Source organism: Micrasema longulum, unplaced genomic scaffold (genome assembly GCF_059751315.1).
Source record: "Micrasema longulum isolate JH-2025_06_02 unplaced genomic scaffold, ASM5975131v1 h1tg001277l, whole genome shotgun sequence".
NCBI classification, from domain to species: domain Eukaryota; kingdom Metazoa; phylum Arthropoda; class Insecta; order Trichoptera; family Brachycentridae; genus Micrasema; species Micrasema longulum.
Window position 1 is genome coordinate 16,922 of NW_028278464.1, and position 71,417 is coordinate 88,338.

At 33.6% G+C, this 71,417-nt stretch overlaps 1 protein-coding gene across 1 annotated transcript; it reads left to right on the plus strand.

Annotated features, from left to right (window-relative positions):
• Positions 1-29,076: 29,076 nt before the first annotated feature.
• Positions 29,077-60,362, plus strand: puc (dual specificity phosphatase puckered). Its single transcript, XM_088234743.1, has 4 exons — positions 29,077-29,461; positions 37,632-37,772; positions 39,423-39,656; positions 58,278-60,362. The coding sequence occupies exons 1-4, from the start codon at positions 29,401-29,403 to the stop codon at positions 58,502-58,504; spliced, it is 663 nt and encodes a 220-aa protein (XP_088090869.1). The 5' UTR covers positions 29,077-29,400; the 3' UTR covers positions 58,505-60,362.
• The last annotated feature ends 11,055 nt before the right edge of the window (positions 60,363-71,417 follow it).

A 71,417-nucleotide genomic window follows, 5' to 3' on the forward strand; every position in this document is an offset into this window, starting at 1 on the left:
TTTTTCGCTGTCCATTCGCTCAACGTGTCCAAACCAAGGCAGAGCTCCATTCGTGATTTTGTCGATAATGCCTATCTCAGCCAAAAACAAAATCAGTTCAGTTTTGGGGTGCGGAAATTGGGAATACGAGACGTAGTAGCTATTGTCGATTTTTTAATTTTTTAAATATCAATGTAGTTTCATAAAATTATAGAGGTTTTTTTTCAATTACAATCTACTTTTATACCTTCAGCTAATGTTAAAACTGTAACTCTCCAAAAACGAGACTAGCTCTTGTGCTTCGAGAGTGACTTAAGCTGTTATAGTTATTTAGAAATAAAAGTTATATAATTTTGAAAATTCATGAGAAAAAAAAATATATGAAATAAAAAGAAAAACTAAAAACATATCCATAATTCTTATTTTTATTTATATCAAAATACACTACTACTACTACCATCACGCTATTTCCCCGTGGGGATAGGGAGAGAGAATGGACCGCCACACACGTCTATCCTGGCATACATTCCTAGCTTTTTTCACATTCATACATCTTGTCATACATGCCCTTTGGTTCTGTCTGCTTTTGACATGACCAGACTCAAGATTTCGGTTTATCTGATCATGCCACGTCTTCCTTGATCGTCCTTGTCCCACTTTATCGTTCATTTTCGCCATGTATTGTTTTACCATTCTTTCGTCGTCCATTCGTTCCACATGACCAAACTATATTCCCTATGAGTTACAATAACTTATTTTGGGCCTTTAGATTATAATATGCAAATATGATAATTAATGTTTAAAAAAGCCATAAAAAATGGATAGTGGAGCTAGGTAGAAGTAAAATGGATTGTCTCATTTGCCCAAACCAATATTGAATCAACCGCTCCACAAGTGTATAGCTTATGTTAGGTTTTTGTTTTTTTCATTGTGCGTTTTGTAATATAAATAATAAAGATGTAACTAGTAACTAGTTTTTAAAACTGTGAATATTTTGTCAATTATCTCTGTTTAGTAAGAAAGTCTTCTTTGTTTATTCTCTAATGTAAAAACATTTTAAAAACGTATATTGTTAAGTGTCCTCGGCACGGGTAACCCCAGTGAAATCACATTATTTTTATTTTTAATTGTAGTTTGTAAGAGAAAAATAAGAATAAATAAAAAAAAATTATTAATCATAATTTTAGTTAGGCATAATCATCTGCGAGAGAGTGGAAAAACTAAATTCAAATATCTGTTCATCAAATTTTTCTGCTACGATAATTCTCTTAATTTTAAATATTTCGCGGTTTCCGAAGCGGAATTTTTCATTACTTAATGATAAATTGATTGGTGTAAAATTAACGCAAATAAATTATTTACATTCCTATTGGAAGCGTTCGAGTAAAGGCATTCTAATGTTGGTGAAATATTTGCAGTACATATAATATATTAAATGGTAGGAAATATATTAAAGGGTAGGATTCCGTATTAAATATTTCAGCTGAATATTCTTGGAATCCAATATTCAAGAAATTTCCACAGAGGCGTCTTTCATTTTACCTTTGTCATATTTTTGGCGTCTTGCATATTACCTTTGTCATATTTTTATTTTATTTTATTTTTTAAATACATACGCCTAAGTTGCACAAAAAGTTCAATAATTTTCTGCGTCTTGGTTAAATTGTCAACATCGGTAAACCTGAAAAAATTAAGTTTCCTTTATTTATTAATTATTGTACCATTTTCCCCCTATAGTACTGTGTATAAGTATGTAGTTTAATTGAGGGTATTAGAAGCACACATAGAAATCTCCACCAAAAACGGAAAATTAGTTATTGATGCTAAAATAAAATATACATAAAATCCCCTCCGTCTTAATAATAGCGTTTTTAAAAACCGTCTCTAAATCTTGCAAAAACAGATTTTAATTATACTACTTGACACCGCAAACTAAGCATTCTTCATTAAGTTAGTGAACCGTAATATTTCAGTAACTCCTTCAATGGAGATTTCTAAGTTTGCTTTTAAAACCCTCAATGGTATGCTTGTAATAGAGCATTGGGCACTGCATTAGTTAAATACTTATATAAAAAATGAATCATTGATTTATTCCTCATGTTTCCATGACATGGTGCCGTATACGTGTTGTATGAATCAATTGAAAATCAATGACTCAATCTTGACTGTATGGGCTCACAATAATTAAAGGATTATGATGACACATTGTAAATACATAATAAAATTTTTATTTCATTTATTTTCGTGTGGAAAAATAACACAAATTTAATAAATTAATAAGTATAAAAACCAGGACCTAGATTCAGTTAAAGTTTTTCAGAAAAATAAGAGTAAAACATGTTACGCACTACGAAAAAAATATACGATTTTTTTACAAAAAAATAAAAGAAGAGCACCTTAAGAATGTTGAGAATAAGAAAAAATGGGAGGAGAGGAAAAAGTATTTTTATAATAATGAGGAAGTTCAATGCCACGAGAAATCAGATATAAAAATGTTTTTTTACATTTGGTAAAAATAAGAGCATTTAATTAAAAGGCGAAGTTTATCAAATACATACGAAAAAAATAATAAAAATGATTTTAATAAAAATTAGCTACTTTGAACTACGTCAAAAATTCTTAAGGACGAACCAATGATAGTGTTCTGATAGATTTCCCGTTTCCGAGATGCCAACTCACCAATCAAAAGAACTCTTTGACTAGAACTTTTGACGTAACTGTCGGTTTAATTTCAAAATTACGAAACTCGAAAAAAGCATAGCGCTGATAATACGGTACATTAAAATAAATAAAACATGTGGTTTGATAGTGTATTACAAGTAAAAATCTATTTAAAAAGCATTGTACACCTTCATTTGGAATTCAATTATGATAAATAACATAAAAATAGAAAAATGTGCGTTGTTCACAGATTTTTTTTTTAAAGTGTTTCAAAAGTTTTATTTTAAGTCATAAAACTTAGTATTAAAAATATTTATAAGGGAACAGAATAAATTAAATTTGGAGCGGATACGATTGATAAATGAGTTTTGAGCATAATTGTTTTGTGGACAATGAATTATATTTAAAAAAATTGAACCAGTAGTGTTGATTTAACGGGACAATTTTTTGACTCTAAGAGATAGGCTTCTTCTTCTTTTTCAGCCTTCTGTCCTCCACTGCTGGATATAGGCCTTTTCCATACCTTTCCATTTTTTCGGTCGGTTGCTGCTTGCAGCCGATTTCTACCCCCCACAGCAGCTATGTTGTCGGACAATCTTTTTTGAGGTCTTCCGACGCCTCGCTTATTCTCCCAAGGTCTCCATCTCAAAAATTTCGGCGTCCATCTTGTGGGATCTTGTCTCGCAACATGTCCTGCCCATTGCCACTTCAGTCCTGCCACGCGATCCATAATATCCATTATTCTGGATCTTTTCCTAATTTCTTCATTTCTTATTTGATCTTTTAGGCTTATACCAAGCATGAATTTTTCCACGGATCGCTGTGTGCATTTGAGCTTTTCTTCATTTCTCCATGTGAGGGTCGTGGTTTCGAATGCATATTTTGACACTGGCAGTATACATGATTCATATATTTTCCTTTTCAGACAAATTGGAATCTCTTTATTTTCAAGTATGTGTCTTAAGATTAACAAATTAAAACAGGGATGGAGAATACCTTAAATATGGGAATATGGAAGTCTAGGCATTTACAGGGCTTATAACCTGTCATTGGCTGGTTTAAGTGGCCACTTTATTTTTTATTTTTTATTTAACTTTTTGTACATAATGTTATTTGAACATTGGCGGGCTTATTGCCAAATGGCAATTTCTTCCAACCAACCAATAAAATAAAAGTTTTATTTTTATAATTCAAGTTACAAAACATATTCAATAGAAAAAAAAAGAGATTAAAAAGTTAAAAATAAATAAAAATAGAAATAAACGTATTTGTTTATAAATTACCTTAAATCAAAACTATTACTCAATGGAAAAAAGGAAAAAAGCGGAAAGAGGAAAAAGGAAAGGAGGAGAGATTAAGGAAGAGAAAGGAGATGTTTTTTCAGACGTGATTTAAACAGAGATAATGTAGTAACATCTTTGATGGTGGATGGGAGATGATTCCACAGTCGAGCCGCATGGACACTATATGAGTGAGAGAAGAAAGAGGAATTGTGTATGGGTATTAAGAGAGTGCCTTGAGAATGAGAACGAAGAGGTAAACTATGAACTGAAAAGCGTTGAAATTTTTCACACAGGTATATAGGAGCGTTAGGACTATGAAGTACATTACTTTACACACTGTGTAACATTCACCATTTTGCATATGTTTGAACATCCATATTTCTTCAGTTCTTCCATTTGTTGATTGTTAATCTATGACTCCTGAGGGGGTGAAATCCAGTCTTTTGTCTACGAACATTTGGACAAACTCAAATATTGTAAACTTAAGTTTTTCAAAAGCTGCATAACTCATTCCTATTCTTTTTGGCAGTTCCGCAGTTTGATTTTCTTTGCCCAGTTTTATCTTATATCTTAGATATAAATATTCATCTACTTTGTCGAGGTTTTTATTGCTAACAGTGGTGATCTTGTTTTCTGGACTTATACATTTTTGTTTTTGTAGTGTTTATATTTAAACCGATTTTACTAGAAGATATGGACACTATCGATTAAATCAATCATTAGAATTAAATTGTACTATTTCCCCCTTACCCGAATGTAATAGGGCACTAGACACTGCATTAATAAACTAATCGTATTACGTGTGAATAATTGATTTATTCCTCGTGTTTCCATGTGCCGTATACGCGTTGTATGAATCAATTGAGAAATCAATGACTCAATCACGACTGCATGGGCTCACACAATTAAAGGATTACAACGTCACATTATAAGTACATAATATAATGTATATTTAAGTTATTATTATTAATTGTATATTATGTATCATAGTATTTTCTTGGTGACGTCATTACGCTTCCCTTTTTTCGTTCGGTGGATTTATCTTTTACGGAATTTCTTGTATAGATTGTAAAGCTAACGAACTACTCCCACATATTTCAAAATAAGATTTATCATTTAAGGTGGGCAGCCTAACGCTTCAGCTGCCCGTCTGCATAAAATATTGCAGTATTGAGCCACCTTTTTAAATAATAATTCGTGTTAACCTTCTCAGGAATTGAACACGGGATCTCAAGCAAAGTGGACGAACAGTTTTATTACTAGGCTGACTTATATGTCGCTGAATATTAATGCGTCTTTTATTTTCTCGCTCTTTATTGATTTTTTTGTTTTATTATTAAATCACACAAAAAAAAAATGTACGATCGGGAGTTATAACAAACTCATTTTGGGACGAAAAAATGTTTACATGAAGGTATGGTAATAATATAGTAATAAGTAATAATCTTACTTATTACTATATTATTACCATACCTTAATACCTTAAATACCTTAGTTTGTATGTAGTAGATAAAGTTATTGTTATTTTTGTTAATAAACAATGATTATTATTATTATTATTACTTCTCTGGAAAACTTGTCGAAATCCGACGCTCCCCAAATAGATTCGGAGATTGTGCTTTTGCCGTTGCCAGCCCCTCTGCCTGGAACCCATTGCCACCAAACTTACGAATCATCGACAGTCCCAGTCAGTTCAGATCCCAACTAAAATCTCGCTTCTTTAGTTTATCATACCCTCAATTTTAAATCAGAAAATATAATATGTCACTTTATCTTAGTTAGAATGTAAATTTAAGTATAAGCGCCCATGAAGTCATTTTTTACAAAAATAGCGATATATAAATCATACAAATACTAGTATTAGTATGTACGTAAAACTAAAATAACATAGCAAGTTAAGTATATAATACAAAGAAATTAAAACAAAACATTATAATAAACATTTACATAATGTAGTAAGAAATATCTGAGGTAAAACAAAAACTTAAAACTGAATTTCACCTTTCACATACCTTCTCAAGTAGTAATTTTGGAAATTCATATTAAATTTTTTGATATTCAAACTAAAGGACTCTGGTAGCCTGTTGTACTCACTACACGCAAGGCTTAGCAGATATGTAAGACCATACCTTGTCGTGCGTGATCCAGGTACGTGAATATTTTGACTCTGTCTCGTATTAAACTGGTGGACGTCACGATTAAAGGAATAGCCAAAATTAGTGAGAGAGTTTTCATTTCACACGATTTGAAGCACCGTTTTGGCGATCTCATAATACGGCATGACCAAATATTAATATATTTTTTGTTAAGTATCTTAATCGACAAGCCATATATGTACATTGGCTTAGTGAATCTTGTAACGACATGAAATTTAAGCAACAGAGAGGGAAAACATTTTAGAGAAGGAAAAAGAAAAGAAAAAATAACCGACACCTTTGTTATGTGTGTAAGATTCATCCAGCTAAACCATTGCACCTACTAGGCAACGCCCGAAAATATTTTTTAAATTTTTATACCACTTCTCATACCTGTTAGTTTAATCAGTAGCTCAATCATAAATAACTATCGATGTGCTTAAAAACATGCTAAGAATTTGAGCGATCACAATGAACGATAATGAACATGTTTAAGTTATCGCAGTCATAATTTAACGCGTGTGTAATCTCGAAGTCAACTCTCGTGTCGGTTTTTTTTGTTTTCCTAGTACTAAAATACAGTTCATTGGCAAAAAATCGGCGTTTACTATAAAAAATAATACAATATATTGCATTTGCAAAATAGTAAGTAGTACCTAATACAAAAACTGAAAATTTAATTATAATTACTATGGCGACTGCTTTTTTTGACATTTATCTTGCCAACCGCCGGCTAAATGAAATAATTAGCATGATAAATAATAAATAAAAAAATGAAAATAGCAGCTTTGGAATATTTTCCATATACTGGTGAAATTAAATATATGATTGCGCAGCAGGATTATACGTCGCGAAACGTAAATATTTTGACATTTAATATTAGGTGTTCACGGATGTTCCATTGTGATCGCGAATACGATAAACAACCATGGTGAGAAATTGTTATCACGTCGCTTATAAGCACGTCGATAGTTATTTGTGATTGAGCTAGTAATGTTTTAGTATGTTCATTGAGAATGTCTTTTACTTCACAAAAGTCAACAAATTGAAGAGTTGAAGGAATGTTGATGTTTGCACATGGGCAAAATAGTGAATGTTACACAGTGGGTACGGTGGCCAACGTAACCAGCTAATAACAGATCATAATCCGTATAAATGCCTGGACTTTTATATTAAAAAATGTTTTCCCTCTCTTTTGCAACAAATTCTTATGTATATTTATTTATTTATTTAATGCACAAAATAATCAAATTTAAACAGACACAATTATATGTTTTTTTATGTCCCGACTTGTTAGAAAATTCCGTGTTAAGTCGGGACTCTTCGATATATAAATCAAAAAGATTTATTTTCATATTAAAACAATGTACAGGTAATCAAAACAATATGCAAAATAATCAAAACAATATGCAACATAATCAAAACAATATACAAAATAATAATAGAAAAATATAAATAATAAAAATTTATATATGTCGAAAAATGGAACGTAGAAAAGATATGTAATAATACTATGACAGTGATGATATACACATACACGATATACGTATATGGATAAAAATGAAAACAACAGCGATGTTATGTATTTATTCCCGAAGCAATCTCATACAGTGGTCTCTACCCCTCGATACAATCCAATTATGGATCTTCATCTTAAATATAGACGTTGTTTTGTAGAATTTAATATGTTCATCCAAGACGTTGAACACTCTTGGAGCTACATATGGAAAGTGTCTCCGAGCAAACATCGTACGCGTTCTCGGTATTAAGAAGTTTAGGTTTCGCGAAAACCTCGTACAACTAACTAACCTATGTAAAGTTTAAAAAAATCACAAGCGTCGTTGTCCTACGATCATGACGAAATGATAAAAAAAACAATGATTAATTGCTGGCGTCAATCGTCTAATTGTTGAAAAATATTTCCCCAATGAGTCGTCATCAACAATCATGGGAAATCGATTCATTTAAATATTATTACGTTTACTTTTGATTTCTTCTCAGTTATGTGTGTACTGTGTATACATGTGGTGACTCAGTTATTTAAAGTAAAATCACAGCTACAAACTCTCGTCATAGGCACACAATGAGGAATTTCAGTGTTACGGGAAATTGGATATAAAATATGTTTTCTTACACGCGGTAAAAATTAGAGCATTTAATTGTTCGGCGAAGTTTCTCGAAAATGTATGAAGAAATTAATAAAAACGTTACTACGTAATAAGTTATTATGCTTAAACCAATGATAAGAGTGCTGTGATACATTATCGGTTTACGGAAAGCTAACCCTCCAATCAGCGGAACTCACCGAAGAGAACTTGTGACGTCAGAGGCTAGTTATTTAAAAATTAAAAAACTTAAAAAAAAAATATATTTTATAAAATTTGTTAAGGTTGAAAGTATATTGATAAATAAAAAAAATCCCCGAAGTTTCTCATAATAAGCAAAATACATGTAATTTTGATTTGGTAACGTATTATAATTAATTTGTAAAATGAACAATGTTATGAATATGCCCAAATGTTTGTAGACAGGCTGGATTTCTTCCCTAGGGAGTCATTGACAAAACTTGTTACTAGAAAGACTTTCATATTCCCTTTACAAAAATGTTTTCCCCCTCTGTTGCAATTTGTGTAGATCTGAATAAATCCAGAATGCAGAAATAATTCAAAAGAATATAAACTCTATATTAACAGAATAAAAATAAATAAATCATGTTACATAAATACTATAAACACAGCAGTTTCATATCGAGGCTTTACTGACAGAATGCAATACGACATAAAACAAGAGATAATCGCATTTAAAGCTTTTTTATTCTTTAAAAGCATAATTACTTCCACAATCAAAAAAAAAAAAACGATTTGAAAGAGTAATTTTTATTCTCGGCATAGCATAAAATTTTAAATCAACGTCTTGCACCTATATTTTTTAATAAATATAGACTGTTCACTTAATGCATTATGTCAGTATAGCCTCGATATAAAGAACATGCTTAGATGCAACATTGTGTGCATATAAAACTTCAGTATAAAGTGATACCAAAGAAAATAATAACATATTTTAGTCAATAAGTTTATAAATACTGTAATTTAAAAAAGTAAAAAGGAAACTATTTTTTTATTATGAGGAACGAGGATGTGAAAACTGCAATAAGCGGTCCCATGTGTTTACATGAGTCACAATATTTCGTATCATCCATACAGGAAGTTCAAAACATCAAAAAATTTGTCGATTTCGGAAATAACAATGTCATGATAATCATTAGTTTTTTTTCCACGAAACTTGATGATACGTCCTACGTCCTTTGGACCACAATCATCACTTACGAATGCCTTTTCAACGGATGGATGTATCAGTAATAGTGATTAACTATGTATGGAGGAAGGTGTAGCCGTAATATTTTTTAAATGATTTTTTTAGTTCATATTATTCGCCCAAATATTTCAATTTTAAGATAATTTTCTAAAACTCGTGAATGACGTGCTGGAAAAATAGAAATCGAATTGTAGTTTTCGATTGGTGGGATTTGAGCCACGGACCTTTGATCCATGAGTTTATTTGGATCACTATCACGGGATGTCAATCTGGTTCAAATGATAATATGTAAGTAATAAGACAGGTCTATGCGACATCCTATCGGTGATAGGTAATAAAGAACTCACACGAGAGGTAGTATCACACATGATAAATATAGCGCAGGAAATTGGTAAAATAAACCAAAGTGGGGAACAAAATGCCGAACACTCCTCTAGTGGAACGGAAGGCCTGTTGACTACTGCTAACAGGCCAGCTTATCTTGATGAGTTTTAAGTGGTTTCCTCTCCACGTGAGCAAATTCTGCGAAGTTCCTGACTAGCCCACATTAATATATCCCTCCTGATCTAAATTTTAAGATATTTAATTGAAGAAATATCCACTTTTTGAAATATAAACCTTGTATATTATAAGCAAGGTAAATAATAAAGCAACTCCCATATAAAAAAAAAACTTTTTTTTTTTAAAAAAGATAGACTAGATTGTTTGAGATTAAGAATTTTTAATCCATATTGGTCGGAGGGAGTCAGAGAAATTGTTGTCCGATGTAGAAGGACTTAAGCTGTTTTTTTTTTTACTAGTAATGACTTAGGACTTTGGTGAGATTTTGGTATTATTTATGTTTTCTCTGGATATTTATTGTTTAATTTTAAGACTGAAAGAGCACACATTATGATAAAACTGTAATTAATTTTTAATATTATTATAAAATACATAATTTACTGCCTTAGGACGGGGAAGCTATCCCTAGTTAGGCAGTTTAGATGAACCAACAGCAAAAATAAAAAATATATATGTTTACTTTTACTACTTAATTAATTTGTTGTATAAATAATTACTTGTAAATTGCTGTAATAAATATGTAAAAATAATAAAAAATAAATAAAATAAAAATAAATTTGAGGATGTCCCAAGGTTTGTAGACAAGTACTAGATTTTTCTCCTTGGGTAATATAACAACAGAGATGGAGTCCATTCTGTGTAAAGTGATCACATAAATCAGTCGATGGGTTAGGAACCGTGTATATGCTTTGACTTCAATATTCCCCAAAAATGCTCTTTCTCTATTGTAAATAAATCAGAGTATGATATTAATTAATTTACGTCGTGCCGTACTAGTTTTCGTGAAATTTTAAAAAATGCACCACTCTCAAGTTTTTTACAGAGCTTCTGATTAATTTCATAAAATCCTGTGAGGGGTTAAAATCCAAAGTTCTACCCACTCAAAACAATTTTAAGCAACTCGCTCTTCAAAATAAAAAGAAATATAAAGATTTTTCTTATTTTAAAGTTTTTAAAAAAAACGTGTTTTTATTTTTAAATCATTTTATTCTTAATATGTATTACCAACCTATTGGCCAATAAAATGCTCAAATAATATGGAGATTTAAAAAATAGTTTCTGTAGATCTTTTTTGAAATTTTAAGTTTTGAGTTTGAGAACGGCAAAAGAGACACTAGGTGATTTTAATTATTTTCTCTTCCATTTTTCAATATATGGTATATGCATTTATAATAACACTTTTTTTCTTAATAATGTATATGACGCAGATTATGAGGCTTTGTACTTTATTTTGGACCACGCTTAAAAAGCTTTTATTTAACAAAAAGCTGAGTTAATTTTTGCAATGCAATTTAAAGTATCTACGGCAACGCACTGAGGAATAAAAAGGGACGTAGGAACTAGGTACCTAACAAAGCACCCCGTTTATATGTTCTTAAATTTTGTTTTAAAACAAATGTAAAACTTGAATCATTTATATAATAATATAAAAGGTATGTTTTTGGTTTAAAAAAGGTCATTGATCGTTCGGGGTCCTGGAATATCTTTCAGTTCCGTTATTCCTTTGGGACTTCAAGGAAAATACATAAGATTAAAAATAGGATCCTTGAATTTCTTAGAAGGACTGTGGTCACAGGACTTAATCCGTGTCATGTACTTAACCCACCTTTTACGTATACAAATTTGTGCACATTTATGCGTCGAGTGAATGTCGATACACTGCATTTACTTTATCAATGCAGTGTCCTATGCATCATCATAGGGGTATAGTGATTATTAAAATCATGTAGAAATATGTAGGCATCCTTTTACAACTGTTTATTAATTAAATTTCTTTGTTGCATGGTATGGATTTGGCGTCTACTTTGATTTTATTAAATATTTTATTATGTTATAGAAAAAAGATAATTTGAATATTGGGATTATTCAAATATTTTTTTTTTTTCAACAAACAAAAATTTTTGAAAAAACTTAGAAATTGATATTTACCTAGAATGTATTTTTAATTAGATAATTAAATATGTAATAATTTATATTGACATATACGTAACTAATTAAAAATATTTAGTACACTTCCACATATTTGTTCGACCAATTAGCGCTTTCACCCTCTAATTTTCTTGCCTCCTGCCCCTTCTTTATTTACATTTAAGTCAAGATTGAAATGTCACTTTCTAAATATTTAAATTGTTCCTTTATCCTTCTTCTTTCCTCTCCTCTCTTCATAGTATAGTGTTATTTTTTTATATATATGTATATATTTACTTTTGTTAATCTTTGCTTTTAATTTTTGTATAAAATTGTAAGATTTAATATGTCCATGTATTTATAATTTTCTCAAACTGAACGGTTTGGGTAGGTAGGAAGAAATTACCTTAAGGCAATATGCCCACCCTTACATGTTTATTTATTGTATATGTATATAAGTGTCAAATAAATAAATAAATAGGCATCTTCTAATAAAAAATAAACTATTAATTTAAATCAAACAAATACATGATTGATACTAAATATCTAAAAAGGCCATTCCGTTTATTATTATATTTCGTTCATTTGTTTGGGTAAATCATTGCATATGTTTTTAGTTTTGACTTTCTATTTTTTATTCTTATAGGTAACTTTTTTTATTGACGTGGTTATTTTTTTAAAATGAAATTTTGCTACCTTATTCATTAAGTTACCACTGTGAGAAACCCAATGTTTTTATGCATTCCCTATTAAATCTTTAAAAAAAAAAATGAATAACCCGCTTAGCCTATATTTTAGAGGCTTGTCAGCAAATAGGAAAGAGGGGATATGGAAGGAGGTAATGAAAGATTCACCACAACACCCAAACCAATTGAGAAAAAAATCTTTCATGGATTTTTTTCTTGCAATTGGCGGGAATCAAACCCGCGACGCCGGTTTCACAGTCGGCCGTCTAACCAACTGCGCCACGACGCCTGTCTTTGTTTTGTTTTGTTAGGGAAAACATCAGCAGTACAATACATGTAAAAAACTTTAACTCTCATTTTAAATATGAAGGCCTTCATACGAACTCGATTTGTATGTACAAATACAATATGCCGGCAGTATTTAAAAAAAAACTTTTTGAAAGTAATGTGTATTTACTAAAAAATAGGTATTGTTTTTTGTAATACCTATGTAGTATAGTATAATATTAAATATGAACTAGCGGACCGACAGACGTTGTCCTGCCCGAACGTTGGCTTGCCTGCTATCATCTTTGAAAAATACTTTTCATCTAGGTACTTGTTTGTGATTAAATTCCAAAACTAAAAATTGTTGATTTTCGAAAAATATTGAATTTAAGTAGGTACTTGTTTATGGTTGAATTTCAAAACATAAAATAAATATTTTTTCAAATATGGCATTCTTTTTGCAAACGTCAAACTCCGGTCGTCTCACCAATAAAGTGGTGTACTTATGTAGGAATACGATTTTTTTAAATGTATTGAATTTAATATTATTTTAGTGTTACCAAAAATCTAATACAGAGAAATAAAAGGGTGGAAATTATTGGGAACTTAAGGAAAAAATCTGATTGAAATCCACAAAAAACAAATGCTGTTTGTAAACATTCAAAAACAAACTTTTTTTACATAAAAAAAACAACTTTCCATTTTTTTGCAAATGCATTCTCCTCGAGTGCAACCCTAGTAGATCGATGAATAAAACATTTATGCTCCTATTTTTTTTTTACACATTCGATTGAAGATTATAATATCTACGAACACGCACAGCGCAAAGAGCTATATTTCTCTGAAAACCGCACGTAAATCGGTTAAGCCGTTTAGGAGGAGTACGGTGACATCACACGTACAGAGGAATTATATTTATTATAAAGATATATTAAAAATAATACACCTTCCAATATGACTAAATTGTAAAGCCATGAGTTGTCTTGTTTTATTGCGGTCTTGAATTTGAACATTTTTCTTAATCTTAAAAAGAACAGAAACAGGGTTGTTTGCTGATAGCAGATGTTATACCTGGAGGCTTCGGTATCTGGTTTTAGGATTACTGTGACTCACCAAAATATTCTAAATGACCTCAGAATTCGGATAACGACCCAGAGATAGCGTCATGGTATTGACTGAAATGGCGATCTGATGAGGTCCATAGTCAGAATTAAAATGCCGATACATCATTACCATACACAAATATGTATAACACTTATACATTTTGTCTAATCTACATACGTTCCTATTGAATTTCAATGAAGTTTTGCACGAACGGGATGCAAATCATTTGGTCACTATTGATGCGAAAAAGATAAGCATTTTCGGGACAACAAATGTTTTATTTATTTATTTAAATAGGGGCATTCTGGGTACTTACTCTGAAAGAATTCTATGGGAAACGATGTTTAAAATTGAAGAACCTTAAATTTCAGCTGTGAGATTTTAACTTAGTAGATATTTACGTAATTTGATGACTGACCTTATATTAACTTAAACCTAATTATCAATAAATTCTAATCTATTAACGATTTTTCAATAACAGTAAATTATGTACCAGGAATGGGCATACATGAGGTCAAATAAAGCCACATTCTGAATTTTCATATTTATATATATATATATATATTTGTGTTAACATATTACAACGGAGATGAAGAACATTTAAGATAAGGTAATAAAGAAGTTTAGGCATCTACAGGGCTTATGACCTGTCAATGGCTGGTTTGGTGGCCATTTTACACACTGTGTAACATTCACCATTCTGCCCAATTCAAATATTTGAACATCTATATTTCTTAAATTCTTTCATCTGTTGATGTTTGTGAAGTTAAAGAGCTGAAACCTTTATTTATGCGGGTGAGATGCATCTAATTGAATTATTTCACCTACATACTAGGAACGCCTGAAAATGTTATTTTTTCAATTTCTATACTTCTTCATGGACCAGGTGGATTTATATATGTTTGGATAATTAATATAGCGCTATTTTTTTAAAAATCAAGGGCGCTGTACAATAAATAATTATCCCAGCACGTCTTGCAGCTACAGAGCGCATGGACGGTTGGGATTCTTGTTCCTCGTCTCTAATTATGATAAATAACAATTATGATATATAGGAGCTAGATTACAGCACGTCTTGCAGCTACAGAGCGCATGGATAGTAAGAAATCTAGCCCCTATTTACATTTTTTATTTTTTTATTTGACAATGAAGTTTAAAGTTTAAGTGATGTTTTAAAAAACGAAATAAAAAACAAATTTATAAAAATATAATTTAGATTACAACAGTTCTTGCAGCTACTGAGCGCATGGACGGTTAAAATTCTAGACCCCATTTGCTAAATTTTTATATTTAAAAGATGATAACATTTACATTATATAATAGCGAACATCACAAAAAGTCTTGCAGCTACAAAGCGCATCGACGAGTGGAATTTCAGCAACATAAGAATGATTTTAAAAAGTTTACAATAAAAAAAACAGAAAAATAATACATCGAGCAAAGAACTAGTGAGTATGGCAATTAAGTGAACATGTAACAGCACAAAAAGTAAACGATAAAAAACTAAACAAATATAGCGTTTCTTAACTTATTATTAAGGTTAACAAGATAATAGACGATACTCGAATTTGAAGGGTCTCTGTTTTACGTACGTATAAAGAGTCACAATATAGTAAAATAAAAACCAAAAGCCTAACCATGAAAAACACATGTAAGAAAAAAGGTCCTGCCTGAACACAGGAAATTCCTAACTAAACGGGACCTGAAATAAAGAACCTCCGTACATCGTAAAAACAGAAAAATAAATAAATCAATAGTCACGGTCTTACACACCAATTTTATTTCTGTGCTTTTAAACTGAAATGTTGGAAGTCACATTTGGTAAATTGTTCAGGAGAGCGGTTTGAAGTTGTAAAACTGTTTCAAATATATCTCTCGAAGTAAAATCGCAATTTATTGCTGTTTTTTTTGGATTTATAGGCTTTTGATAAGAACATTTAAGAAAAAACCATTTAAAGTACGACACTATCAAATAACTATGGGACTTCAATGTTTTTTGTTCTAACCGCCCGGCCCGCGCCCTAATTCCTGTAGAATATTTAACGAAAAACAATTTATTTATATAAATTAATTTGGGCAAACACATTAAATCACATGCCATTAATTAACACATGAATTATTTATGAAAAAAACAGGTAAATATAAATTTAATGACATGATATTAATAGTAACAAAACAGTTATTAAAAGTAAACAGTATGAGAAATAAGGCTAAATAAAATAATGAAATTAACGACAAAAGAAATGACATAATGGTTTCGTATGGTTAATTATGACAATAAGGTCTTGTGTGAAATCCCTCGCTGCGTCAGTGGTAATTTGTTATAAAAATTGCGGAATTTATCCGGTATCCACTGCTTTTCCAAAGAAAAATATTTCTCTTTAAGTAAAATAATGTTGTGCTGTAGTTGTTTTTAATTTTTGAATAGGGAAATATCACGTAGGGACTACGAATACCGATCAAAATATAAGAAATGGATTTAGAATAAATAATTGTATTTCTAAAATCAATATGAATATTGTGGAGAAACGTTTTCATATTTAACTTTAAAAAAGAAATTACAAAAAAACATGTCACTAGAAAAACGCGACATGATTGGTTAAGATTGGTGACGATGTTCTAGAAAAATATGAACGGTCAGGAATAATGTTGAAAATTAACATAAATCGTGACGTACAAGGTGCGTGGCCAATGCAATTATCGTTTTTGCGGGAATTCAAAATTACAAATTTTAAAATATTTTTATGTAAATAATGAGCTTTTTTTGTTGTTGCTAGACAGTAAGTATTTCATGGTTGGCCTCGTGGTGTAGTGGTCAGCGCGCTTGGCTACCATTTATTAAAAAGGGTGTTTTTCACTAGATTATTTCATAGTCCCTGGATTGGTACCTGAAAGGTAAGACTGATCATCTTACCTTCATGTAACAAAAATGATCAAGACACGCTGCGATTGGTGTACCAATACAGTACCCTATGCACCATTACGTGCGGAAAGGGAATGATGATGATATTAATTTTAAAATGTAAAAAATAGTTATATTTCCCTGTTAAGATGTTACCAGTTGTTCTAGGTCGCGTACTTACGTTTTGTGACGTAGAAACATTACTATTTATGTTGTATTTGTGGATTTGAAGCAAACGATTATTTTTAAATAATGTGTGTTAAATAAATAACATGTTTTCTATATTTAATTTCCAGAATCTACAATTATATTCACATGTATTCTTAAATGTATGTTTATGATACATTTTCTAGAGAACCAGAGAGTAGAGTAGAACTAGAAAGTAGGAAACAGAAACATTTATTTTTGGGATATTCTTATTACGATGTAGCAGTTTTTCCTCAATATCTCACATCGGATTCATTATAAATATTTTGAGTCATTTCCTACTTAATATGATTCAATATCTTTTAAGGGTATAAATTTTATGTGATGCATCCATAACATTCATTAAATTAGTATGTGACACACCTATTATGTTCGTATTTAAAACTATGGCATAAAAAAAACCCCCAAAATCTGAATTTTAATTTTTATAAATGTGTATTTTGTATTTTTGTTGAATTATTGAAATAAAAAATCCAGTATATGGGATATACTCGTCTACGAAGATTTGGATATGGGTACTTAGGAAAAATATTTCTGAATTAATTATTGTAAATTTTTTGTCATTCCGAAACCAGTGGGCATAAATTGATAATTCCATTGTATCAAGTTCACGGTTCCGTGGTATCAAATGAATTTGTAATATGTATAATATTAATCATAATAAAAGAAACAAGTGCCTTTACATACATATTATACGAGTATATCAACGGGGCGAAGTTATACATTGTTTTTCTGATTCATAATTTTATAAACATGCCAGACTTCTAGGCATTTCTATATAAATACTCACATAGTAAAGCGCTGTTTTTTTATTATCGGCATTAGTTACCAAATTAACAGTTTTAAAGCTTGAACCATGGATTTAGTGTTAAACGCGCGTATTTTTTAGTAATCTATAACAGTCAGCCAACATGTTTATAAATATTTTAACAGATGGTTAGTGACTAAACTTAGGTCGTATCGTAATTAACGTTTAAGGAAATGTTTACTAGGTTCACACTGATGACCTCAAGTAGTGATTAATCAAATTAAAAGGGGATTTAATGTGTCATCGAAAGTAGATATTACACATAAATGTGTAATATTAAAAGGATTAAATGCAGTTTACTAAGGACTGTTGTAGACGATATTTTTTGTATGGCACGCAGTTTAGTAGTATTTGTACATTTTTAGTGGGTAGGTTGTAGTGCATTAGATCTAGAACTCATCTCCTTCATAAGGAATTGCAAAACATTAAACCTTTAGTAAAGTTTAAAGTAGGTTTTTTTAGTCTTGGAATAGCATGGAAAGCTCAGATAGACACCTATTTTGAATAATTATTTATTTTATTTTATTTTATTGACATAAACGGCAAATCTGACTTTTACAAACATTTATAATATTAACAAATTTGGCTAAATATTTTTTTTTTTTTAAAAACATGAATTTTAAAAATAAGATGTATAAAAAAAAATAATACAAGATTTATATTCAAAAAAATTATACAGCATATTCAGTAGAAAGTTTAAATAATAAAACATTCTACAGTAAATCAACAATAAAATCATAAGTACTGTTTCTCACAGCTAGGCAAACTGAACAAAAAACTGTAAATGAAATGCATGAATAAATAAATATAATTACCATTCACCATCTTTGAAAAAGTTCAAAAGGTTTGTTCTATAGGAACAATACCCTACACTAAATATATCAGATACGTGGGAATAACTATTGCCGAGTTCATGAAGTCTATTTAATACGGCATTACAAGTATACACTGTCCGTGAATTGTTGCTACAAAACGGTGGCACCTGTCTAGTCATTCTTCCAGGCCCCCTGAAGTTGATGAGAGATAATAGTTCAGGGCAATCCCATATTGAATTTACAATTTTAAATAAATTTAAAAGGTCTATATTTTTTCTTCTGTCGTTAAGTTTTAACAAATTTAATGTTTTTAGTAAAAAATCGTAAATTAAAAATTCATGACTGATTCTAAGTTTAAAATTTGTATACCGTAAGAATTTTTTTTTTTACTCTTTCAAGAGAATGTTGGTGACAGTTGTAGTAAGTAGTCCATATTGTTGAGTTATACTCTAACTGGCTTCTCACTAATGAAGTATACAACAACTTCGAAGTGCCTATGTTTTTGAATTCCTTAGTCACACGTAACATAAAGCCTAACATTTTTAGAGATTTACTAGTAATTTATTTATTATATATATACGGCGTAAGCCAATTACAACAGTTACATGAAGAAACATAAATGCAAGAAACTGAACAAAAAGAACATAAAACTATATAGCAAAGACAAACAAGGGCAAAACAATAATTGTAAACAACATATTCAAAAAAACGAAAGACCAAAAACTTTGGGCTAAACCATGCCAATCTAACTTCATCCCACACTGTTTAGTCGCGAAGAAATCTACGAAAACCTGGAAGATCTATCCAAAAAAATTCAAAGTCGTGTGATGAATTGACTAATCTACACATTCTAGACATTGGGGCATAAAAACCAAAGTTGCTCTTAGAAGATTTTATAAATAGCAGATTTTGACTTCTGGTGACACGGTTGGGAACATGAAAAGAAATTGATTGCAACAGAGATGGGACATCACTTAAAGCATTAAGTATTTTGAAAATGCATATAAGGCCCATCTCAGTTCTTCGTCTGGAGAATGAAAACAGATTAAGAGATTGCTCTATTTCAAAATAAGAATAATTACCCCTTTGTAATCCGAGCAACCATGCCACTGTTCTTAGAAAACGGTGTTGGACAGACTCGATATGGTCAATATGAGTCCTGTAGAATGGAGACCAAATAGGAGAAGCGTATTCTAGATGGGGTCGAACTAGTGAGCAATAAAGAGTTTTGATGATATTAATATTTTTGAAGTCCGCCGTCACTCTATTGATAAAACCGAGAAGTTTGGGAGATTTGTTTACAATATGATCAATGTGTTCACGATAGGAGAGTTTACTATTTAAAGTAATGCCAAGATCCTAGTAATATTATTTATGTGCCTAATAAAGGATAATTTTTGATCAAAAACGATACGCAGTATCGTTTTTGATCAAAAAGTTGAGCCTAATTGCATATTACCCATTAAGTAATCAAATAAAATTGGGTTTTTATTCTAAAAAATCTCATTATGTGGCATTTTTATATATTTAATTGAAGTTTATTGGTGTAGCACCACTGAACATTGTATCTAAATTACGTTGCAGAGTCACACTATCATTTACGGAATTAATAACTTTAAAAATCTTCATGTCATCGGCAAACAGCAATATTTCCACATCATCAAATACATCCATTAAATCATTAACAAATTGTATTGTGCTGCAACTAAATCTTACATACATTATATATTTGAATAATTTATAAAGCGCCATTTTTCTGAAAATTACCTCAAAGGCGCTGTACAATAAATAGATATCCCAGCACGTCTTGCAGCTACAGAGCGCATGGGCAGTAAGAAATCTAGCCCCTATTTACATGATTTTATTTTATTTTATTTGACAATGAAGTTTAGAGTTTAAGCGATTTAAAAAACAAAAAAAAATATAAAAAAATAGGAGTTATATTACAACAAGTCTTGCAGCTACTGAGCTCATGGACGGTTGGAATTCTAGAATCTTGTTTTTTAAGATGTTTTTTAGTCATTTATATGTATTGCAGCATACTCTAATCCTGCTTTTCTTTTCTTGCTGTATATTTTTGAGTCATGTGTGTGAGTTTATATTTTCTAGATTTTCTTTGATTTTCGTTTTTTCTAAATAATTTAGGATAATTTGTATTTGTTTATTATCAATACCTTAATAAATAATTTCCTATCTAGGTTTGTAAAAGTGTCGCATATATATAAAGATATTTACAATAATTTCATTCAGAGTAATAAAAAAAGGGATGACTCACGTCTTTGTGGGCATTTTTTCCAAATAGCGCTTTCTGACTGTAGTTTGAAGCTGTACGTTTTGTAATATGTGTTTTGTTTACAGTATTGTTGTTTTTATTATTTTAAAATTAGATAAATAGACTGGAACCTCATTTTACATGGTTTCGAAATAACGCCGTCAAAAAATTAAACAATCTTTCTTTTATAATTTAACAACGCATAACAGTAATATAAAATTTTTAATTCGTTATTGGATATAGCCTTCCTTGATTTGTCGTATAATATGATCTAGTGAATAATATTTGCTGTGTATTTTTCAAGTGTTCTGATGTGTTTGTAATCTGGTAGCCTTAACATATTTGTGCTGAAAGAAGGTAATCCAGAAGTACATAATATGCACTTCATTATGATGATAAAAAAAGGGAAGTGAATTCTTCATTGACTGGGATTAAATTTGTTGTACATGATTAATTCGCCAAACTTTTATAAAGCCTTGAAATTATTTTGTGTCTGACAGAACCTATAACAGGGCCACGGACAGTAGCGAGAAGCTCCATTCAGCAGTCATAGAAAATAGCAAAGGGACACAGGACATCAGGAATGCGTTCAGAAGATTGATTAGGATATCCGTAGCAGCACGAAGGGGAATCAACAATATTAAAAACAAATAATTTTTCATTATATTTACCATTACCTGATAAACACTGCGTAGTCCAGCGATCGGTCATAATCCAAGAAGATCGATTTGATTTTAATACAGCTTGCCCACCACATACTGTACACCGCATCTAAGGACATAAGTCTTCTTGGCGGTGCCCACATACACGGAAAATTTGCTGGTTGTCGAACGAGAAAACTGATTGATTTTAATACAAAGAAACCTATACTATCACTTTATTTTTTCAGTACATTTTTTTACACGGTACCGTGTGGAATGTATCTCCCCCGTGTAAAAAGATGTTCCAATGTATTTTAGTTTATATGTGGAGGTACCCACAGAGGCTATAATGCAGTGAAATAGGCTCTCTTCTTTTTGCTAGCCTAGCTCCCGAAACAATAGTCGTGTTCATTGGGTCCCTGCAATGCCAGAGCCCTCATGATTTATTTTAACCATCCAAAAATAAATATCCACGGAGAAGCAACGCCTTTAATAACAGTCCAAAGCTAAAACATATAAAGAAGGAACCTTCACAGTATTTTTCTAAAATCCATGCGGTTTTTTAAAAATTATTTTTTTTGCCCAAATGTTTGAAAACCGGCTGGATTTTATCCATAGGGAGTTATTCCGATCTAAATTTGTTGCAACAGAGAGGGAAAACATTTTTGATTAGGGAATATGGAAGTATAGGCATTTATTTATTTATTTGACACTTTATATACATATACAATATATATACACATAAGGGCGGGCATATTGACATATTGAATCTTACGATTGTATACAAAAATTAAAAACAAAGATTAAGAAAATAAAAATACACAAAAAATTAACACTATGCTATGAAGAAATGGGAGGGGTTGAGAAGGAAAGGAAAAGGATAAAGGAACAATTTGAATATTTAGATAGTTACATTTCAATCTTGATTTAAATGTAAATAAAGAAGGGGCGTCTCTAACATTAGTGGGTAGATTATTCCATAATCGAGCGGCTACGACTGTGAAAGAGGAGGCAAGAAAATTAAAGCGATGACAGGGTATTAAAAGGGTTCTCTCGTTACTAGAACGAAGAGATAGTCCGTGTTGTGAAAGAAGTTGGATGAGCTCTCTCAGATAAACAGGCGAAATGGGATTATTTAAAATATTGTGCAGAAGTGATAGAAGGGCTAGTGTGTAAAGTGGCCACTTAAACCAACCGATGACAGGTAATAAACCCTGTAAATTCCTAGACTTCCATATTCCCTTCTCAAAAATGTTTCCCCCCTTTGTTGCAACAAATTTAGATCAAAATAAAATATTTTTTAATCCGTGCGCGCTGTCCCATCGGTTTGATAATAATTAAATGACCAAAGGACGATATTTTAGTTCTCATTAGGTGGTCCTTTTAAGGAAAACATTCTGGAAAAATAATTAAAATCGACTTGGGTGTCCTTTGACCTACATGAACGCATCACAGCAAATTTAATTATCATCTAAATAGGAACAAATCCGGCCGCAATAATATGACGGCAAGTAAGTAAAATATTTATTTAAATGGGACTGACGAATAAGACATTTCTAAGAATACCTCCTACATTTATAGCAATTAAAACATTTTATTTTTATTAAAATGCATGCACGTACTAATAATGGCGGGAAAACTAGATCATTTGCCGATGACACAGTTTTGTTGTTTGAAGTTAGGGATTAAAACTCTGTATTAGTATAATTATAGTGTATTAGTATTAGACCTTTTTTTAAAAAGAGTCATTGACACATTTCTGGTCATGCGGCTCCAAGAATAGATCCCAGCAGAATGCTCGTACGAGGTTTTCCTGTAATTTGAATTATCTAATTCCAAAAACATTTACGACGTTTGCTCAGAGGAATTTCACCTTTGTAGTGTTCAATGGCCTAGATGAACTAATTAAGTTCTCCAAAACGAAAGCCATTTTCAGAAAGAGTGTACAAGTCTGGATTTTGTCTAAGAGAAGAGACCACGTTTACTCGCTGATAAAATATTATTCATATTTAAAGCATTAACTTTGTGGTCAAACAATTTACTAAATGTTATTAAATATTTGTATACAACCACTTACCGACTTTTCTATATCTACCGGTTTCGATACGTACCGCCGAGAGTACGGCCTTAAAAGCAAAACATTATAAAAAAACTAACAAGTAAGTATAAAATCACATCCCTCAATATTTATTTTTATCAGGTTTTTATATTTTTGCGCAACAACTATGGTGTAGGTGGGTTTTGCGCGTTGGTTTAATTGGTGTCCTGACGAAGAGCCGGGTACGTCTCGAAACCGGTAGACATAGAAAATACGGAAAGTGGTTATATACAAATATTTGATAACATTTCGTAAATATGTAATCTTTTTCTAAAGCGGCCTTGAGGTTTTTTTGGAAACGAAAATGGCACTTTATAAGTTATTAACTATAATAATATTTGTAGAACACTGACCTGATTACCTTAAAACTTGTTGAAACGTCTTGTAAACGATGATCGACATACGTCGCATTTGGTTTACAAATGCTGTGCCCTATGCCCTATACACCACTGAATGCGGAAAGAGGAATGTTAATGATGATGAAGATTTTTAACAAAAATAATAAAAATAAAAATAAACATTATAATAATAAAACATAAATAAGTGTCCTCTCAATATTTCCATAACTCGTTGACAAATATGAAAAATATTAACCTCGGTAAATCTATTGCTTAATTGCTCGGATATTTGTAAGTACAAGTATTGCAGATCGTTTTATATGATTTGTTGAAGATCAATTAAGTTTAATAGCTGTCTGTATAAGAAATGAAATTACTTAAATGCTTAAATAAAAAAAATACGGGCATAATTTGGTAGTCAGATGACAAAAAATACCATCTGTAATTTTCAAAAATATTCCGGAAAAAGCAGAAATATAACTCAATTTTAAGACATAAACTCAAATATTTAGGTGCCACTTTTCAATAATTGATAATCATTAAAAAATTACAACAGGGATGGAGAATACCTTAAAGAAGGGAATATGGAAGTCTAGGCATCCACAGGGCGTATGACCTATCATTGACGGGTTAAAATGGCCACTTTACACACTGCGTAACATTCACCATTCTGCCTATATTTGAACATCTATATTCCTTCGATTCTTCCATCCGTTGAAGTTTGTGAAGTTAAAGAGCTGAAACCTTTATTCATATGATTGAATTATTTCACCAACATACCAGGCAACGCCTTATAAAAAATATTTTTCAATTTATATACTCTTCTTGGACCAGGTGGATTTACAAACATTTTTTTGAGTTTGTCCGAATTTTTGCAGACAAGGACTGGATTCAACCCCCCAGGGAGCTGTTAATATTAACATAATACAACAGAGATTAAGTATATTTTAGATAAGGAAATATAGAAGTCTAGGCATCCACAGGGCGTATGACCCGTCATTGGCTGGTTTAAGTGGCCACTTTACATACTGTGTAACATTTATTATTTTATATTTCTTTCTCTAAAATGTTTTTTATCTTTGTTAATAATATCAGCTCCCTAGGGCGTTGAATCCAGTCCTTGTCAGCAAAAATGTTGACAAACTCAAAATAATGTGAATTGATAATCAGTTTAAATGTTGAAGTTTTGTGCATTTAATGTAATATTTACAAAAACTGCTGAAAACTAAAAAAAATACAGATGATCATTTTTGTCATCTGCCTATCGAATTAAAGCCAACATAATGTAATTCTAGTTGAGATTACAAAATATTATGTTTAAAGCACTGTTTTTATAAGAAAAATCAACTGAAAAGAGTTCTTTATTTTTATTTTATCTTAAACTGTAGTAGATAAGTACCATCAAAACACAATGACATTATATTTTTGTTGTTTTAAATATCCATAATAGTATTTCGGATAATGAAATAAATTAATCGATAAGATTAGATGGTTATAAATTTGGATAAAAGTATCGATAGTATTTTCAACGCAATCTCATTTCTATTGGCATTACATTAAAATCATTTTCGTATTAAATTATTTACAAACATGCTATTTAATTTTGAAGTAAATTTTAGATTCAATTATTAAAAAGGCCAAATATTAATTTTTAAATGGATATAGGTACATACTGTGGTTTCGGAAATTGGAATAGATCAAGCTAACTTCCTCAAAATATTTATTGGTAATGGTAACACCATATTGACAATAAATAAATTTCCCTCAGTGGTAAGAACACATCTGTTCTTCGACAATTGCACTGCTGAAATAGTCCTTTCTTCACCGATAGGGAAGCATCACATTTTTTACAATTTTAAATTAATAAGTGTCTATGAAATACTGTCGAATAAAATAAATAAATTTTACTACTTGTTAGTAGCATAAAAAATATTTTTAAATTTGTAATTTCGAATTCCGACGAAAACGGTCCATTGCATTGGCCGCGCCCCTAATACGTAACTATTCGTGTAAAATTTGAACTTTGAAAGAATATCGTCACGAGTCTTGTCGTCACAATTATGAAGGCCAAACATGTCGCGTTTTTGTAGGGACATATTTTTTAATTAATTTTTTTTTTATTATTGATTTCAAAAGTACAATTAAATTTTCTAAATCCATTTCATCCATTTTTATCGGTATTTGTAGTACGTGATATTTCCATATTCTTTGTTTCACTTCCTTACATAAGTGACGTGACCAAAACTCCGTTGTGCACTGAACAGCACGATTGAAATATTTTGATTACCCCTCACTGCTCACCATTCATTTACTCTCCTTTCAACATTTAAAATTAATTTTCTTTTAAAAAGACACCCCAGATTGAACTACTAAACAAAAATAAAATAGTTACCCTTGACTTCGGTCAGTGTGTCAAAATGTACCCTCATTATAGTAATGAATCACTTATTACACACGTTTATTTGTTTTCTAACATCAACATAATTATTATGTTTCTATAAATATTAATATCTTAAAATTGGTGTAATTAGTCTGTCATTGTATGAGTAATGAGAAATGATAATGAATATTGTTCTTTTGTGAGTAATAAATAATAATAAATAAAGTAACACCTTCATACAAAGCTAAGGTATGTAATATTTTGTATGAAATCTTAATGAACAAGTAAATAAAAAAACATATTTAGTATAGAAATCACTGTACCAATAAAAATATTACTTGTTATATTCGTTATGAAATCATTGCATAAATAAATAATTATATTTTATTAATAATGTTTTGAGTGTGCCCAAATGGTAGACAGGCTGGATTTCGCAAAAAAAAACTCTTCCATAAAAAATAATTTATCAAAAAAGCAGAACGATCGAAACACGCCAATGATAAATATTTATTATGTGCAAAATAATCATTGCTTATGTGCTATTATACAGGAGAAAATACGAGAATACGTTTCCTCTTGTTGATCGATTTTTTAACAGACTTGAGAGCTTTTTATATTGATTTATTACTGCCTCCCCATTATATTTTGCCATGAGTTTTATAAATTTACTAACATACTTCTATATAATATTAATTAATTAACTTTATATTTTATCTCAATATGTTTTACCGACTTTTCGTCATCTCGACATATGATCGAATCCAACAAATGAATAAAAATAAATACATTGTGAATAAGGGTCGTATATAGCGTATCAGGATTAATTTTATAACATGGGAGGTAAGGTGATTAGTCCAGCGGTGCTTTTCTGATCCGTTCTCGCGGCCGAAGAAAATACTTTTATCTCGTGTATTTTATATGTAAATACGGAGATAAAAGCTTTTTCTATGGCCGCGAGAGCGTTTGGAATATCACCCCAGCACTACAGTTGCCAGTCCTGTATTGATATATAAATGGAACTTATTTGAATTCCTAACTGAAAGTGACAAAATGACATTTTTGACTATTTGTAGACTTGAGAGTTTTGCAATTTATGGTGTCGATTTAATAAAATACTCAACTACAAAGTTTTTAATGCACAACAACAACGACAATAAACCATAACCCTGTAAGGGTAGGCAGAGAGGATAGAACGCCATATTACTCTGACTTTGCATGACGCCATATCACTACAAACTACAAACTTTAAAATATCTTTTTTTACTTAAATTTTAATTTTTAAACAACTTTCATTTATGTTTTTCATTTTCCTTCTCTTTTTTATACTTTCATAATTAACCTTACATATAATTACTTTATAATTTGGAAACTTCACTGGTCCATTAGAATTAAGTCTAATTGTGTAAAATATTAAACTTTGTAACTGTACTGTATGTTTCCTAAATAAAAGACAATAAAAATAAAAAAAATAAAAAATAAATAATAAAATACATATCTCGCTTCCCCCTACATTCATACATCTTCTCATGCACGCCCGCCGATTATTCAATCATACGTGTCCATCTTCAGATATTTGTTGGATTTGGTCATGCCATGTCTTTCTCCGTCGTCCTCGATTTCTGCATCCATCAACATTCGCGTCGTGAATCTTAAGCCGTTCCTTCGCTGTTCTACACGTTCAAACCAGCGTGGAACTACTTTTTCATTTTTTTTGATAATGCTTATCTCAGCCTTACATACGTACAGATCTCGACATTTGTGCACCTATCGTAGTTTTACCACACATTCGTCTAAGATATCGAATTTCGACAGCATTCGGTCTACTTTCATCCTTGTTTTTCCAATTCCACACTTCGCTTCCGTACTTACATATGAGTCGGCACCGGGACTCCATTGTGAACTGCTGATTTTGCATCTAATGCTTTAAATGTGAGTAATATCATAAACTTAATTGGTGTAAATTAAACAAATAAAAAAAATATTTTTGTCGCCTGTAATATAAAATTTTGATCGGTATGATAACTTAATTTGTCGTACATCTTTCAAAAAGGCGTATCTGCAATTTGTTAATTTTTTAGAAGGCTTTTGAGAATTAGCTTGGAAATTTTTCGCGTAAAAAAATAATAAAAAAAATATCTTAATGTAATTTGCTGGGTTTTTGTTATTATTTTAAGACAGTGTGATGCCCATTTATTCCATAAATATAACTTGATTTCAATAAAAATATTCGTAACTCAATTTAGACAAAAAACAAAATACGCTTTTTTGAAAGATGGACGACGAATTTAGAAAAATTTAAATAGAAAATTAGAATTTGGGCTAAGGATGCTTTACGTGGTACTCGTAGTATGTAGGATCATAATTTCTTGAATGACCACAAGGACGGCATTCCCGCAGGAAGCGCGCTGCAGCAGGTGTCCCCTTCCCTCGCACACGCCGGCGCCGCCATCCAGCAGCTGTACGCGCGAGAGAAAGAGAACACCTCATCTCGCGCAAGAAAAAAAACCAACGAACCTCCATGCCGCGGCATTTGCGCACGTGAAAACAGACAGCCACATCGCAGCTGATTGTTATGTTTATCTCCCTTTTACGCAACTGTGAGTCATCCCGAACGTAGCGCCGTGTCTCTCTCTCTCTCCGACCAATGGGAAGGCTCGCCGATGACACATGCTCGCTGTAGCGACTCTGCGTCTGTCCACAATCGCTTCACGAATTCAGTTATTTACAACCGTTCTCGGAGCGAGTTGCTATTACCGCTTATTTAGCCGCACGCAGCCGAAAGCGCGCCAGTTTACGTTTGTCGTTTGTGTATTGACAAATAATTCGTGTTTACTTTGCTAGCAGTGAAAGTTTTAGTGGCGATCTACAACATTATACACATTTACTCATCCTTCTTTCGCTCTTGTTTAGTGCGCAAATTTATGTAACGTTCTTGCGACGTTACCAGTTTTGTTCGTGAAGTGTTGTGAAAAACTGCAACATTCCGTCGATCAAGGGAGCTCGAGCTGGAAGATCGGCTAGTGATTGTTCCGGCATTAACATGAGGATGAAAAGGCAGTCACCATGCTTGGTTCTGAGGTTCATGCCTCTTCAGACTGTTGGTATGTTTACTCATTACTATTTCTGTTTATATTGTAAGATTATCAGAACCACTCGGCAGACGCAAACCGCCAGTTAACCAGTTGTTAAACAAAATAGAATAAAAACTCGTGTGTCAAATTCCGTTAGCACAAATTCTACTTTGCTACTAGATTCTAGTATAGGGTTGCCACCCGTCCCGATACATCGGGACTGTCACCGTTATTGAGCCGTCTGTCCCGGCGTCTCGATGAACCCCACAATGTCCCGATTTAAACTTACACAGTACAACGCTGTTAATTAACAAAAATCACAGCCGTACGGACAATGAATGTGGAAATAAGGTGGCAAATGGTTTCAGCAATTGATGTATTCGAAGAACTTCATAGAATCTGAACTTGTCTCGATAGCTTCAGTGAAAGAAATTGAACAACCGAATTTCTTTATTTCTGAGTCTACGTGAAGGAACTTAAGAAGATATTTGTTGGAGAATAGTTGGGACATCATATAAACCATTGAGTATTTTAAAGACGCAAATTAAATCAACATTAAATCGACATTTTGAAAGACACGATTTTTCCTGCTCATAAAACTTTAGTGGAAAAAGTAATATCATTGATGTTGGCCCAGTGAAAAGGACCCATAAAAATGTCGTCTGCTGCCAGTGACTGTTGAGTCCATATTGCAGTAATATTATGTTATTTTAAATCATACAAATAATATGGTCAGCGGTACACCTTTGGCAAGAAGCACCACGTAAAATGAAAGAAAAACATTTCGATTATATTTCTGATAAACCGTTATAAATTTGATTTTTTGTTAAAATATATATCCATTCCAGAACGTCCCGACGAAACCCTGGCGAAATATGGCAACCCTATTCTAGTACCGAGTATGTACTAACCTCATTATACACAGTAATATTACCATGTTTTAATTCTGAATATTTACAATTTATCAATGAAACTAATGGCCTTTACTGAATCCACTATCCAAATCATATCCGTAAATAAAATAAACAATTCAATAGCTCCGCAGTTATCAGTTTCGATAAGTTTACATCGAACATCTTGTTACTAGTTACTACGTTCGAACTCACGCGAGTGCAAGGTTAATGTAAAACGTTTTGTGACTCATTCCATGTCGAATATTTGAAACTAAATTCCTTTTTAAACTTATTGTCTGTGATTTAAATGTCTTGTACTTGCTTGTAGGCAGTAAGAATTTGCATCCATTGCAAACCATGAAAACATTACGGATTTCGCTCCTGAAAAAAAAATGGGCACATGTAAAAAAATGTTACCATAAGGGAGATATTAGCGTTTAGTGTACCTACTACTATTCTAGACCGACTGACTTCAATTGGCTAGTTAATTAGGAAATTTTTTATTGAATTTTCTCGACGTGAATTTTCCCCGTGAAAGAAGAAAATGCTATCGAACTTAGTGGGGAAAAAAAACAATATTGTAACTTTTTTATTTTTTAAAATTTAAATTTTTCATTGATAAACCCTTACGGGTTACATACATTTAACAACATATTTTTACTTCTAAAATTCACGTTCTACTGTTAATAATAATATTTTTAACATCTTTTGTAAAGGTTGTCTGAGTCTTTTGTTTAGTTTTGTCTGGTAGTTTATTGTATAATTTCAGTCCATGGTTTATTAGTCTCGATTGTCCTTTTCTCGTTTTAAAAGGTTTTAAATTATATTTTTTTGATATCCTCGTATTGTGTTCACGTTTACTACAGTTTTTTTCATGTTTTAATTCTTCGTCTACAATTACATCAGTGGCTAATTTTTGAATAAATTTTAAGGATTCTAGTTTAAAAAGTTCAGTTACATTTCATTGTTTAGTTTGTTCAAAAATTTATTTAGTTGCTGTTAGATATGGTAGGTCATATACTAACTTTAATATTTTATTTTGCTGTCTTAGTAGTCTGTGTATGTCATTTTGATTTCCTGTCACTAAACAATATTTTGCCAGGTTTACTGGAAAGAAACACATTGTATAACAATCACTTTAACCAGCCATGACAGGTCATAAACCCTGTAAATGATTCCTTCTCTAAAATGTTCTCCATCTCTAGATTAAGTTCAACTATCAGTTATTTTTCAAAAAAATAATAATTTCAAGTTGTATTTTGTACTTATGTATGTTTATAGATGTTTGTTGTTAGCAAATATAAGTAAACTTATTAACATAAAATTATACCGACTTGACAATATATTGATGAGTAATGAATATTATAATTTTGTTTATATTATGGATATGAGTCAGAATGATTGTAAATGTTTAATAGCGATGGAAAATATTGGCAACTAAAAATACACGCGATATTTGAGGTAAATACTATATTGAGACAGGTGGTAAAATTATCTGGTAACACGTGGTTATATCTGGTAAAAATGCAAATACTGTAATAAATAAATATAATTATTTTATGCTGTTTTGGTCGTGGATTTCCCTTGCTTTTCTACGGCTAAAAATACCAAAAATCTCGTTTTGAAAATGAGTCAATCGGCAAAAAGGCAGAGCGTGGCTATAGTAATTAGACATTCTAAATGTAATGGTCAAAAATATAGTAAATGTAACGCGTTCATTTAAAGGAAAAACACACAAAAAAGTGTATTTTATGGCGTAGATAAATTCTTACGTTTACTTTATTTTAACCACTAGATTTAGCACCCACCCTGCATAGTTTTATTATAAATATGATATTGTCTAATGTTAGTTCAAATAAATTACACCAAATATATTTTAACATTTCTCTCCACTGGTAGGCGAATACAGTTCTGTGTGTGCAATGAACCAGAACCAGTACCATGGACGACAGTGCTTTCGTCTTGCTGCTGTCAAAATAAATAAGTTAGAGTAATAAAAAAAGGAAAACGACTGAAGAAAAGTCCTCCTGGTGCAGTGCTTGGCGCATTTGCTTACCTCATGTTCCACGTGCTGGGTTCGATTCCTGGCGGGTGGACGTGAAATATTGGTTTTACTCTGAAATATATCATTATTTTATGACTGGCACCGGTAGCGACTGATCATCTTGCCTTCAATTGATATGCTGCAATTGATGTACCAACGCAATGCCCTATGCATCACTTGGTGCGGATAGGGAAATTATGACGAAGCATTAAAACCTTTTTTCACATATGTTTTTCTGTCATCAAAACATTTAAATTCTTCTAAACTCAGTTAATTTATTCCAAACTATATAGATTCTTTTGGGATTCCAATACGAGTATTTACCAATATACATGTTTTAAATATATATTATTATGGATAAGTTACATAGCGCCATTTTCGTAATATAATACCTCCAAGGGCGCTTCACAAAGTGATTTTATAGATTAAAAAAAATATTTGAGAATTTTCAATTTGTAATTTAAGTAAAACCATTTATTTTGTTTTCACATGCTACGGATTCATTCAAATGATTTAGAGAACAAGTGGGTTTTAAGTTTTTTTCCGAAACATCACATCACTCTCTCAGCCTCGCACCTCTGCTGGGAGAGCATCCCATGTCATAGGGCCTGCGACTACAAATGCGCGTTCACCGAATTTAGTACGCTGTTTGCGTAGAGGTATAATAACTTTTCCTCTAGCTGTAGATGAAGCTGATCTAAGCGTCAGCTAGTCTGTCAGCTACACATTCGCCTGAGAGATCACATTTCGAGAGCATTAAACCTACTTTCAAAATTATTTTTCAAATTCCATACTTCACTCCCATACTCTTGTGGTTGTCACTAGAACTCCATCGTGAACTACTAGTTTTGCCTCCTGCGACAAACGTGTGTTTGCCAAGGTAGATTTCAGCGCACCGTTCGCCAAAAAAGTTAAATTATTTTGTTAGCTCACTTCACCTAGAATGGGCTCAATTATTTTATGTGCATGAAAAATACAGAAAGATTTGTTAATATATTGTACGTACACAAATGCATTTAATTACCAAAACAATTTCGCATAAAACTGAGTACTTTTCCTAACAACATTAAATACTACACAAGTATTTATCGTTGTTTATCAAATACGATCGAAAAATGTAAATAAACGTATGCCCGTTCATGTTATGATTTCATGCAGTTTTTATTATTCCAATATTGCATATTTTATATTTAATAGATAAAACTGTTTATTTATTGCTTGTGCATACATATCTTTGTATAATTATGCGTAACATTGTGGAATCTAGAAATCGTTGTTTATAAAACATTATTATTATTTATAATATGTGTATAAATAATATGTAAAATATGGATATAAAATACGATCAGTATCAGATAAAGTACATACTGATTAGATTCCTGAATGTATTTTCGATAAATTATACTTTTTGCCAGTGATACCCCTTTCCAATAATAGATGTCGCCAATTTTCTCCATACGTTCATTGTATATAGTGGGCCAAAACAATATTCAAAACAGAATATAGAGAATAAAAAAATGACACACGTGAATATGAAAATCAACTACCTATAGGTAGAATGTGTAAAGTAATAACTTAACACAGTCGATGACAGATAATAAGCTCTGCAAATGCCTTTACTTCTATATTCTCAGCAGCTTTATCTCCGTTGAAAAAATATCTTATATAGATCAAGTCGGGGATGATTCCAAACTTTGTCTACAAAGATTTTTGGACACGCAAAATATAATCAGTAAGATAAGATTTAGAAACTAAAAATCATTTTCTATATCAATTGAGTTTTTAATAACCTCAATTATGAAACCGCGTTTGAACGGCGAATGAAGAATACATTTCTGCGTATGAGTGTTTTTGACTCGATGGCTACTCTCGGTAAAACAATCCAAAAAACGTGTTGAGGTAAATCCGCCTCTTAGTGACAGTAGTGTAGTGATTGGTGCGTTCGCCTATCATGCTTGTGGTGGTGTGAACTACGGTGAACTCTTGGTTTTAAAGGTGTTTAAACACCGCAATATTTCACCGTTCCTGGATTGGCACACTTAAGACTAATTACCTTATCTTCCATCTAACAAAAATGATCCAATTACGATGCTATTGGCGTACCTACCAATATAATGCCTTATGCACCACTGGGTCCAGATAAAAAAATGACGATGAGGCATTGCTTAAAGAGGGTTCGGTATTTATAATATTTGGACGTTGTAGTACCTTTCCAGTCGGCTGGAGGATGTGAACCTGAAGAACCGGTCTCTGTAAGCATTAAGCTCTGTAGTGGAACCACTTCACTTCACCACAAGTTCTACAAAGAATACAATCAACTCATTTATCCACCGCACTGAACGATTGATATTGAATTTAATCTGAGAATAGGGAATATGTTTTTGTTACTGCCATTCAAATCTGTTAAGAACATGTCACGAATCTTGACGTCACAACTGTCGAGGCCAAACATGTTGCGTTTTTCTAGCGACGTATTTTTTAAAATTTATGTATGAAAACATGTCTCCACAATAATCATATTGATTTTGAAAATACAATTAATTATTTTAATCCATTTCGTAAATTTTTATCGGTAATCGTAATATGTTATATTTCCCTATTAACAAAATGCCAAATTCATTATGTCAAATTGTTTCCAATAGAAAAATAATGCCAAAAAAACGAGAAATATCGATATTAACATCGAGTCGAGTCTACCGATTATCTTAGATTTAGATGGGCAGTGAGTCTAATTTGGTTAAACTGTGATATTCATTACATACTGTGTAAATTTTACATCAAGTGGAGACATTTAATTTTGATAAAATTGCACCAAATTAGCAAAATACCGTACATTGCCAAATCGACATGCTCATAAAAATCTCTCTAATACTTAACTCAATTTTACTCACCTACTTTGAATGACTATTTGTCGATACTTTTTTGTGTAATTATACCATAAAGAAAAATAAGATACGCATCAATTTAAGGATCGGGTTGTGGTCCCGTGGCTAGTGTCGCGGACTCATGGATCAGAGGTCCGAGGCTCGAATCCCACTCTACTCCAACTTGATTTCAATAGTGAGTTATTTACAACTAGTTAAAAATGGATCATAAGCACGCAAATATTTCTTTAAAAAAAACGTTAAAAATATATGTAAATTAATGGTTCTAAAGAATTAGTGAATGACACATGAACATAACGAAGAAAAAATCTGTTTATAAAAATCGTCTTATTGTCTCAATTTTATTATTAATGTAAGTACTTATGAGGAGTTAATTTAAATAATATTGCAATAGAATCAAAAACTAGTCGAGGATAAAAATACTAACAATATTAATACTGCCATATTTATGTTCAATCTTTTAATGGAGGATCTAGTGTTATACTCGTACAATTCCAAATACGAGAACCCATATCACAATTGACAATTTAATTACGCTGTTTCAAATTTCTCTCGTCATCTTGATACCGATTATTTCTCCATTTCAAACCATCCAAAAAGAGTAATTGCTTATCTTAGTTCATTCTTTTTTTTTGCACCACAACACCCCAGGAGGCCCAATTACAGTGGTGAATTACAACACAGAATACCCAGGCTTGAGAAAAATCACATATTTTTTTGTGTTCTTACCGGGAATCTAACCCGGAACCTTCCGTGCGTGAGTCAAGTGTCTTGACCACTACACCACGGAGGTCGCCAAGAATTAAATTCAATAATTAAAAAATCCTCATAAAGCAAAAAAATAATGATCAAGTAGATATCTTCGATTAGCAATAATAGGTATTAGTTTTTTTTTTTTTTTAATATACAGGTGTTCTTTAAACCCTGTCACATCCGAAACCACGATGATCAGTATGGGCAAGAAGACATACTGACCCCATTAAAATATTTTTTTGGAACGAATAAAATTTAAAAAAATAAAATATCAAAAAAAGCAAATGGTTGCTTACTTCTGCAGGGGAGAAACGAGGGGGTGGAAGCCAGATACCCCGACAACCGAGCTCCCCTCACTTCTCCCCTGCAGAAGTAAGCAACCATTTGTTTTTTTAAATATTTTATTTTTGAAAATTTTCTTTCACCTAAATATTTTTTTTAATATGCTAATATGTATTTTTGTCCATACTGATTATCGTGGTTTTGGATGTGACAGGGTTTAAAGAACACCCTGTATACATATATTTTTTTAAATAATTTAATACGCATAAACGAAAAGATGTGTAAAGAAACAGAAAATATAAATTATTCAAACTCCCACTAAGCCACATTTTGTTTGTCATCAAAGATTTGTCTCAATTGAATAATATTGTTTTATTGGTTGAATTTTTTAAGAATAAGCTATCCTTGAGATTTGCGGAGAGCGTAGCGGAGATTTATGTAGACTCGCCTCGCGAAAAATGAATTACTTGTATTTTTACAGCAACAAGTCGACGATGTCGATGTACCGATTGTCTGGTACAGTGCGCCGGTATCCCACATCTCTATTCCTCGCGCGCGTGAGTCATCAGCCGCGGCGACCTCGGGGCGGGATGCGGGATCCTCGAGGTCCCCTTTTGTAAATAGTCTGTCCAGGTGCTGACTGCGAAATAGTGCTGTCACCGCGCGGACGAATGTCGGTACCGAGACACAGATTCGACCTCACCATCCATAATTGATTTTCATAGTGATTGAATAATTGCACGCAACGCCGAGGCCGGATTCTGCCGATTGAGTCACTAATAATTGGATTGTGTATGAATGGCGATTAACTACGGCGTGTAAAATAACTCGGATTCTAATTTCACCTTAGGAATTGAATTTCACTTTTAATATATTATGTGAGTTTATTTTGCGTGAGATTTTAGTTTGTTTACGAGTTAAAAAACCCCCATTAAATTAACGTTGATGCAAATTTTGTGGTACAATATTTTTTTGTACATCCGTAAAAATGTCATCGTTCGAAAATATTGTGTTTTTAGAATAAAATTGATTGCATTTTTAGTTGCTAACCTTTAGACTATTCATTAAAACTTCAGTGTAATAATTATCTAGAGAAGCCCCTAAGCTCTATTGCATAGAACAAAAGCGTTCAAATTTTTGTTTTGGCTTTAGATTGGTTTTTAGTTTAACAACAAACGTGTAATGGACGGTTTCGGTTAGCACTTGCAATTCTCAACCCACGTACCTACGGCTCGTTGAATTTGTAGCTAACTTTAATCAAAACCCTTTTTTATTCGTAAAGACGATGTAAAAGTTTTTTTTTTCTAATTAGCAATTATTTTAATTTTTTTTTGTATTTTCAGGTGGTCACAAAGAGTTTCACAGACGTCACCGGGAATTGTGCGAGGACGCTCTACTTCCAGGAACATCACCTCCCACTGCTACCCCCGCCTCCCCCTCCTTAGAAGGACAGCCCACCCTCGGCAGCCCCGTGGAGCCAGCTGGTGAGTGTTGATACTGTCCTTCATCATACTCTTACTTTGTTTTGACTCAACAAGACTTGATGAAAGTCTGAGAGCAACTTTGGCATTCCCTGAAAATTACTTGGAGGAATGGACATTGCATGATCGCTCATTTGATGTAAGCATCTGCCTATGTCCTTCTGTGCTTGCATTACCTTATATAGTAGTAATCTCTTTGTTCCACGGCTTAATAAAAAAAGACGCCGCACCTCGGTCCAATGACTTGAACTTGACTAAGGAAATTCCTGCAGTCAATTCGAAGATGTTAAATCGCCATTTCATCTCGATTTCCGTTGCTTTCATAAATCCAAAATAAATATGTAATAAATGTTCACAGAATACATCCAACTCCTACTTGTAATTTTTCGTATGATGTTGTGAATTATTTCTCACTGTTCGTGCACATATTTGTATTCACAATCGTACATGAAGTTATTAATGATGATTCAGTAAATTAATTAGCATTTAATTACCTCAATGGAATGTAGAACAGGCGCGTTAATTCCGTGGTCAGTAGATTGAATTAAATCGAGTTAGAAATACAAAAATACATTTTCCTTTTGCTAGCGCTGCTCTAACTTATCAGGATAAATTGGCAATAATGCCATTTTAAGTTTATTCTTACGATATCATGGCCTGAATCATTTGGATACATGTCTCGATGACCATTATTTGATTTTCTTGAGTGTTTCAACACGTTAAACAATTTTCCGAAATGATTATACCCCATTCGTCACTTATGACTTCACTGTTGGTGTACATTTGAGTTTGTCCCCTATTTGATACAATTCATTTGATCATATGAAATTGATAATCTCTGATTCACAGTGTCATGTCATCTGTCTGAATAATAATAACACATCATGTTATTGCCTAATAAACCTTCCCGTGAACCGTTTCACGAACATCGGAAGCATGTGGAATATTTTCCCTATGCGGTCAACGGTTCGTAGAAATCTGCGGTGTCATTCAGGTTTTGTAATGTTTTATTTTCAAGTGGTTTAAAAGGACTATAGAAAAGGCACTACGTCGTAATCTTAAGATCTGTTTTAATAAGTAGTTTATTTTTAGTAATTAACCATTCTTTTGCGAAACTATTTTATTTAAATTTTTACACCAGTTTTCATGTTTTTCATCGTCTGTGTGCATTCAAAACTCTTGACCGATTGCGCAATCAACATTAATGCCAAATTTTATTTTTTAATCCCAAAGCTTCACAAGATTTTTCGAATGTAACTTTGATTGCTTAGTGCTTCTTTCATCAAATAAAACCAGCTTTTAAAAATATTTTGTTCCTAAAAAGCAAGAAAATACTCATGCATCTATTGACTCAAAATCCCTGTTGGAAATACATATTGAGTAAATGATTCTTTTGTCTGTGTCTGGAGAATTAAATTATGTGCTTGAACTAGAATCCTGGACTTGCATTTACTTTACCAATTCTGTATCCTATGCATAATCAGGTGCGGAAAAGGGTTTAATGATGATGGTTAAAAATATAAGGGGTAAAATCTTCCATAGTTCTACAGTGTGTCCTTAATTTTAAAAATCTTGACACCTGGAATTTCAGAAGGAATCATAACTAAGGAATAATATTTTGAAATTTTGTACAATTAGTAAATTAATTTTTAGATATTGACAACCACCCCGCCTCCCGAGTGCTACCCTTCCTGTACCTGGGAAACGGCAAGGATGCTGCAGACCCTGACCGGCTCCGGGAGCTGGGAACCACGTGCGTCCTCAACGTCACGTGCTCCTTACCCGGAGCGCCACCCGGTGCTGGCATCACGCACAAAAGAATCCCCGCCAGCGACTCTGGCCAACAGAACCTTAAGCAGTATTTCGAAGAAGCCTTCGAATTTATCGGTGAGTTTCTCGAAAATCACTATCCTGATATGAAAACTCCCGCCTTGTACACAAATCGCCACAGATTTTGGAATCTCATAGCAACGCCATTACCACTTTCAAAACTTGTCATTTTAAAAATATTGATGTTTAGGAAGACATTCAAAACTGTTTTTTTTTTACTATTAAAAGACTGCTAAAAGATCTCTCTGGAAACGGTGCTGTAACGTCGTGTTACATTCAACAAAAGACGAGTGATTTGAAACATTGGTTGATTTTTTTTAAATGAGAGATAATATATCTAGTCTTGTATTCTATGTCGACTAATGTGACATAATAGCTACAGGGGTTACTATGCCTCCACTCGTTCGCGAGTTTTTGAAAAAACCGTATTTGGTTTGTTACTGCAAAAGATTTCCAAACCTAACCCACTTCCATTGGGTGGTTATGCATAATGTTCATTCCGAATGTTTCAAAAACTAAATGGCAATACTTATTACATACTACGCCTACGTATTAATAAAACTTCAGTCACCCGTAATTATTGCAAAACATAACAGATACTGTACGCAATCTGGTATTCTGCTGTGCGTGGTTTTCTGTCATTCGCGATCTTCTCAATTTTTGGCAGCCGGCCGCGGGCTTCCCGGGTATGCAGCTGGCGAGGAATTGGCAATATATTGGTTATGGTCATCTCGGCGGGTCTTTGGCCCTCCGCCGCCGCTACCATTTTTGTCTAGGACGTTTGTTTACCGCCGGCCTGGCGGAAAATAGCGGCAGGGACTCATCCGGAGGGGCGGGGGTGCTGAGTCACCACGTAACGCCGCTATTAATAAGCGGCCCCGCGCCCCACAGCGGCGCGCCTTTCCCGCCGTAAATACTTCGCTTATTCTAGGTGACTTTTGTTTTGGTACGGCGCGCATGCGTTGGTGTCTCTTTTCCACGGGTGATTTATTGGGTATTGATTTGAGCTTTTTCGTAGTTTTAGTCTTTTACTTTCATTTTCTTGTACCCATCCACCTGTTGGCCCATTTCGTATGTTTATGTTACCCTCGCAAAAAAGTATCCTCGAAATTGGTATATAAATTACCTTGGTTTAACCCTTATGTCACGAGTCTATACAGGGTGTTCTTTAAACCCTGTCACATCAGAAACGACGATGATCAGTATTGGCAAGAAGACATATTAGCATATTTAAAAAAGGATTTAGAACAGAGAAAATTTAAAAAAAGTAAATATTAAACAAAACAAATGGTTGCTTACTTCTGCAGAGGACAAGCCAGGAGAGCGCGGACGCGCGTTTTTGGCGTATTAGACTTCCCCTCCCCCCCTCCTTGTTTCTCCCTTGCAGAAGTCAGAAATCATTTCCTTTTTTTGATATTATATATTTTTTTAATTTTTTCGTTCAAAAAAAATATTTTTATGTGCCAATATGTCTTCGTGCTCATACTGATCATCGTGGTTTCGGATGTGACAGGGTTTAAAGAACACCCTGTATAAAACACAAAACTTGATAAATGTCTCTTTTTTATTTATTTAGCGAAGTCGTATTTTGCTTTCACCGGCCCAAATTACACGATTATTTTTTACAAATCAAGGAAAATAGATTATTTTATAAAAAAAATAATTGTTTTTAACTACCTGTATTTAAAATCATCTCATCTTTCAATGTAACACGACTTTACAGCACCGTTTCAAGTGGGATTTTCAAAGTTTTTTAAGAGTTAAAATTGACAATACCTTCGCTCGAATCACATAGTTCTCGGTATCGAGAGTTCAATAAATTTGTTTAATGTTTTTGGCTGTTTAATTCAGTGATTCATTCTTGATAATCCATCTTGCATAATGAAACATCGTTATGTACAACATCTAAATATTTATACGCGGTGCGCGGTGGCTATCGTCTTCCGGGCGTCACTTGATATTCAGTCCACGCTTTGCCACCAGCTTGAATTCGTCGCGAAACATGAGATTTATTGGACCTGTTAAACGAAAACAAAACACTAAACGTCTTTCATTCAGGATAACAGGCCGTGACGCGGCCGGTGTCCAGTGACGTGACGTCTCCACTTACTCCATCAGGTGTCGAGACTTCATTCAAACTCGAATTCTAATGGATAAAAACTAATATTTAAGCCCAAATATCATGTCGTAATATGGTGAAGCGCCATTACTTTCAAACCGCTACAAGAACCGCTAACAGGGTCAAAGAAACACGACTCGATGATTCATTCTCTAAGAACTCTGCCAATGCGTGTCGAGTGTGCATATTTTTGTCAAATTTTCCAAGGCTTAAAAATGTGTTGTTTTTGACTCGTTATTGGCTCGCGTTGTTTGGTCAGCTTTATTTGACTGGTTTTACTATCGCTTTTGGAATTTTGTCAGCATTCTCGAATCGTATTATTTACTTCCTACCGCATTAACTACGAATTGACTCGGTCGTATAGCTTCACGTGGCTAACATCGAGATTGTCCAACAGTTTGGTTAATTCACGTCGCGATTTTCTGAAATCGATTTACTTCATTATTTGCAATAAATTACAACGCCATGTTTACATAACGCGGAATGTTGTTTATTTAAGTCCTTTCTAATTCGCGTTACAGTCTGAAAACGTTACACTGCGCGCTTAAGCGGTCGGACTAACCGGAAAGTTATCGCGTATGCGAGAGCGACTCTCGGAATGCTGCACGCCGGCTGCATCTCCGCCCTGCTCGCTCGCGCGGGCGCGCCGCGGGCCGGAGTGAGACGCCAGACCTGCCGACCTAGCAAGGTGATCTAGCCTGCAAGGCCGCCTCGGCAGCCTCGGCAGCCTTGCCTAGGACTCCGCTAAATTGTGTGTTCTAACAAGGATAATAATCCATCCAAGATCAACGATCTCTCCACTACGCGAGTGGCGACACGACAAAACTTCATGCTCACTGTTTTCAACAAAACTGCTATGTAAATTAGGTTGTAACATGTGAATATCTCGCGAAATCTTAGACAACCTTCACTAAACACTTCAAAGCGTCGAAGCTTTTGGCAAGAGTTCACCTTCGCTAAATAGTTTATAGGGTTTTCGATTAAATACGCGTAGCTAATGTTTTATAACACTACTATTTATCAACTTTGTCAGACTTTACAACTGCTATTTAATTTTAGATGTTTTACTAATGTCTACCTACGATATTCAACGATCCTTTTTGATCCAAACCACATTTGAGTCAGACTTTTTCGAAAAGCCGTTTTATATTTAAATTCAGTACTTGCTTACTGTCAATATCAGAAGAAGAATATTAATTACGCGTCCGTTCCAAACTAAGGCAGCCGGTGAAGACGTCTCCGGCTTTGAAGTGCGTTTCCCTACTTCCAGAAATAGCTTGTCCATACCGCGGGAGACTCTGATGCTGGTTATAGCGGGGTGACGCACCGGCCACGTGTTCCGCAATCTGTGCACGTGGGACGCCCCGTGGCCCAACTTTCTTTTTATGTGTATGAGAGCCCGGAATTCCAGTATCCATACCAACATTGATAAACAGTGGGATTGTCAATTTTCCGTTTTTGACACAGTTATTTAGAGTTTTACATCTAAAACACATTATAACAACGCGTATCGACTGCTCCTCGAGCTTTCTGGATACGAGTAGTATAGTGCAACGGAAATGTTGCTGGATGATAATGTTCCATCTTTTGATTATCTCCTGAAATGCAGGATCTGTAGGTTTCGGGCGAGAATCGGATAAAAAAGGAACCTCATGATTCTTGTAGTCTATCCATGGCTAAATTTGCTAGTAAAACTCAAGTGATTGGACTTGCTAAGATCCTCCTGAAGGACTTATGTCGCACAGCACTTGAGATGGTGTGGTGGTCAAGACGCTTGACTGACACACGGAAGGTTCCGGGTTCGATTCCCGGTGAGAACACGAAAATTACAATGTAATTTTTCTCAATCCTGGGTGTTCCGTGATGTAATTTACACTGTAATTAGGCGTCCTGGCCTGTTGTGGTGCAAAAAAAAATATATTTAATTTGCGGGTACAAACGAAACCTCTTTCATGTCAGGTGTCAGTATATATACTGATTTCTGCACCGCGGGAGTGAAGACGAGCTTTTTTGGTGGAAATAGAAATAGTAAATCTTGTTAGATTAACGTCCTTAACTTGAAATGTTATTATTATATTCTCAATAATTAATCTGAGTCATCTCCAAACATTGAATGTTTTCTGAATTTGCGTGCCAACCCTCGGATGCTTTAAGTTTTAAATCTCGGGGATGTAAATGCAAATTCTCCTTCCTGATGCAATCCAACAAACACAACCCTCTAGCGTGAATAGTGTATCGCGTATCTCAGTAGATACACATATACGGTAGGGGTGCAAATTGCCAACCGCCGCGCACATATGGCCAACGATGTTTAAGCACCATTTAGGATAATAGAATTTATGAATAGGGAACATAAAGCCCTGTGGAAGTGTATGAATGAATGGATGAATAAATCACGCGCAATGCTTTGAGCATTGAACAAACCTGAATACTTTATTTAAAGTTGAAAAATCGATTCACACAGAATTAGATGATGTATTTACGTTATTTAGACTAAATTTCTAACTGTCTATGCGCTCTGTAGCTGCAAGACATCCTGTAATCTAGCTCCTTTCTGTTATAATTTTTGATTGATCTTAATTGAAAACGAGGAACTAGAATCCCAACCGTCCATGCGCTCTGTAGCTGCAAGATGTACTGGGATATTTATTAATTGTACAGCGCCCTTGAGGTGATTTTCACAAAAAATGGCGCTATATAAATTATCCAACTATATATATATGCAGATCGTCACATCTCGAATGTTAGAAAATCTTTAAAATAATACATTTAGTAATAGGTAGTTATAATTTATTTAGCTTTGTTTATACATAAACAAAAACGTTAAAAACTGCTTGGCTCGTACATAAACATAATATGGTCGAAATTAGTAAGGTTGAACTGGGTCACGTCACGTCACAACTAAACCATTCGCCGTAATTATACAAACCACCTTATGAAGCATTATTTTTTCGTCGATCGTGTTGTAAATGTGACTCATGCGTGTTTTGTGTCACGTTATTTTGATAAAGATATTTTTTTAAAAAGGTAGTCAGCCAACCTGTTAAGCAGATGTGTGCAGTGCGCGCTGCAGTTTGTGCACTAACTGGTTCTTAGCTCTGACATGTGATACTAAAAGTCATTAATATGACTTATATGGCTGTATTTGGCCGTTATGAATAAATAATGTGAATTCTCGAACTGAAATGTACCGAATACTTTCAGAAAAACATCGGGTTGTTTATGGTGTTTTTTTTTTTTACGCAGCAATCTGACATTATGCTCATTGTCCCGAAATTCTGCCCTATTCTTAACAAACTGTTGCATGACAACATGTAGCATGTGCGCTATAGATCCTGCGTCCATATTAATATGAGCCATCACGCGCAATAAGTTCGGTATGCGGCAGTAACTTATCGCGACCATTCCACACTAATGTTTGGACATCATATTCTGCTTACTTTAGTTTATTGGCACTTACTCAGGTTGTTTTGAAATGTTATCTTCTACTTATCGTCACAATAATTATCATACAAATCTTCTGCTCGTACCAACCAGCCTTTAATCTCACATTTTTCCAAAACTGTCGAACTTTCGGCTAAAATAAGCCTTACATTTTCTACATTAATTACGATAAGTTGATATTTTACGCATTCGATCTAAAATCTTCTCTTGCTTCTACTCGTAACATTTAGCATTATAACTTCGTTTCTCATCCTTTTTATTAATAAACTATTGCATATTGTGGTATCCACATGAGGGTTTTCGGCCTTAATTGATGTTTCCAATGTTTCTCTAAGCTGATTAATATGAATGAAACAATTCTGTTTAATGAACTAGATAATGTTCCTCTCAATTAACCACATTAATGGACACTCCTCGTTGTAAATACATTATACATATTATGTGGTTAGTTGCAGTTCATGCTCGTGACATGGAACTTTGTATTTTTATCATTTTCATGGAGTTGGACAACAACGGATAGTTAACATCAATTTGATGATGTAGCTATCTAAATAGGTAGTATTTCACAATCAGGGTAGACAATTACATGTTACCTTGTGTGACTAAGTATCGATGTTTCACCTGTGCCCGTCGCACGTGGGTATCAGATAAAGGGTTCCCCTCCCTATGCACTCATTAATCATCGCGTATGTAAACACTGACAAATGTAAATTACGTCATTTTTTGTTGTCAGTATTGTACCTCGCTGTGTATCCGCGGCTTCAGAACTTAACGAGTCATTGTTGTAATTTTCCTTGAAAACTCAATGGGTAATTTGAAGAAAATATTTTAAATGGGTCAGAGGTAGAATTGTGATGGTAATACCGCGTCTTGAGGAAAATCCAACATTCAAATGACTTGACCTTAAAACAATCAATAAAACTTTTATTTTACAGAAATTGTCGATGTTTTCATCGCGCAAATCGCTTTTATAAAACAATTATGAATCAATGGTTCCAATTTGATTCATGGTCTGCAGTCTGTATTATGTGTTCACGATGCACCTGACTAGTGTTTCCCAGTGGGGTGGTGGCTTTTTAACCTCTATGCAATGAATCATAAAAATAACCGTTCTCGATTGTTTGGGAGGGCGGTAAACAGATACGTCATTAATAAACAGGATACGGTACTTGCGCCTTTATTGTTTCAACCCCTATTTTGTGCAGAGTATATCAGCTTGGAGCTGGTCTTACGATGCTGACGCATTTGGAGGTAATTGTTATGGAAATACTCCGGGGTTTCTCAATGACGACAGTGCGGAACATGCCCTTATTTGAAGTTCCTAGGGAACCCTAATAGGGAATATTTCGAATGACTCATCCGGTAAATTCGGTCATGGGTCCTTTATAATAATGAATTTCTATAGACGTTATTTGTGACGTAAACCCCCTTCGGAATATACGTCATCTCGTCCCCTCGATGATTTCTGAATTTATTTAATTTGATAATGCTTATTTCATATAGTTAATATCGGAATATCCGTTTGATGTTTTGTTGCGGTTACTTCTTGGAAAAATAAGATCATTGCTGGTGCACTGTATTTAGCGATCGTCGTATCGATCGATTCGTTTTATTACCATTTAGCAGTCAATTTGTTGTTTTTTCTCGTACCCGAATACCGTAAAAAGAAATTAGCGATTAATAAAGAAAAAATGGAACCATTTTATCGCCGCGGTGCTTTGCTCTGCTTTTTATGTTTCACGTAAGCTTATCAAATGCCCGTAATCATATCTGATCACTTATGCATCCTTATTGAATTATGGACACATTTAAACGAAGCCCGTGGTGTACGTAATAATTGACATCGTCGGTGATGACGCATGCACAACGGTTAAATAACAATGAGCTCATAACGGATAAAGCAAATGTGCTACGGGCCCCTCTATCCCTTCTATGCACTGCATGCTCGGGACGAGGGGACCCCTCAGCGAGAATCGGGAAGTTGCATCTGTTGCGTTGAATACGTACTTAATTTTTTTGTCACACGGCGTTAGACGAACCTCTTCCGAAGAATGAATTTCTTACATCGTACGTTTTTATTTATAGTCCTTAAAATATAGCTTAAATAAAATGACCGCTGCCAAACTAATCTCACTAGTGATGGGAAATTACTGATCACTGATCATGTACCGATCAAATCGACTTTATCAGTTTTTTCATGCTAACATGAAACTCTGTTTCCGAAAATTGATATAAAAACGCCAAAACAAGCCTATTATAGTGTGTTTGAGAAAATTATTTACTAAAAAATAAGACATAAAATACTTTTTTTCATGAACAACAACAAATGAGTGCGAAGGTTTTTTACGGTCACTGTTATCAATATGTTTATTTTTTGGGTGATACCGTGTGTGTTGGATTTGTTCCGACGTTTCGGCTACCATTGCAGGAGCCATCTTCAGTTTACCCTGAATGGTATCCGAAACGTCGGAACAAATCCAACACACACGGTATCACCCAAAAAAGAAACATTGAACAACAAATGAATTAAATAAAACAACTCTGTTTTTAACCACTAATTTTTATTTTTCACCGACTGGTTTCAAAGCAAACAAGCTTCCTTTGTCAAGGTTTACGTAACTAATAAATAGTTACGTAAACCTAGACAAAGGAAGCTTGTTTGCTTTGAAACCGGTCGGTGAAAAATAAAAATTAGTGGTTAAAAACAAAGTTGTTTTATTTATTATTCGATCGATTTACATTGATCAATTTGTCTCATCTCTAACATTTTGCAAAATGACGTAACCTCGTAAGAACGTCGTTAATAATTGGGTTAATTTTAGTTTTAAAGCTGCTTTTATATAATTATGTTGATTTACATGCCAAGCATTGTATTAAAAAAATACATTAACATGCCAGATACGAATGATTTCTCGTGTGTCAATATAAATCACTCCTTAGACGTTACTACAAAGTTATGTCGTTACTTTTGCTGACAACTGTCATTCCAATCAAGCTATATTTTAAGGACTATAGTTACAGACAATCTGTCTCGCGGGGCTGTTCGCGTCGTACAGACCAGCGAACATAGCCTGGTTACGTAGGCAAATAAGGGTTGTGAACATTCTGACTAATATTTTCATGGGAGAGGTCAGGATCGTTTTTCTACCGTTTTAGCACGTTGCGATTCGCGACACCAGGCGTTTCAAAACACTCGATCATTGTCTTTAAGCACTGTACCAAAAACTTGTAGATTTTTTTATTGTCAACTTTAGCAGTAATTATTTCATTTATTTTATTTAGTATATTTCTAGAGCCCCTAGAAGGCTTTTTCATTAATTTTTTTTTACGTAAGTGGGTTTAGCAAAAAACCTTTTTTAGTCTAGCAGAATAAAGATATTTTAAAAAAATGAATTTGTAAACCGCAAAATTCTTATGTACGAGTTCGCAAAATAAATAAAACAGTATAAAAATGTGAATAAAACAAAAAAAAACAATAATTGGACTCTAACACGAAATTTCTAAATGATCCAATAAATTACTATAACGTTGATAAAAACATTTCTTTACATTTTTTGTTTTCAAATTATGTTCACACATTAATGAATTATAATAAATCAATGTTATTAAATATTTATCTCGTACTCGTCAGGACACCAATTAAACCAACATGCAGTGGTAGTTCTCGAAACCGGTAGACATAGAAAAGTCGGTAAGGGTTATATACAAATATTTAATAACATTTAGGAAAGTGTTTGTCCACAAATTTAATGCTTTAAATATTAAGAATTATAATTAATTTGTTCGAGGAGAATCGATAGTCTAAAGTCAAAGAGTTGATAAATCTTAAGAATTTATATCCTTAAAATTTTAACAGAATGAGTAGAAAGTACCTATGTATGTATTTTGGGTATGATACTCAATATTATTATGGATTTGGTAGCATCTAATTGTCAAACAAAAGGTTACTTACCTCACCCACTATTGTTAAAGAGGCGCATAATTTGATCATTTATAAGTCGCGCGCACGGTTAAATTATTATCTAATGAAATATCAAAACAATGCAAATATATGACGTGTATTCTCTTTTACAAACATTATAGTTAGATACATGTGTATTATAAATGATAAGAGCCTCGAGCAGACTCCTCAGTTGCGAAGATCTTAGTGAAAATATTTCGTTTATTTTTTATGCACTTAACGACTAAACCGATCCACAGATTTATTAAATTATTGGTAAATAGCCATTAATTAATAAGATATACAAAATATGTTCAAAATAACATTAAACTATAAACAAAAAATATACAATAATATGATTATTTTCCCAGCGAGACGAGACATCGCCTTGTCGGTAAATTTTATCTATCGAAAAGAGAGCTAATTTTGCATTTTAAAAATAACTGTATCTGTAAGACCACATCGACCGAGTTGTCTTCGCATACTTCATTGTAAATCCTAAGCTTTCTTGGTATTGGTGAACAGAACCCAGTGTTGGTTCTGTGGTTTCCCACGGCAAATAAAGTGTTAGTGCGAGTTATAACATTGATGCCAATTCGAGATAGAATATCTTGAGCATCCATCCACCTTACTGGATATAATTTTATGTAAGAATGTTCACCCCACACTGTCCAATGTAGACGATCTGCTACAATATACCGATAATCGGCATTCAGCGACTACTGTATTTGTATTACTTTATATTTTATTTTAAAAATCGCCACCAGGGTAAAGCTTTTCGATCAAAAAATTTAAATCGTTAAATCAAAAAGGCAGTTGTATGTACGTGTACTGTCAAAAGTGTAATTTAGTTAAAGTTTTTTTTTAAGATTTGAAATTTTGTTGTTTCCACAACTTTCGTTACTAGATTTTTTTTAAAACACAAAAAAACGTTGCTTCTTGTTTTCCTTATATTCTTGTATTTTCAAACTATGAAAATAAAACTGAAAAAAACTTTTTTTTCCCATTATTTTTTCCAGTTATCTACTTTAAAAAAATGGCAGTGAAGGGTTAATGAAGCTAAAGTTCTTAAGTCCAAGCAAATAATATGAAAATTGTGTAAAAATGTAGATTTTGTGTTTTCTTCGTGTAATTACCCGCTTAGAGCCCCCGCAAACTACAGACTAAACGATTGGACGATAGTTTAGTTTTACCGGGCCGTATCCCCCGCACACTACGCAACCTATACTGTTATACGGGGAGCATAGACTGTCCAATAGTAGGCCGATTGCTTTACCCTTCAGTCCATAGAATTTTTTCGATGTTAACATGAGAGAACCCTTACAGATTTTTTATACGGTGCTAGTCATACCTCGATCTCTTAAATTCGTGGATCGATCGAAGTTATGATTAACGTCATTACTCCAAGCGCACATGCACCCGAAGCGAACTGATATCATTTCCGATTGAAATTGAAATTCAATCGAACAGTCGGTGAGTCGGTTCGAGCACGCACGAAGTCGGCAGACTTTTTAATTGAAACAGAATCTGGCAGCCTATCAAACTTGTTTAATCTGCTGACTTAAAATCTTCGTGCCTGTTCAAAAACCGATTAAACTGTTGGCCGATCAAAAATCCATAGTTTGCGGGTAGTCTCAGTGTTCGCTGAGTTTACTTCTGGGCCGGCGAGTGAGTCAGTGTTGTTTATTGGGATTCCGCGACTTTTCAATTAATCTACAGAAGATGCGGCGCGGCGCGGCGCGGCGTGAAGGTCGCAGGTGTCGTATGGCCAAGGCTCCACGTGACTCATGTCTCATGTGGATATAATTACCTTTATAAAGACTCCTATTCCTTTAAAAGTTTCCATGTTGTTGTTAGTCTTGAATAAAGTGCAATAGCTTTATCGTGATAAGAGTCGAATCAATGCCACTTTTTGAAAATGTACATATCGACGGTAAACTCGCTTGCGTGTTAACAAGCGCGCTGAGATATCATATTGATAATTCGTATAATCTTCTCCTTAATTTCAAAACTTAACCAAATACAACACTTAACATGTAACTGATTTGATATGTTATCATATTTACTGACTTACTTATTGATAAAGGATATTGTTAGATACTATTTCGTAGCCGATTAAAGATTATTGAAATCTTAGCAGTGAATCACCATCATCATCAATATTATTTATCTTTTTTGGGTGATACCGTGTATGTTGGATTTGATCCGACGTTTCGGCTATCATTGCAGGAGCCATCTTCAGGGAAAACTGTAGATGGCTCCTGCAATGGTAGCCGAAACGTCGGATCAAATCCAACATACACGGTATCACCCAAAAAAGATACATAATATTGATAACAGTGACCGTGAAAACCTTCGCACCCACCATCATCATATCTGAACCTAAGGCTCTGAACACTGGAACACTAAATGAAACGCACCTCGGTCATCTACCACATGAAGGCTCAAACACGGTAAATGAATGCGCCAACCACTACACTACGAGGCCGACTTAACCCCATTCGATTTTCTTTTTCAAGATTTTAACCTGACAGTAACCGTCGATTCGAAAACACTCGGCAGGGTTTTATTTCCATTTCACACACAGATGTGTATTCTTCATCCTTCTGGACACAAACATGGTATATCAGCGGTTAAAAAAACTGTTTTTTTTTACTGTTTAACAAAGACCCTTTGAAATAACAAGGTTGGAAATGACAATTTGATACCGAGTAAAAAAATTCCTTAAAATTATTAACTTTGCTTTTTTTTATGTACGATTTTATTTCGTTTTAATTTAAAAACCAACTGGTTTCGGCAAAATAAAGTGGTGCATTCAAACATTAAAAATAGAAAACAATTACATTTGTAATAGTCCTTATTTCTTTGTATGCACTAACACCATTTATCCACTATCTCAAAACCATTTATCTCGTGTATTTTGAGTGTATAAAGTGTTTTCTACGGCCGCGAGGGCGGTTCAGAATAGCACCCCCGGATACTAAACGAATTAGGAAGTCTTTAAAGTTTCAACTGCATCCAGTTATTTAATACAGTTTGTGAAAAAAGGGTCACAAATTGTACGAGTATTAAATAATAAAGTATCGGTGTCAGATGGAACCATTTTTTGTTCAAGGGTCAATAATCCGCCTTTTATTCATCTGGCTTTGGCCAGAGTCAACTCTCGAGGCGAGAGCCTTTCTTCGCATTCGTTTTCCACATCCGTTGCGCGTTTGGTTCTGTAGCCGAGCGGCAGAACTCGCCGGTGTCCGGTGAGGGCGGTGAGTCACCGCATGGTGCAACGCTGCCTTGCCGCGGGGCATAGAAAGCCGCCGACCGGCCGCGGCCTCCAACCGCTCGCGCTCGCACTCACCAGTCCCTCCCATTGTATCTGCTATTTGCTCCATCGGCTCGATCGGCTGTGGGGCCAATAAGCCGTGGTGCAAGAGCAGTGTTCCGTTAATATTCAGGAGGACGCGCGGCCTGACTTTTCTTCATTCAAACGCATTCCCGCACTTTCTCCCTGGATTATAGCACTAGAGCGATGATTTTTTTACACACCATTGATATCCACCATCGGCGTGTTCCTACCCTTTTTTGGTATAAATTCTATGTTTTACGAGCTGGGCACCTCAAAAACACTCGAAGGCGCCTTGTTTTATCTGCCGTCTTTGGACGTAGGGTATACAAATATGATGACCATTTTTGGAAAAAGCAAATATTGTCGACGCAGATTTTTTTTTCTGATACTTTTTCTTTTAAAAAAATCTAAAGTTTTAGGGGGCGGAAAACGAAAACGCAAGACTTCGATTTTGACGATTTTAAATAGGCATAATCAGTCCGACGTGCAGTTGACTTTTTCGCACAGTATGGAAAAAATATTTATATTCAAATACTTTTTCATCAAACCGCTCCTCCTCTGCATTACCTCTCAACAATACTTTTATTTTCTAAAGGTTTTCCGATGTTGATAATAACTTAGATTATTGGGGTTGTTTTGTTCGCACTATTTTTTGTATTAAGTATAGGTTTCTGCAATTTTTTTTTTTTTTTATTCACTATAATTTAAATTATAGCTTCTTCTCAATTCATGTCATGGCGTCAATTTAGATATTTTCTCTGACGTATAATAATCAGACGAGTTTATTATTTACAAGCTCCATCCCAGATTTAGCAAAAAGTGCGTTGCCCCCAACAATCCGAAAAAAATAAACAGCAAATCATGATACATACGCAAACATTGGTGTGAGAAAGAGATATATATATTTCCTTAGCTCCTCTTTCTATGGATCTCATTACTCGCTACCATAGTATTACCATTTATGCACTAAAATGTACATATTCATGTTCTGTTTTTCAGAGTTGTAGTTTACCTAAGGCATTTTCTCATCACAAATGACACTATTTTTCTGCAGAGCATCACGTCTGATCACGAATTACGACTAAAATCTGTTAAAAAATGAAGCCAAGAAGGGCAATTACCCTCGAATCGAAATGCTATGGACTTCGCGCTTGTAACGTGTGTATTTATACATAATAACTGTGTATTGCTTACCTGTGAACACTTATCGCTATCTAACAACAGTGTCACTAGTTCAATGATCACTGAAAAAGGCTTCTCGAGAAATAAATAAACTGAAAGGTTTCTTACCCAAGCAAGATCTACAGAAGGCATGGAGGTGATTCAGAGTCTAGTTTGAGTACATTCTCCGCTACACACGCTTCACGCCACACACTATTCACACACTTCGCGATGTTGGACCATGCATTGTCATTTCACTTTATTTCCTTAAGAATTTCGGAGACTTGGAAATAATAATTATAGTTCTCGTTTTGCTACATCATAGTTGTGTATGTATGTAACTGAGGTACGGCATAACTAAAATGTAATGGCAAAACAAATAACACAAACCATCACGCTACTCCACCGTAGTGGTAGGAAGAGGATAGAACCACATATTTGCACACAAACTATAGACCAAATAGGCAACATCAAACATGCAAATAAATAATTTGACATCTTTCGTAAGAGTAAGATTTTTAAAAATTTGCATCTTTTTATTTATTTTCTTATTCATACAAATACATATATTACATACAAATTATTTTTTTTGTTCTCCCAGGAGTTAAAACAAACTCATTTTGGGACAGAATAATATTTACATAAAGGTATGGTAATAATAATAATATAGTAATGGGTAATAATATGTACATAAAACTGAAATCAGATAGCAAGCAAGTATGCAATACAAATAAATGAAAACAATTCATAATAAAAATTAATATTAATTATTTACATATAGTAAGAAAGAAATATCCGAGGAAAAAGAAGAACTTAATTGAAGAAGAATTTTAATTGAGTTACCGCCTTTTTACCAAAATAATACCATTTTCTGTGTATATATGTTATGGATTAACTATTTTACAGATTAAAACACATCGTATTTGAAATATTTTGATTTCATGTAATTATAAATGAGTATTTTCCCTGCGGTTTTTCGGCGAGTAGATGTAATTATTCAACCTTAACCCGCCCATGGCGTAATCATTAGTTTTCTCGGTTCACTCACACTAGTAGTGACATCATCCGAATAAACTTTACTTTCTCACTGTAAAAATATTTTAAAACATCGCTTGATGATTAAGTATCTTGCTTAATAATCCTACCTACCTGCCTAACTTTTGGATGCTTCGGAAAGTGTATTTTATTTTTATTCTCTTTTGTTTATGTGGAATATTTGTGAAAGTTCTATGTAGAAAATTGTACAACTCTTGGCTTTCCGAATATCGATAGCGGTTAATGTACCCGTAACGGTTTTTATCACGACAACAACTTTCAACCATTGATAAAACAAGTCTCTTACATTCGAAGGAAGTGACTGTAAAATGCGGTGGCAACACAAATGTATTCGATTTCCCAACACTTGTTTGCACCGACTGACTTCGACTGCCAGGGCGCCTATCGATATTTCACAATATTATGTATTCGTATCCAAAGCGAGCAACATTCTAGTGCAATGTACATTTTTTGGCTTATCAAAATACTCGGCTTTCATTGTGAGCAGACTTCCTGTACAGAGAACGGAGTCGCGCTGTCTCACGATAAGGTTTCGAGTTTCGACATCGCCATATAAGGTCTTCTTTGTCGCAAATGTCTCCTCGAGGGGAGTATGACGTGTAAGCGAGCAGCTTCCTGCATCAGTCGCTAAACCGGTACAGACTACCGACTAAAGTAGAGACCTCTCTCAGGCTGAGAACGTTCTTATCTCCTCCATTCATCACCCAAGGTTGGGAGTTCGATCTCTCGAACATAAAAAGGCGACAAAGCCAGTCAGTTTACCTTGCGGAGATTGCCGAAGGTTCGTCTAATTGTGTATCGGAAAGTCCTCGGATTATTTCGGAGCCGGGCTGGAAATAAACGAAATGCCGTGAACCGGCATCGGATATTGCGGAAGCGGGAAATTTGTTTTCGTTCGAACCTATTAATCTCTCGAGCTTCTGAACGGGCTTCCTAGATGTTTTTTTAGAGAGCAATTTACCCGACGCCGACGTAAGGTCACTCGAGGAGATTGATTTACTAAATGGCGAGTATCGAGGTGGTCCCCGGCGAGCCGCCGACACGAATAAGAATACAAAAAGTTTATTTTTGCGAAGAAATTGATGTCAAGAATACTCTCATATAAAAATATTGCGGCGCTCTAGACTGGGTATTTAGAGCAGTGTTCCGTATTTTATATAAAAAGTGTGCGTGTCTGTATGAATCACCGTCATCAGGAATGGCTGTATCTGATCTAACCGGGTTCCTTACATTTCGTAATGCGTTTACACACGTACACCGTACACTGACTACACTCCACCGCACTCGATACTAGTCGGGAAGTTAGTGGCTTGATTTCATTTGCTACCATTTTGAATTTAATTCACCGCGTTAACATTTTTACTATTATTCTTCATATATTAACTATAGTATTTCTACTAATTCGAAGCTTTCTCTTTGCCTTTGTCATATTATTGATCCGTCAACTTATTTATAATATATATTAATCCGATAACATGCCATCGATTTCAAACTGCGTGTACAAACAGCCCGCCTCCGTAGAATGTGACATGCAAACATGTCTCTGTCTTGAGTCGTGCGTCACTGTTCAAACATAACTGATAGTTTCTTCAGATGTTTAACATTTTAACGATCGTGCTTTTAAAGTATATTTAATTGTATCCACAGATGGTTTTTAAATAGATACGTATTTATTGTTTGTATTTTGCGGCAACGCGACGGTTAGTACTTTTAACCATACATACTTACGACACCATAATACCAAATAGGAGTACACTATTTGTTAAATTATTTTTTAGATCAAAAGCAAAGAAGCCGCTTTAGAACATTGTGATTTTGTTTCAACGCATTGTTGATATTTGGTTTGATCCCATAATTTACTCTGGAATTCAATTTAATTTATTAAACGATTGTTTGGCTTTTGACGTCACACCACATGTCACATAAATAAATTGGTTCAAGTGTGTAGGCGCTCGCTGTTCAATCAAACCAATAGATCGATTATTGTTAGTAAACGCGATATCAGTAAAGCGCCCGCAGATAAAACGAATGATGAAAAATGTTCCGTTTGTACGTTACTATTTTTCATTATTTATCTATTATTTTTACATTTAATCCAGGTTGAATCTATTTAGTTTCCTAACTGGGTTAAAATCTGCTTCATAATAGGTGTGTCGTGAAGTCGCACTAACACCAACGACGAATATCACCTGTGTGGGAGAATGGGACGTTTCGAAACCTCAGCATTTAACAATATACCCGGACAATCGGCTGTTCCACTGATATATGAGACTAGTGTATTGTTTTCACAGCGGTACATTTTTATTCGAACGTATCTAGTAGGTACCTACTCTGGCTGACTCATCGTTCGATCATTTTATTAGCCTCGATAAATATACTTACATATATATGTTACATGTTTACTATATTACTTCTACTACATGGTTGCTATGAAATATTTACTTAAAAGGTATTATTTTTACACCAGAATATTTCATAGTCCCTGGACTGGTACCTGAAGCTAAAGACTGATCATCTTACCTTCACGTTACAAAAATGATTAGGTGCGGAAAGGGAACGATGATGACGATGATGACGATGATGATATTACTACTTTCGTTTGTAATCTACAAAAAGACATTGGATTTGTTATGCTTTATCTTATTTAAGTACTACAGTATTAAGATACAGATTGTGATGCGATCTGTTGATAACATTAATTGAAAAACACTTGTATTTTTTTTCATTGTATCCTCAGGGTCACTAAAACGCGAAATTAGTGTGATTTATTTGTTTACACCTCTTGACAATCGTTGCCCTCTCAAAATCCACTTATAATTTGCCGTGTTGACACGAATCTACTTGTGTTCTTGTTAGTTTCATTTGCCTATTCGAACATCGATGTCAAAAACTGATTGGTCAATCGTATGCTTTTATCATTCGTGGTCGTATTATTTGAGGTTAACGGTCGGGTATTTCCTGCTTCGATAATATATCCGCTGTTCCGATATTCCATCTACCGAAACATCAATAACAACAGCACTGATGCTCGGAGTTTGACACTCTTGACAGTCGGAAGTTTTCAGTTTTCAGTCAGCTTGAGTTGACTGCAAGTATTGCGTATGTTACTCCGCAATTTGCAGGATCATGAAGTGACCCATGCGTCACTTCCCAGTATTAACAATAAAGCGATAATTGTTTACGGAGAGGTGTTTTCCATTAGAATCTACGTACTCTCGTATCGTTTTATATTATAATCTAGCATCTGCGATAGTCTTGACGTGAGTTGCTCTGACGTCAGCAGCCGGTCCTGAGAGCCTGTTTCGTGTCAGATACTCGTTTAGATATAATTACGTTACATTATGTTTACAATATATTTTATTGGGCTTACTTAGAAATGGTTATTAATTTTTCGCCCGTAAACAGTGCGTCTACAAAGATTTATTCGAAATTTACGTTTCTAGGAATGACGATTTAGATATTTGAAGAACTGTCCGTTGTTCGCATTTTTGCATTTTTTCTTAGAATGTTCTATTTTGGATTCGACATTTCCAAGGGGAACTGGATTCCAACAAATTTGTTTACTCGACTAGTTGCTCGGTACTCAATACTGACGATGGTTTGTTCTCTTGTCCGCAGAAAGCGCCCGCAAGTCCGGAACCCGAGTCCTGGTGCACTGCCAAGCCGGAGTATCCCGCAGCGCCACCATCGCCATCGCCTACCTCATGCGCCACCGCCAGATGAGCATGGTGGAGGCCTACAAGACGGTGAAGCTGGCTCGGCCCATCATCAGCCCCAACCTGAACTTCATGGGGCAGCTGGTGGAGCTAGAGCAGACCCTGAAGGGAAACGGCGGATCCTCCTGAGACCCCGCCGAGAGGCCCGCCAGAGCCAAGAGAGGACGCCGCAGAAGGCGACGGCCGAGGGCGCCCCGCGCCCCGCCGCCCGAGGATTAGGGGACCCACTCCCGAATTATGTACTTTTCGTCGCAAGGATGAAAACGCCCCTGAACTGATTGTAAAGTAGTTGATAAGTCGTAGGTTATGTTGTATATAATCCTTGGGAATTGTACGGGTTTGAATGAATAACATATTTTGTTAGGTTTGTACAAATACTAAATAATCTTGTAACTCAATCTTTGGTCTTGATCGTATTTATTGCTATATTTCAATTTGTCTTCGTGCCGCATTGGTTTGTTATTGCGAATCCTCGTTGGAAGGAAAATGGAATCCCCTCGAAGGATCTGCAAGGCGATAAATAGCAGACATGGGTGAAAAGTAGTTGCGGATCGGAACTCCCGGTAACCGACCCGGGAGACTCTGGGGGGAGGTCTGCGCTGGACTTTTGATACAGCTATTGCGGCAGTACTATGTATCTTTAACTAAAACTAACCCCTTATAAATTAGTCCATAATTAACGAATTTTGATTTGTAATTGTTTTAATGGTAGGTTTGGGTCGGTGGTGTGCAACCCTGTACGTCGCACTGGTCGGTTATTATCGTACTTAATAAAATATTTTAGTTTTATACGTTTGTCTATTATTTTTAATGTTTTGTACAGGGAAGAAGAGTTGGACGATTCGCGGGTTGCGCATCGCCGGTTTAGATGATAGGGTAGAAACAATCGAAGCAGCTTTACCAAAAAAATAAACCATATTTTTTACATCCAGAACATCTTAGCTGCTGTTAGTAAAGCTGCTCGGCGTGTTCCTACAGTAGTGACCACTTACCAAGTCTCTAGCCTCGCGTGGAGGTGGAGCATGTTCTAGTCGTACGGGGATCCTAGGCTGTGTCGGCTTATTGCGAACATAATGGAGATTTTCGCAGTAGAGGTCGAGGGATAGAGTGCAGGTATACTGATGTACCAGTATTAAGTCATCGAAATCGCCGATAATGTATCTGTACTATCACGTTTTATCGTGTTAACCATGAGCCATATCATAATGCCTTATGTGATATTGGGATAATTGCGTTTTATTTTCTAGATGAGTCACTCGTAAATAAATTTATGTATTTTATCCTTAGAGCTGTATGACAGTCGAAATGAACGCTTTAAGGGCTGGTTGGTGAAATTATTCGCAATTGAAAATATTACATTCGTTGCGTTGTTGTAAACGTTTGCGTTTTGTATAAAGACAGCCATTTTGTGAAAAAAAAAATTCACTCGTCCCATAAATCATCATTTCGACTTTATACACTGAAATTACATCAAGCTTCATTTTAGTTTAATCGAACAGTTATTAGACATTTGATCATGTTCGATCGCTGTATTTATAAACCGCACATTCAGATGCCAAAAGTTAGTTAGGAATGGCTTTGTATTAGATGCCCAAAATTGCCTTATTCATCTCTGTGTGTACATGTAGTTATAGGCTGGGGAGGTTCGTCTCACTCTTAGACAGATAGAAATACAAACATCCTTTATTATAATAACTTAATGTAAAATAACATCTAGATGTTTTGTAATCAATTGACAATACCTGTTATACTATTAGTTGATGATCGCAACCAGCCAACTGATAATAATTATATCACTATACTAGTTTGTAATAAATTAAAATCCTGAATTATTTTATGATTAGTTTCCTAGCTAATGTACTATATAATGTGTAGATAACTAAGCTAAGGTTTATGTTTTTTTTTAGTTAGTGGCAGGTGGTTTCTTTTGTTTTGTTTGGCTGCTGTCCTAATTTTATCCACCGAGTAATAGATAACACTTTTGTAATTATTAAATTGTATTTTATATTATTTTATTATTTACTCAAATTCTGATATCACCAATATAAAATAAAAGTAAATATTAACTGCTGTATGCCACAATGACTTCACATGTGCCTCTTTATTCGTTATATTTAACATTACCTATTTACATGTAAAATAAATATTATTTACATGATTTTGTTATTTTATTCAATGCCTTTTCCTTCTTCACAAGAGTACTCAGTACTCGTACTCTAGGGTGTGTACATTGTACCTTTAGCAGGTTGGTTCTTCATCGTGGTAGGTAGAACAAGCTGTGTTGCCCTTGTCGAAGATAATTATCAGGGACAGGGAAAACAGTGCATCCAAATTAATATCCATTCTCCTCAACAATGATTAGTAGCCAAGAAAAGCCAAGGGTAATATCTATACTGCCTAAGATACACATAACGCAGAATTTTTTTCTGCACCCTCTATTAATGTAGCATAATTTGGCGACCAAAATATGGAACTAAATTCCAAGCGACTTTTTAATAAAGAATTTTACAAAGTTTTCAGAACCTAAATATATGAAACCTAAAAATAATGACTTAGCGTCAATGTGATACCCCGAGATCCCTGGATGTCGACGCTGTCGAAAGCTCTTGTGTACGACACGACAAAACATTTTAAGACATTGAAGAGCAATGTGTTTCGTTTACTCCATTGTATAATATTTTGAATGTCGCGCGACTGACTGAAGCTTCAAACAGTCTAAAGGAGTTTGTATATACAAACTAAACTTTTTTGTCTTATCACAAAAAAAAATGTGAACCAATAATAAAAACTTTAAAAAATTTATTTCGTTTCTAATGTCACTAATGAATATTGTGAATAACGTTGGTCTTAGGTCGGATCCCTGGGGCACTCCCGTGGAGGTGTGAAAAACTGCAGATTGATAGAGTCCATATGGCACATCCTGCTTTCGATTTATTGGATAGCTTAAGAAAATTCTCAGGAGAATGTCACCGAAGCCAATCTTATGAAGTTTCTGAAGCAAAAAGCTGGTGATCTACTTTATCAAACGCCTGTGCGAGCAGTCTATTTGAGCAGTTTTGTCGAGTGATTTTGTGACAAAAATCGAAAATACCATCAAATTTGTGATAGTTAAACGCCCTGACTGAAATCCATACTGTTCATTTGTTATGAATGGCTCTATTTTTGGATTGATAAAATGGTGTATTAACTAACCACTCAAATACCTTCGCAGGTGTAGATAAAATTGCCTCAAATCAATAATTTCCAATACATGTTTTATTGACATTCTTGAAACTCTTCTATAGATATATCTCTGGAAAAATATTTATTTTTCACGGAAGATTAAATATTACAGACAGTGGTTTTATTGTAATATGGCTGCAACCCTTTAACACGAATAATACAGTGCCTTTTGTCATAATTTACTTATGCATCCAGTGGTTAATAGAGTAGCAATTGCTACATGTCTGGATCATTTTTTCGCATGGAAGGTAAGGTGATCAGTCTAACGATTCAGGTGCCAGTCCAAGAACAATGAAATGTTGCAATGAAACCACCCCCCCCCTCACTTAAAAATGGAAGAAACCGAAAATAAAAGTGTTCCGTCTAACGTCTAACGTCTAAACAGACTCACCAAAGTAATGGAATCATTGCATGCCCAACCTCTTCTACAAAATTAAAGACCTCATTCATAGAATTATAATATACCAGAAGGCGCGTAGAATCATGTTTGCATACATCGCACTGCATCGTCCAAAAGTCTGATATACCGCCTGCGCGCATGCGTGAATTGGCCGCGTAATGTTACCAGGCCGTAAATAATATATTATCATAAAACAAATATAAGATGATTGGCGGCCTCCGTGGTGTAGTGGTCAAGACGCTTGACTCACGCACGGAAGGTTCCGGGTTCGATTCCCGGTGTGAACACAAAAAATTAAAAATGTTATTGTTCTCAAGCCTGGGTGCTCTGTGATGTAATTCACCACTGTAATTAGGCCTCCTGACCTGTTGTGGTGCAAAAAAAAATAATGTAAATGCAATGATTTTGCGTAACGTTATGTTATGTTTTACAGCTAAAAATTAGCAAAAACATTAAAATGTTTTTGCGAGTATTTTTAGTATTGTAGCTTCATAGGATTCAATACGATTGTAATGACTTCTACTCCTGTATATAGAGAGAATGGACCGCCACATACGTCTATCCTGGCATATATTCCTAGCTTTTCCACATTCATACATCTTGTCATACATGCCCTTCGGTTCTGTCTGCTTTTGACATGACCAGACTTAAGATTTTGGTTTATCTGATCATGTCGTTGGTCGTCCTCGTCTCATGTAACCGCTCATTTTCGCCATATATACTTGTTTCGCCAATCTTTCGTCGTCCATTCGTTCTACGTGACCAAACCATCTCAGATACCCTATCTTAATCTTATCAATTACGGTATGCCTGATTTCATCATTCGTAACCCTGTCATACATTGATTTCCACCACATCGTCTAAGAGATCGTATTTCAACCGCGCTCACTCGGCTTTCATCCTTCCTCTGCCAGTTCCATGTTTTACTTCCATACATAAGTGTTTGGACTGAAATTCCGTTGTGCACTGGCAGTTAAGCTTCGATTGACATATTTTCATTAGCAATTACTGTGCTTAGTGCTCCGTTCATTTTGTTGCCCGCATTCACTCTCCTTTCAACATCTTTTTTTACTATTCCATATCTTGAAAACATGATCCCCAGATACACAAATACTTCTACTAGTTCAATACATTCGTTGTTTACATTTGTGCGAAATACGTTTAAGTTTAGTGGTCTTAAATGAAATCCTAAAATTTATTTCATTTACCAAGACTGGACTCTCCATAACATTTTTCACAATATTATGTAGTGTAACAACATCAGCCTATCCGTCTACTTGAAAGCGAGTATATGTAAGTATATGCAAATTTTCTAATAACAATTTGATATCTCAGAAAGGGGTAGACTCATCCTATTGTTAATATATCAGATAAAGTAATATATTCATACAAATTACGATCAGTTACTCTCCATTAGTGCCATTTCATCTAAATGCCAATAAAATAAAAGAACTTTTTGATATATTTAATACTTCGCCTGTTTTAATTAAATACAAAATTATATCAAGTACAACATAATAAGTTATCAGCAATAACGATGTTTATATTGGTCACTCCTTTACTTCTTAATTATTACATTGATAAATACACTTTTCTATATTTGTTTATATAAATATGTGTATGATGTCACACTAGTCTACATACGTTACAAAACTTTATATATCTCTTATATTTTTTTAAATATTAAAATTGTATTTTTTGTAATCTTCAAATAGACATTTCCACACTGGATTTAGAAAGCAAAATTTGTATTACTATGCTGGATTTTAACACAAAAAATATTTATCCTTGCTACGCAAAGAATGAATGTGAAGCCAATATAGCAACAAATATGTAAAAGAGAGGGCATGAATATAGAAGTCATAACAAGAAAGACAGACACTGTTCTGTGGCCGGTGTTTGCGAGAAAAGATTCAGTCGGTTTTTTTTAAAATATTTTTTTATTATTATTAATAATACATATAGTAGATATTATACTCCCAGGAGTTATTAACCGTACATAAAAAAAAAAACATTTTTGTGACGATACATAATATCATACATAGTTAAAACATCCGAAATAGTAAGAAATCATAATATAAGAAACATAAAACACAGTAGTTTACAGCATATATATAAATTACATTAATAACTATCACTATCAAAAAGATTTAAGTAATTTTTTTTAATTGCGACACTTTTGGGTTTGCTATTCGACTTTTCGTGTTAAAAAGCTAAAGCTCAACGGGCAGTTTATTAAATTCGGAATGGCCAATATTTTCCAAAGACCTTTTGCCAAACTTCGTTGAGCGGAACTTAGATACATGAAGATTCCCTGAGTTACGCGTATTGTAGTTGTTAATATCATGACCAAATGTGTATTTTAAATTTGTGTGAGCAGAAAAGTTTATAATATTCAAAATATTATTGGTTATGTTAGCAGTGGCATCACCTTGAAAGGAAGTATTTAGGTTATTGACAGTGATGGGGGATGTACGCACGCACGTAAGATGAGCGGCGTATTCATGATTTTAAAATTATTTTACAGGGCTAAATAAAATGTTTATTTTTATAAATGATGAAAAAGGAGTAATTAAAAGTTTGTCTCTATCTTTTTTTTACAGATATCTGAACTTTAGAATATTCCGTCTTTTGCTTGTGGTATCACAAGGAAAAAGAAGAAAAAGAAATTATTTACCACATTCTTTTAAAAGTTAAACATGTTTTCATTAACTTACCTTTTTAACTGCTACCTATTATTTATTTTTATTTATTTTATTTAACACTTTTTATACATATACAGTTTATATACATATATTGTTTATATACATATAGGGGGGCATATTGCATTAAGACAATTTCTTCCTACCTACCCAAACCGTTCAGCTTGAGAAAACTACAAGTACAAGGACATATTGAATCTGACAATTTTATACTAAAATTAAAAACAAAGATTAAGAAAATAAAAATACCCAAAAAAATAACACTATACTATGAAGAGAGGAAAGGGGATGGGAAGGAAAGAAAAAGGATAAAGGAACAACTTAAATATTTAGATAGTGACATTTAAATCTTGACTTGATGTAGGGGCGCGTCTTTAACATTAGTGGGTAGATTACACAATCGAGCAGCTACTACTGTGAAAGAAGAGGAAAGAAAATTAAAGCGATGAACGGGTATTAAAAGGGTTTTCTCGTTACTAGAACGAAGAGATAGTCCGTGTTGTGATAGAGGTTGGAAAAGTTCTCTCAGATAAGCAGGCGAAGTGGGATTATTTAAAATATTGTGAAGAAGTGATAGAATGTGAATGTTTCTTCTATGCCTGATACTGAGCTAGTGTAGTTGCGTGCGATATTCGGTTATGTGGTCGAATTTGCGAAGATCAAAGATATATCGTATACAAACCGGGTGATTTGTATTATAATATTTGCTTAAGCAAATTTGGGCGTTTAATGTATAATTTTTTATTTTTTTAAACTACAACATACAGGAGTTAAGGGACAAGCTCTCAAAATATTTAAAAACTATCTACAAGGAAGAAAACAGTTTACGAAAATTGAAGAACACAAAAGTGAAATAACAACAATGCAATTTGGAGTACCTCAGGGATCAATATTAGGACCATTGTTTTATATAATATACATTAACGACATAATACACAGTGACATAATGGGAAAAAAAACAATCTATGCGGACGACTTAGGAATTTTATATGAAAACAAAAATGACATTGAAACCACTAAAACCATCAACAATGACGTGCAAAAACTATTAGAATGGACAAACAAAAACTTCTTAACACTAAATGCCAAGAAATGCAATATAATACATTTCGAAACACAAAAGAAGAACCATAACATGAACATAAAAATAAACAACGAAACTCTTAAAGAACTAGAACATGTGACTTACCTAGGACTCACAATGGACAGACAATTAAAATGGACAAAACACATAGACGGACTCACTAAAGTAATGGCATCACTACATAGCCTCTTCTACAAAATTAAAGATTTTATACCAAGAAAGGAAAAAATTATGATGTACGAAGCCTATGTCAAAAGTAAATTGAGTTACATGATCGCCTTCTGGGGAACTGGTAACAAGACAGACATAACAAGAATACAAAGACAACAAAATAAAATTCTTAAACTAACATACAACCTCCTACCTGACCTCTACGACTGAACTGTACAAAAAAACACACCAGTTTGACATAAACTACTTGACTAAAATTGAGACCTTAAAAATTGTGCACAAAATAACACTGGGAAACATACAAGACGACGACATAATATTAGTCAAAAATGCTGACATACATAAATATAACACCAGACAACAAAAACACTATCATATTGAAAAAGCAAAGACAAACACAGGACAGTCAGAAATACTACATAATGGACTTAAACACTACAACGACCTACCTAACTACTTGAAAACTTTTAATGGAGACAAATTTAAAATCAATCTGAAAAAGCACATGATGACTGAACTCACTAGACTAGACGAGACATAAAATTACTAGACAATATTAAATTTCTAATGTAACCCTAACGGGTTTTTAAAAATTGTAAATAAATAAAATAAAAAAATTCTTACGCCAAATGTGCAAATTTTATTTTCTTTAATACTAGTAATATTTTTGCAATAAATAGTTTTTTTTCAATTGGGAATACCTGCCACACACTGAGTTGAATAATTTGTAATGTATGGGGTAGATAAGGAAAATTCCCGTAAACATAATGTACACGTGTCCCAATAGGTCCTCTATTCCTCCTGAACTCTGCAAGGCAGGAAGTGGTGAGTGTCGGATGTTCAACCGCCATGACAGAGATTAGGTTGAATGGACACGTGTTGGTTGGAAGTTGGTTGGAAGGATGGATGATTCACTTATCGCGTACATAGGGTACAAGATGCAACCCTTAACGTGTGAGGGGTAGATAGTGCATACATCGGGGGTGCACGTGAATATTTTTTATTCGATTAATTTATTTACTCCAATAACTATATTATGGCAAAATACATTTTTGAGTTATGCGCATTTCAGTTTTTTAGGTTATGAGATACGCGGAGAGCGGAAATGTATTAAATATATAAAATATTGTATTAATCAGCCTAAAAAGCCTGGTTCATTTATATTTAAACGAGTGTAATTTTGAATGAAATTTAAAAAAAAAACAATATTCATTTAATATTTAAATTACAGTTCCAAAATCAGTAATAATATAAAAAATTTAATATTCATATTAAATAATCGTGCAAGTACATATATTTAGAAAAAGAAAGGAATTATTAATTGATAAAACAAAACTTTGAAGTAAAAAATTATTCACAAAAACATTTTTGGACGTTAATAAGAATTTTTATATTTTGACAGAGAGGGAAAATATTTTTGAGAATACTTTCAAGAGCTGACGACCTGCCATTAACTACATTAAGTTATCATTTTACAGGCTGTGTTGTTGTGAATGTTTTCAAAATTCTGAATGTCTGTTTAAAAATCCACATTTTTTAGCTCTTTCATGAAATTTCAAGAAATGCAATGTTATGTGTTTTTTCCTGATAATAATGTAACATAAAACATTACTTTCGTTGTGAAATAAATATGGTAAGCTGCAAATAATCGAGAATGTATTTTCATCACATTTTGTTCAGAAATTGTATTATATATTGTGTCGTGTAAGTAATTAGTGCTGGGTTAGGTTTATGTTTTTTTGTAATAATATCAGTGTAATTATACCAATATAGCATTGTGTGCTCAACAATTAACTTAAATAAAATAAAAATATTGTTTCAGAAAAGAAGTAACATTTTGAGTAGGGAAATCTAAGCATTTTCTGGGCTGGGTAGTCATAGGCTGGTTTAGGTAATCACTTTACACGCTAGTGTTAAAGTAGCAAGTCAGTCTAACTTCTTGACTCTCTCTGCGATTGCCCTTAGGACGTCATATCTGACGTTCTGAGCAGTTTTTCTTATATTTTCTGTTGTTACTGTATCTCGTCTCTATTGCATATACCATGATTGGTTTGACACACGTTTTATATTTCCGAATCTTGTCTCCAATCCGCATGTGTTGATCGTGCCATACGATATTTCTTAGGCATCCAGTGCCTCGATTATGAACGCTATCTTCCTCTGTATATATCGAGACGGTATACTTAACTTCTGTACTATCCTCGGTATGTTCTACCTACTTGTCATATCGACATCATATGATCAAAATAAGCCAATGGAATGACCGCAAACAATTATTCCGCGTTCCTTACGTCATTAACGTTTGAAATAGTTCTTATTTATATTTTAAATAGGCTTCTGTAATAAAGAGTACTCACTTCAAAGTGAGAAAAAAAACTCCAATAAATCCCAATTCAAGCAAAAAATGCTCGCTTGAACATGAATTTTGCGTGACTATTGGAAATCACCCAGACGGTACGCTTAACGATCGTCTGTATGTATCTACCGATCGACTACAAAGCCGGCTCCTAATTGCGTCTCGATACATACACCCGGAAAGTAAAACAGATGGAAAAAATATAATAACTAAATTATTTTTTTGAGTGGTAACTTTCTGACGCATATAATCTGTGTCTGACGCCTAGATACTTTAATTTGTTAACAGGAGAAAACCCAGCGACATTATTTTCACATTTAGGCGTTCGTTTTATTAAAGTGACAGCTATGCCGGAATTTAATTTGACTTCAAAACTTACTTATTTCTCTCTCATATTTTTAATAGGCTTTTAAGAAAAAAAGTGCCAATCTCAAAACGATTAAATTTTTTTATAAATCATAATTAAAGGAAAAATTGCTCAGTGGAACAAAACTTTTGACACTTTTACCGCGTAGACAAACGTATCGAGGGGTTCTAGACCCGTTGGTATAAAATGATGTACTTACTTTAAAACTTGATAGTGGGGATATCGGTACTATACCTTTGTAGTCGGTCAAGAGACTTTCAACTATGACGTCATACTGAAGCTTCAGTATAGACATAGCTATGTCATTTTAGAGCATAGATATGTGTACCGTGACGTACGCTTCCCCTTGATTCATATCGATGTAGCTACCCAAAACTTGAAGGTGGGGGGTCGGTAGTATATCTTTATAATCGCTAGAAGGGAATTTATCTTCAACTATACCGTCAAGGTGAAGGTATGACGTCTTTATCTTCCCATTACAATATGGGCCCAGATGCTGCCGAGGCTTTACTCGTTTGTTCCTTCCCTTCCGAGTTTAGGATGCTGTGTTTGGAAGTTAAAAAACCCATATATTAAAAAATATTTAATCTTTTGTTATAATAACTGAGATGGATAATGTTCTGATCATCGGGAATCGCCACTGCCACTATCATTGCATCATCTGCGTGGCATGTGATGTTAACGACCTTATCTCCTTTAGTTCTAGATTTCACCATTCTTGAAAGCCTTCCATATTCCGCTTCCGTTTCCATCCCTGTTGTAATTTGTTAATCTTAATGACTCCCGAGGGTGTGAAATGCAGTCTTTTGTCTACAAACAAATGGACAAACCCAAAATATTGTATCAGCATAAATTATTTGATAAAAATAACATTTATAGGTAAATTCATCACGGTTATATTTCCTTCCCCTGGGTCCAATAGAGGGTGTTAAAATACTGCAAGGGGTGGTACGAAACATCTGATGATATCATCCCCTAATGAGTTAGTCTCTTATTATATCCCAGCGTTATAGATATTCGATCAAGCAGGTTACTAACAGAGGGAAAGGGATGCTGGAAGTTCCAATAATTATTTTATATTTACCCAATAAATAGAAAACACCCCGAATAAATAAGGAATTGTAAATAACCTTTTTTTTTGTTTTGTATCACGGTAATAAAATAAAAAAGAATGGGCCTTCAATAATTTTGTAGACTAAATAAATATGAGGAAGTTTTATAGACGTAATGTAATCTTTTTGTTATTATAGTAGGGCCAATTTAATAGGTCACATTTGACACTTCATCAAAATTCAACAACATTACCTTGTAAGGGCGGTAGTAAAATATTTTATTTTTTTTCGAATTTAGAACTGCACAATTGCTTAACTTTTTTCAATTACGATTACATATTTATTGTAATAATGATGTAATCGTAATAAACAAAAGAAGGTAATTTTATGATTTATTTTCACTAATAAACCATTCTAAACAAAATAAACTTTTTCTGTTCTAAACGTCGTTACAATGTTGCATCAGTGAACACTTTTTATTTTTAAACACTAGGGATGTTACCCAGAAAAATCGAATGTTGATAGTTTTGTTAAATTATGTACATATCTTATTTTGTTCCTTAAATTTAAGATAGAAAATAATAATGGGACAGGGATTCGACTTATGATTTTGAAAATAAAATTACAGTACCTATAAGTACTTTTTCATAGCAACTGAATTCAATTGACATATATTATGTTTGAAGTCCGAATCGATTCATTCACTTTAATCGATGTTTTTAAGCAGGTTACCTCACTATGAAGCTATAACCGACAAATGTCAAATGTGACCTATTAAATTGGCCCTACTATAGATAGTTTAACAATGAAACTAATAAAAAAAAGAAAAATCAAAAATAATTTCAAAAACAAAACAATCTGAGTAAAAAAACAAATTAAAAAACATAGTAAAAAACATATTAACTTTTTAGACTTCTTAATTTGTAAATAGCTGTTAAATGCTTAAGCCGATTTTAAATGCTATCTTTTACATGTATGTAAATTATTGTATTTGCAACTAATATGTAAAAGGTTTAAAACGTTTATTTCAAAAAAAATAAAATATTAAGACTCGAAGTAAAAAACATAACGGAAAAAACGTAGTAAAAAATTTAGTAAAATTTTATTTTGTTATAATACTTGTTTATACCTCGAAATGTGAATATATTTTGTAAATTGAAATAGAACTTAATTGATAAAATATTAAATCAAAAACAAAAACGCAAACTTATAAATAAATATTTATATATATTATACTCCCACAGTAAATAAAGCAAACCCACCTAAACGATGGAGGCGGATTCATTTTAGAAATGACATTTTTTCCAAACTATTTTCTAATTCCCTAACATCAAACATTATACCTGCAATCTACAAAACTAATAATATAGAAACCTTGTTAAAAAATCACAAAGGCAAAGTCCATAAATATAATTAATCTGGGATATACCAATTAAATTGAAATGATTGCGATTCAATAAACATTGGAAAAACTAAAAGATACTTTAATATTAGAGTAAAAGAACATTTAAGGTGCTTAAATAATAATAACTTTTCTGAATTCGCAAACCATCTGATAGAAAATAATCATAACTTTAATAAAGATAATGGATTAAAAAATGTTGAAAATAAAATATTAAAATTAGACAACTTAGAAATCTTAGAAATTAAAAAGCGATTCATAATAAGGAAACATTAATTAATAACCA

What these genes read in the sequence shown, in the direction of transcription:
- puc (XM_088234743.1), top strand. Translation starts at nt 29,401, where the DNA reads ATGAGGATGAAAAGGCAGTCACCATGCTTGGTTCTGAGGTTCATGCCT. An exon ending in CAGCCCCGTGGAGCCAGCTG is followed by an intron (nt 37,773 to 39,422) that starts GTGAGTGTTGAT and finishes ATTAATTTTTAG; the next exon opens with ATATTGACAACCACCCCGCC. An exon ending in AGAAGCCTTCGAATTTATCG is followed by an intron (nt 39,657 to 58,277) that starts GTGAGTTTCTCG and finishes TCTTGTCCGCAG; the next exon opens with AAAGCGCCCGCAAGTCCGGA.